The sequence below is a fragment of the Castanea sativa genome, chromosome 3 (assembly GCF_040712315.1).
Source record: "Castanea sativa cultivar Marrone di Chiusa Pesio chromosome 3, ASM4071231v1".
Classification (NCBI taxonomy): Eukaryota; Viridiplantae; Streptophyta; class Magnoliopsida; order Fagales; family Fagaceae; genus Castanea; species Castanea sativa.
Window position 1 is genome coordinate 53,961,073 of NC_134015.1, and position 72,089 is coordinate 54,033,161.

General features: G+C 34.4%; 2 protein-coding genes and 1 pseudogene across 9 annotated transcripts; all 3 read right to left on the minus strand.

The window, feature by feature from the left end:
• Nucleotides 1-5,938: 5,938 nt before the first annotated feature.
• On the minus strand, nt 5,939-14,566 carry LOC142629170 (TMV resistance protein N-like; annotated as a pseudogene).
• A 10,069-nt stretch (nt 14,567-24,635) lies between these two features.
• LOC142627293 (universal stress protein A-like protein) lies at nt 24,636-25,979 on the minus strand. The gene is made up of 4 exons (XM_075801115.1): nt 25,660-25,979; nt 25,357-25,466; nt 24,999-25,117; nt 24,636-24,844 (listed from the first exon to the last, which is right to left on the minus strand). Exons 1-4 carry the CDS (start codon nt 25,841-25,843, stop codon nt 24,760-24,762), a joined length of 498 nt encoding a protein of 165 aa, XP_075657230.1. The 5' UTR covers nt 25,844-25,979; the 3' UTR covers nt 24,636-24,759.
• Nucleotides 25,980-36,317: 10,338 nt separating this feature from the next.
• On the minus strand, nt 36,318-46,256 carry LOC142629675 (TMV resistance protein N-like). Of its 8 annotated transcripts, XM_075803710.1 has the most exons (12): nt 46,036-46,256; nt 45,532-45,795; nt 43,539-44,103; nt 42,823-43,334; nt 40,282-41,422; nt 39,798-40,070; nt 38,901-39,701; nt 37,979-38,786; nt 36,825-36,946; nt 36,657-36,744; nt 36,417-36,538; nt 36,318-36,333 (listed from the first exon to the last, which is right to left on the minus strand). In XM_075803710.1, the coding sequence occupies exons 2-8, from the start codon at nt 45,678-45,680 to the stop codon at nt 38,145-38,147; spliced, it is 4,083 nt and encodes a 1,360-aa protein (XP_075659825.1). In that variant the 5' UTR covers nt 45,681-45,795; nt 46,036-46,256; the 3' UTR covers nt 36,318-36,333; nt 36,417-36,538; nt 36,657-36,744; nt 36,825-36,946; nt 37,979-38,144. The 8 variants fall into 8 exon arrangements, with proteins under 8 accessions (XP_075659825.1, XP_075659822.1, XP_075659824.1 ...); XM_075803707.1 differs by having other exon boundaries at nt 36,657-36,946; XM_075803709.1 differs by lacking the exon at nt 36,318-36,333 and having other exon boundaries at nt 36,413-36,544.
• Nucleotides 46,257-72,089: the final 25,833 nt, after the last annotated feature.

Sequence of the window (72,089 nt, forward strand, 5' to 3'; positions counted from 1 at the left end):
GTCGAGTTTTTAATAAAAGATCTTTGTTCAGTCTCTTGTTCAATAATCTAGTATTAGAGTTTCCGCTAGTTCAACAATCTAGTATCAAAGCGAGGCGGTCAAGGATTGTGCTGTCTAAGACAATATTTTTGGAGGTGTTAATTTTTCTCGTGTACAGTCTTGGACTGTGAAGTTCATGGTTTGGGACCATGCTTATTTGGTAGTGCGAGAGATTTCACCAAGTTATGATGGCGGACCTCCAAGCTATCAGTAGCATTAGAAGGCTCAATAACCAAAATTACAACATATGGTCAACTTGTATGAAGTCATACTTGCAGGGGCAAGATTTGTGGGAGATCGTGGCCGGTGGCAAAACCACACCTCCTGAGAACGCCGAAGTGTTGCGGAAGTGGAAGATTAAAGCTAGGAAAGTTTTGTTTGCAATCAAGACAAGCATCGAGGAAAAGATGTTGGAGCATATCAAGTGCGTAGACACACCAAAGGAAGTGTAGGACACCTTTTTGACACTATTTAGTATTTACAAAGAAGAATGATGTAAGGCTACAATTGCTTGAGAACGAGCTAATGTCAATGGCACAACGAGATATGACGATCATGCAATACTTCACCAAGGTAAAGTCTCTCTGTCACAAAAACTTTGAATTAGATCCTACATCAAATATTTCTAATTCAAGAATGAGAAGGATAATCATTCATAGGTTGAGACCCGAATTTAAAAGTTTTGTAGCTGCCATTCAAGGTTGGCCTGTCCAACCATCATTAGTAGAATTGGAAAATTTGTTAACTGACCAAGAAGCATTGGTCAAGCAAATGGCTGGGGTTTCACTAAAGAGTGAAGAGGAGGCACTCTTTAGCAGTCAATATAAAGACCAACTCAAGAGAAGATTTAATACAGGTTCTAAGAATAGAAATAATGAAGATAGAGAAGATAATACAAGTTCTCTTTGGCATGTGCAATCAAGTTTATTAGTTGTGAACTCTCTTGAACTAATTTGAATGATTCTACGAAAGACTCTTAGTTGTTTAGCTCCTCTACACCCCCACACCCACTCCCACCCACAAAAAAAAAAAAAAAAAAAAAGAGAAACAAAAAGCTTTCAACAATTACTTTTAATCTATTAAATCAATTACTTTTCAAAAGGAAGCGGCATTAGCACTTTAACTTTGTTGGTAAATGATAGTATTAACCTTCAACTGTTTATGCATAAAAGCGTACATTTTATGAGACACTTATCAAGGAAAAAATAATGGTACTAGATAACCTATTTCATAAACTTCACCAGCATGATTTTTAGTAGACCAATAATGATTATGAAGATTTCCATTCTTAAATTGCTGATAGAAATTGCAAGTGTTGGCAACATTCAATGTCAAACACACACACACACACAGATAAAAAACAAAAAATGGCACTAAGGCTCGCCCATAGCAATAGAAAAGGAACAAGACCTCCCCTCCAAAAAAAAAAAAAAAAAAAAAGGTCATTGAAGACCAAATCAATACATTGATTTCAAGATAAAATTTATGAGATTAATTATTAAAAAAAATTGTTGGATTGAGAAAAAAAATCAATATGCAATTGAATTTTTTTTTTTTTTTTGTATGTAATATTGTAATCCCATTATAAATATGGATTCTATTGTAATGTATTATCAATAAAAATGTATGAGAAAATATAGCTCTTTGACTCTTGTCCTGTAAATATAGGCCATAAGGCCAAACCATCTAAGCTCTCATGTTTTCTTTCTTTTTCTTTTTCTTTTTTAATCACAAGATTTTGTACTTTTAACTAATCTTTGTTGAATAAATGGCCTTAAAATTTTGTTAGGAGGGGCGGAAGAATATTTGGAGACTGCAAATTGTACGTAATTGGTCTCAAACTATCCAAAAAATATGTTGGACAGTGCCTCTCATTTTCTTTCTTTCTCTTTTTTTTTTTTTTTTAAATTTTAATTTTTAGTTCTACTGAGGTGTGTCGTTTCACCTCCTTTACCAGTCCATTGCAATAATATTAATGCATTTATTCTCTTTCTCAAGAACTAGATTTTAGACTTGTGTGGAACTCATATACTAGGATTGTAAATTGATTCTTTAACAAGTCCATGCCTAGCTATTACAAAGCCTAAAAGTAAATGTAATATCCACACGAACCTTTGGAACTCTATATGTACTATGCAAAGAAAATACAACGGATTCTTTAACAAGCCTATGCCTAGCTATTACAAAGTCCAAAAGGAACTCAATTAAGATTGCTTGACTCCATTCTTCCACAAATGAAGACTCACATAAACTTGACCTTTCATAATTTTGTCCAACGAAAGAAAAATTATTCAAACAAAGAGAAGCAAATTATGTAGATAGCTTCAAGTGGTGGTCTCACAGTAGCGTCTTTGTCTTCTTTGAGTGGAGCGGTGGGCTAGTGAAGTTCCAAAACAATGGCTTTTTAACTGAATTTTTTTTTTTTTTTCATAAAAAAAAACTGAATTATTCATTTATTTTATATATCTTTTAACTGATTTAACTGAAGATTAAAGCGAAGATACAGAATATATATATCCTAATTATCTTCAAATTTTAGGGAAAAAAAAAAATTCCTAGGCAATAGAGTTCATAAATAGATGAGATTTTCCTTGTTAAGAAAATGAATGGGACTTTTTTTTCTTCTTTTGTTTATTGATCGTTGAAAGACTTCAGCAGCTATATTAAGTCCAAAGTGCATTACATTCAATTGATAATGTCCTCTAAGAGTGAGTATAAATTCCTAGTTGGAATTCTCTGAATACAACATACACCAATTTGTACAAAGAAAAGATGACTTATTGCCCAAATTAGAATTATACACAAGCTTGCCAACAGTTTATTATAGAGAAGGTGACAAATTATAGTAATTTGTTCCAAGACTAAACATAAACAGATTATAGCTAGTAAATGATGATAAGAGAAATATTCCTCTAGTTAGTCCTCAACCACAATCTTTAGAACTTAGGAAACTGGACATTTGAAGCACATCTTCCTTTTGGAGGCACTGGATACTCAATGAATTTTGCCCCAGAAGTAGATTTGGTAAAGTTGGCTATTACCATCTGAACCTTTATTGCATCCTATCCTAGGAGTGTGCCCAGTGCCCTTTATTATTGCTCTTACAATGTTGTCTAAGCTGTAAAATCCATCATCTGGTTCAATTCTTGCAATCCTGAGTATTTGTAGGAGGTTTAGGCGTTTTTTCATAAATAACTAAAGAATCCAAACTATATCATTAGTAAGCAAAGGTTTGAAACAAATTTGGTTTGTAACAAATCAAGTCTATTGGACTCGGATTTGGGCTTATAAATCAAGTGCCTTGTACTCGATTTCCATATCGTAGCACCGGCTGACCTGGACAAGGAGTCCATGTAGGCACAAAAATCGAGTCCTTTGGACTCGATTTCCAATTTCCAAGTCTACCACGTTTCACACTCAGGTCACGTGCGTATGTGGAATCACTTTAAAGGAAATCGAGTCTAGTAGACTCAATTTTTGGTCCCCACCGCTTTTCGGGCACGTGGACATAACTCGAGTAAAGTAGACTCGATTTATTTGCTTTTAAAAATCGAGTCTACTGAACTCGATTTCTGTGAATGATCCTCAGCCCGTCCACGTGTCATGTGGGTCCCAACTGGGACCTTTTTCCCCCCTTACTCGGCTCACACTCTCTCTTCTGCTCTCACAGCTTGCCTCTTATCACTCACACAACTTGCCTCTCATCACTCACACAACAATCACACTCAACTTTCATCAACTCTCAGGTAATGTTTTTTACAATATTGATAATATTTTTTGTTAGTTAATATAGTGGTCATTTGCTAGGTTATTTTTTTAAGAAACAATTAGATTAGGAAAATTTTTGTTTTTTTGTTTGTTAGTGTAAATATTGTGATTAATTTATTTGTTAGTATATTGTGGGTAGTTTATTTGTTAGTATATTGTGATTATTTGTTAGTTTTTTTTAATTATTATTATGATTAATTATTGGGAATACTTAGTACTAAATATTGTGATTAATGTTATTACAACATATTTGGAAACATTTTTTTTTTGTTAGTGTAAATATTGTGATTAAATTATTTGCTAAGTTTTTTTAAAAAAATTAATATCGTGATTAATTATTGGGAATTTTTAGTACCAAATATTGTGATTAATTATGTTATTACAACATATTGGGAATATTTGTTTTTTTTTTTTTTGTTAGTGTAAATATTGTGATTAAATTATTTTCTAGGTTTTTAAAAAAAATTAATATTGTGATTAATTATTGGGAATATTTAGTATTGGGGAAATATTTAGTACCAAATATTGTGATTAATTATGTTATTACAACATATTGAGAATATTTTTTTTGTTAGTGTAAATATTGTGATTAATAATATGCTAGGTTTTTTTAAAAAAATAATATTGGGAATATTTAGTACTAAATATTGTGATCAATTGTTAGGAATATTTAGTACTTTTAGGTTTTTGTCATTGGTATGAAATGGATTATGAGTTTGATACCTAAGACGGTTGGTGGTAATGATATCGATATTGCTCATGTTGTTTGTGATTGAAAAAAGAAAAAGAAAATATTAAAACAATCCAGAGGGTTGTGAGGGTTGTGAGATTAATCACTGGGGGATATAAACACCCACTAAATTAGCATTTCCATAGAGTTAGGTTGCAAGTGGTTGGTGATTGAATAAATTAACTGTTAAGCATTGTCTAACATGTTAAAGCATTAAAATTAATTTTAAGACTTTAGTTGTCATTCGTTTTCATACTCCACAAATATGCTTCCTGTATATATTGATACCTTGTGGATGTATAATTATCCTCAGATTTCATCAAATAAAAGTCTCTAAACTAAAATACAATGCTTTAAGAAAACAAAAAGAATCAAGAAAGTGTAAAGATAATAGATTTCAAGGAATTTAGTTTCCTTTGTTTCAAAATATGTAATCATTTTATGAGCATGACATTATCCCTTAATCATATCCATGGCCTTAATAGTAATCTTATGAAAGCGAGTCATTGGGGTTATACTTTGCATGAGGCAAAATTGATGAGACTGGAACTAGCTAGCATATTAAGATCATATAGAAACTACCCCAGAAGAAAGAAGCCTAAATGTTATTATGTCCTTAAGAACTTGAAGCTGCCTAAAAATAAATTAAACCTAAAACTTTGAAATTAAGATTTGGTTACACCAATCAATCAGTTCAAATAAGCTATATGTACGAAACCCTTAGAAAAAAAAAAAAAAAAAAAAACCAAGGATGAATCAATTACCTGAGAGTGAGAGAGAGACGGTGAATGACCCAACAAGGCTCGAAAAGATGTTGGGCTCGCAGAGATGGTGGGTCAGAGACCGACGACAAGAGGAGCCAACGACGACAGAACGAGCCACCGATGAGGCCGAGCCGCCAATGAGTTGAGAGGAGAATGATAGACTGAGGGAGACTGAGAGATGAGTGGGTTTGAGCGTCTGTGGTTTGAGAGTGAGAGATGAGTGTGATTTTGAGATTCTGAGAGGGAGAGTCTCGCCGATGTTTGAATTTTTGTGATTTTGAGAGTGAGAGCCTTGTTGGGAGTTTGAGTGTGATCTGCGAGGTGTTTGAGAGTGTTTTGGTGAGAGTGATCTGGGAGTTTAAGTGTTTGGGACACGTGGACGGCTAAACACAAATCGAGTCTATTAGACTAGAGTTCTTAAAACGACTCCAATGCACTCGAGTTTGAAATCTACGTGGACATTTTGTCCAGCTCCACCGGTGCCACGATGGAGAAATTGAGTACAATGTACTCGATTTATAAGCCCAAAATCGAGTCCACCAAACTCGATTTGTTAGAAACCAAATTAGTTTGAAACGTTGTCTAACTAATAATATTGTTTAGATTTTATAGTTATTTAAAAATTTTGATCGGAGGTTTACTTTCTTCTTTAGATTGAGAGCTGCTTCAAAGTATTCATGCTGGTCAAGTTGAGATTCTGACTCTGAGCATGCCCCATGTTTTTCCCATTCATGTGACCAGAACCTAAAGCCATTGCTACTTGGGCAGCTAAGTGATGGCCAATCCTTTTGCAGATTGGTCATGAGGTCTGAGAGCTACAGAAACCATCATATACATGAATCAATATAAGAAATAAGTTAATAATGGCGGTGTGTAAATTTGCGAGACCTCTAAAGCTTATGTGGCATAATTTTAGAAGTCAACAAAAAGTTAGATGCTTCAGTTTAATTATAGATAATGAGAACAAACTAAGATTTTTGAATGGCTTGAATTTCAAAAAAATGTACAAAATGATTTCTTTTACCTCCACATTTCTTTTAACTTTGATATGTAGTCTTCAGAGAATGCATACAAACTACAAAAGTGAGCTGAATCTTCACAAGTTTTCTTGTGCTCAACATCTTGCTTAGGAGCTTTCTCACATTTTCCTTGTTCATTGTTCTCACTTTTTAATCAGATCTCTCCATCCAACATCTTACCCATACTTTTCAAAAGGAAGCTGCAGTAGCACTTGAGCGTTGTTGATAAACAACAGTACTAACATTCAACTGTTTATACAGAAAAGCATACATTTTATGAGACACTTATCAAGGAAAAAAATAATGGTGCTAGATAACTTGTTTCATAAAATAAACTTCACCAACATGATTTTTAGTAGTCCAATAATGATTATGTAGATTTCCATTCCTAAATTGCTAATAGAAATTGCACGTATAGGCAACATTCAATGTCTCAAAGCAGGGGAAAAACAGAGAGCGAGAGAGAGAGAGAGAGAGAGTTAAAAAACAAAAGAATGGCCCTAATGCTCACCCATAGCAGAAGAAAAGGAAAGAGTACAACTAGACCAAAGATACAAATAGTGCTAGGTCTAAGTTTGTATTCAATTGCTCCAAAAGTGTTTTCCACTATCTTTAAGGGTCCGGTAGCGCACCACCTGATGTAATATTTTTTCACCACAGACACCTTGGGGTTGAGGCAAAGGGACTCATTACAAAGCATTAGCAATATGGAAACATCTTGACAAAGTTTGGAAAACAGCATTTTCTACAGGACAGGAAATACTGATCTTGAATGTCCGATAATGCATAAAGCTATTAACAAATTTGAGCATGATACGGCATAGGAGTAATAATCTAGACATTGCAACTCTTCGCACGTTTAAGGGCACGAACTCCCTGAAAATTTATATTGTAATTGAATTATAAGATCATGAAAAGGCATCTAACATGCAAGGAGGAGAGAATATATGAAAGGTATTTTTTTTCATACTTGATGCATTTGCCACATCCCCACAAAGCTGATAGTCGATGTGTTTACAATGACACAAAGTGAAAAAATCTGTCAGGGTTTTGCAAGATAAAACTATAGAAAATGGACATTGTACATGAATATGAAGCAAAACATATCTATGAAATTCATAATCATGCTATAAGATAGTGTAGATAGGCTGGACGCAAAGAGTCAAACCAAGGAGAACATTTACCCAAACGTATAGAAGATAAAAAAAACAAACTACAGATATCTATTCAACACAATTAATAAAAAAGTGAAAAACAAGAAGCATCCCTCTTATAAATCACAACATGGAAAAAGATCATCAGTGATTAGATTCCTCGTTGTAAACTCTCTTCTCACCGAAAGACGATCACTTAATACTTTCCGGAGGAAAATAAGCACTTTGAGAAAGGATTTAAGTTTCTATACGTTGGCCCACATTTAAAAACTCTATCTCAAAGTTCTGCTCCTTCCATATAAGCATTCACTATAGAGAAGCCAGTAGGCTTGGTTGACAGTAAAGAGACTTGACTGATTCATGGGGCATAACCTGTTTAACTACACTTCCCAACCTAGGAGTAAGCTCCTTTCAAATAATAGAGTTAGCTACATGAGATGCATATCAATTCCTCACTAATGCATAATTTCATTGTGCGGTAGCTTGGTCCAAAAAATCAAAAGCCTTGTAATATGTGGATAATTTCTCCCATCCACATTGGATCTTACATTAAGCCAAAAGTCATGATCATTAGGAATTGAGTTCCCATTTCCTACCAGCCATTCAGCTTCAGTGGGAACAGATAATCCCATTGCTTTTTTATTTTTTAGATAAATATACAATTTCAATAAAAATTAACATGAAAACATCCTAGAAAGCAGTGTGAATCTGTACCCAACCTCTGTTTCAAGATGTGATAATACTTTGTTTCTGATTTCCATGGGTTGGTAAGTAGTCATTGTATCAATATTATAATTGCAAGTTCGATGCATAACACATACACACATTTTTTAAAAGCCTTTTTTTGTCTTTTGAGCATTGGGATGGGTACTAGCAGTTCTCTTATAATCAATCCTTGTTTCCCTAAGTTGTGAAGAGAGTTTATGGCCATGTATTTTGTGGCTTGAGAAGTTAAGTCACATATAGTGCCAACTTGAATCACAGCTAAAATTCATAACAAAAATCTGGCAATGGGTAAACTGGAACTTTTGCATTGGATTAGAAGGTATACTTCTTCTTCTCATCAAATATGCTATTTATGCAGATAGTTGAATTGAGGCAAGTTCTTAAATGGACAAATATCTATGGAAATCATTTACCTGAGGACAAGCATGCCAAGAGACAGTTCTTTGAGTACTTGAAGGAGACAATGTGTCTCATCCTGTGTTGCTTCACTTAAGAGCTATTTGTAATGTTGGTTAAACCGAGTCAGGTCTAGGTGACTTCATCAATGTGCAGAGAAGGAGCTTCAAGTTTACCTCAGTCTGGTCTAGGATTTTTTTAAGGTTCCACAAAAAATTTGCTAGACTGCCCGTGTCTTCAGTTCACATTATGCCATGAAGATTGAGATGCTTATAGCTCATAACCATCTGCAGAATTCAGAATTGGGTTAACGTAGTAAAGGTTGTTTTCCATTTTCCAACTATCCTTTCCACTAGCATCAGACTGACTTGAAATTGGAGCTTTCCCGTTAATGCTTGTCTAGTATTCTAATGGCAATAGTGTAACAAGGAACTACTTTGAAAATTTTAGTATGACCTTTAGAGAATTGGGTATAAAATGTGGACAGAGGATCCTAAAGGATAGAAAGATCATTTTAAATGCAAAAACTTAAGGAATAAAAGAGTTATAACATGTTGTTATGCAAACAATAATGAAATCGTGGCCTTGCAATCCTCACTGTATCAAATATTCCTAATTAATAGAGAATGAACAAAAAATAGTAAAGACCTATGCTTTTAGATTATTTCTTTGAAAATCAGCTCTTCAACTAGTCAAATACGAACTATATTCTTCCAGAGATCCAACCAAAGACATTAAAATGCACAGCCATTTTAATTTTTGGCTAGCATGTCTTAAATGACCAGCTAACCTAGTAAATTATTATAGACCATTTAGTTGTGATACAAATCATTTACAATTTATCTCAAACATCTTGTACACAGCCAAACAAATTCAATGTAGCTTCCAAAATTCAAAGTGATGCACATTTTCTACAAAAGTCAAGATTCAATGCGATTGGTGTACATAATTTTTTAAATTAAGAAACCAATTAATTCCAAACGAATAAATAAAACTAGGAAACAATTGCAAGATCTTTCCTCACCAGGCTAAGGTCACATGGTAAGCTAAGTAGAAATTATGCATCTCAATATGAAAAATTAGGTAAAAAACACAAAATTATACATATGAAAACAAGACTGAGCTCACATCCAAGGCAGAAGGTAATCTGGGGCCTACCAGTGACTTCAATTGCAACCATCCCAGTCAACTGCATTAACCAAAAAAATAAGATCAATTAACAGAAATGAAATAATTATATTATAAATAATAATTTTTAAGTTCAAAAACTTATTCAGTTCCCAATTTTTTTTTTACAGAAACACAATAAATACTTATGAGTTGATCTAATATCCATTGCCATTGGGTAAAAGATGCAAATGAAACAGTGCTACTAAAAAGGGAAACATACCTTGGCGTCAAATGTACACCAAGGTCTTGGGCCATTGAAGTTGAAAACAAACAAAACCTACCAAGGCCTAGAGAACAGAACAAAATGTTCAAGGCTGGTGGGCAGTAAGGTCTAAGGGCCTCAGTTCAAGAAAAATCTCTGGGGCAGCAAAAGCAAAATATCTTAAAAAGCTTGGTGGTGGCCCCAATTAGCCAACTCATGCACGACATAGATATGTCATCATGGACTAGAGGAGACTGATATTCTTCTTTATCATCAGATCCAAAAAATGGCAACTCACACAAGTAATCAACAACATCATCATCATCATCATGTCCAGCTGTTAGAAGGGGCAAGTTAGGTATTACAGATTCTTGAGGACAGGTGCATTCTACATGGACCCCCCACCTTTTTATAAAAGGATATTGAATGCTATATGTAACATGATTCTGGTCAGTTGGATTTGATTCATTCAAATACTGCTGTAGAAGCCGTTGAGGTGGAGAATGTAAGTACAGAAGATTATAATCATTATGTAATCGACTGAAATTCCCAGATTCATGTTTTTCACAACCATTGATGGAAATGTAAAAAATGCCAAATTCATGAGAATATCCTTGTGCCTCATTTGGTCCACAAACAACACAGACAGCCAATTTTGGAAATTTGCGACCAACACAGAAAAATATGGAATTTTCAACACTTTGATGATTAAACTATTTTGGCATCTTGGTTCCCCATGCATAAATAATACGTTCAACGTCCTGATCTTCATATTCAACGCCCTCAGTTTCAGATGGGAAATGATTGGAGAACTGCTGATCCATTGATATGTCCCCATCTTCAGATTCAGCACCCTCAATTTCAGATAAGAAGTAATTGGTGAACTGCCAATCCATTGATATGTCCCCATCTTCTGATTTAGCACCCTCAGTTTCAAATGGGAAGTAATTGGTCAACTGTGGATGCAATGCTATGTCCCCATCTTTAGATTCAGCACTCACAGTTTCAAATGGGCAGTAATTGGATAACTGCCGATTCATTGATATGGGATCTTCAGATTCAGCACCCTCAGTTTCAGAAGGGAAGCAATTGGATAACTGTAGATCCATTAATTTGTTGCTTCTTGCACTACCACATACACATACTCTATTTGGTAAAATCCCAATAATTTCTATTACCTGCATGCAATTATAAAATTCAAGATATTTTTCATTTAGCAAATCTCGTAAAGTATTTTGAGAAAGTAACAAAAATTGCTTCTTTATGTATATCTTAAAGAAAGAGAAAGACCTGACTCAATAGCCCGCTTGGTGATTGGGTATCCAACAACATGCTATTCCTTGCAAAAACTAGGCTTATCGATTGTGGAAGTCCTTGAATTTCACGAAGAAGCTTGCAATTCGAAATATGAAGTGATTCTAATCTGGGAAATCTGCTAATGCTTTCAGGGATGGTAACAATATTAGTTCCAGATAGATTTATATCTTGTAATGCGGGGAAGTAATCAGGCTTCATCAAAAGATCTAATTCAATTATGTTTTCATAGTTCTCGAAACTCAGGTGTGTCATGTTCACAAACCCATATCTGGAAGAGCTATCAAAAGAATTGCATGTCATTCTCAATTTGGCAGTAGTAGTTGTCAAATCCCGAAGCTGTTGCAATTTATAAATGCTATCCGGAAGATCCCGAAGGTTTTTGCATTCACAAAGGTTTAATGCCTCAAGCTTAGTGAGATGCTCGATTGATGAAGGCACCTCTCTAATACCACTCCCATGTAAATACAATTTCTTTAAACATTCCATTTCTTGATGAAAATTAGGGAGCTTCTTAAGCCTTGAGCAGCCAATAAGATCAAAAACGACGAGAGATTTCAACCTGAGTTGGCTTGGAAGAAATTGAAGTTTTGTGCAATGACGGAGACGCCATCTTTTAAGCTTTTCAAGAGATCCAAAGCATTCATCAATCTCAACTAAATTTTTACAAAAAGTGAGGTCCAAATTCTCTAAATTTGGGGCCCATAATTTAGGTAATTTCGTAATATTTTTACAATCAAAGAGATCGACATCTTTCAAATTTTCTAACCAGCACACCTGTAGCGAAAAATAATAATTCAAAAGTCATGACAAAATTTGAAATAAAATTTGACAAATGCTACAACCACAAACTATTTTACAATATTTTAACAAATTGTTGATGTGACCAACTTCTTATTGGTTTTCATCTAGCCCCACTATTAATATCACTTTATCATTTACCAATAATTTATATCTACATTAGCAATTTGTAAAAAAATTTGTATCTCTAGTATTATTTAAAATTTTAACAAAAATCTCAATTTAAAAATATACATAATCATACCTGCTTGATAAGCTTTGGAAATCTAATACTGCTATGTGGCAGCTCAATAGCAACAAGTTGTTCAGGAAAATATTCTGATGGCCAGTGAAAAGGATAATGGGGCCACTTAAGAAGTACTAAATTGCTGGGCAGAAATTCAAGTGGTTTACAAATATGTACATTCTCAACTATTAGAAATTTGAGACTTTCCATCCTTCTGAAAGCTTGAGTGTGTAGTTGCACCTCTACTGGTTGAGGCGAATGCAACATTATGCCTCGAATTTTTTTTGATCCCTAATTGGAGAAGCATCAAGTCAACTATAGGAAGTAATATAATTTTCCAAATGTATAATGATTTTGAAATTTTAAGCAAAAAAAATATTGATGAACTAATATTTTATAAAATGTTAGAAAGAAAAAATAAAATACTTCTACCGAGTGAAAAAGAAAAAAAATAAAGAGCAAAATAATTGAAGAAAAAGAACTTATACCTTATTTCCAGTTAGTACTTTGAGCGAATCCTTGTAACAATATAACCTGCTACGTTCTCCAAGGATGTTTGGTGCTTGTTGTCGAACAACTTCCCTGCCCATTTGTTGTATCAAGTCATGCATTGACAATCTACCACGTCGATCAACAGTTATGAGATACTTATTGATAAGTCTCGGAATACCAGAACCTGGATATAATTCACAAGCATCTAATATCTTTACAACGTAATCTTTGTCCCATCCTTTGAAGAAACATGCAATATCGAGAAAAATATCTTTCTCAGTGCCTTGCAATCCATCATAACTTACTTGAAGTACATTTTGAATGCCTTTATTGGGAATTTTGTTATACATATCTAATGCACTTTCCCATTCATCTTTAGTTTTCCCACACAAATCACGGGCTATTATTTCTAGAGCTAGTGGAAGGCCTTTGGCAAAATTTGTGAATTTAGTTGCAAGTTTAGAAAAATCTTCATCAGGTTTGTTTCCAGGAAAGGCATGCTTTGTAAAGAGTTGAAAAGCTTGATGTTTGTTTAATTCCTTGACCTTGAATTCCTTGACCTTGTAAGTTGTACAAACTTTTTCTTTAAGGGCGACTAACACATGTCTATCTCTTAATGTTATAATGACTCTACTTCCAGGAGCAAACCAATTACATTTTCCAAACAAATTTTCTATTCTTGTTGAATCATCGACGTCATCAAGAATTAAAAAAACCTTTTTACAGCAAAGTCTCTTCTCTATCAAACTGATTCCTCTAAATCTGCCCACCTTCCAATTACCATTCCCTAAGATGTCATTAAGAAGTTGCTCCTGTAGTGTGATTATGCCAGCATCTGTCCCCAAATTTTCTCTAACATTCTCTAAAAAGCTGCTTCCATCAAAATGTTTAGCAATTCTATTATAAACAGCTTTTGCGATTGTAGTCTTTCCTACTCCGGGAAGACCATGAATCCCTACAATGCAAATTTTGTCTGACCCAATATCTAAAAGTGACTCTATGGCTGCAGCACGAGGAGTTATTCCAACTGGATATTCAGCAACATATAACGGTGTCCAATTTAATTTAACATTTGATATCTCTTCAACAATGTTTTCGATGAAGTCAGATTCAGATTTATATCTTGCGCAGCTAACAATCACATAGCATAATTAAAAAATATAATTAGTTAGATTCGCAGATGAACAAGGTATCTAGTTGTGAGTTATAACACACAACTGACGCATTTTTAAATCAAGTAAATGGAATGTAATTCATATATTTTTGATAACTGTCATTGATATTAAAATCATATTAGAAGTATAAAAATACATGGGAGAAACTTGTAATTGGACCTTCGTAGACTAACTAACTTCGTACCAGATGACATGATCAAAATAGAATACTTTCATAATTTTGCATGCATTGTTTATGACAAACCAGATTAGCAGTATAAAATTAGTAAACTCATGAACCATAGTATCAACAATTAGATACATACCCTTTCTTGTAATGCCATCCAGATGCATTAGCTGCTTTTCTTAGGGCATCCCTCCACCTCTGCACTTTGTCCTTGTTATTCTTGAACTTCTTTTCATGATTAGCCAGTGCTATTCTAAAGTTTCCCTTTTGATTTCGTATTTCTGATGGATCAACATTGTAAAAAAACAGGACGAATCAGAACCTCCTGGTCCTTTTCTCTACACTCAACAATCTCAGCAAGCTCATCCAAGCACCATTTGGATTCTGCGTAGTTTTTAGAGAAGACAATAACCAGGGAATTGAATCAGGGAAAGAAATAGAAATCAGATTTTTTTTTTTATAGGAATCAGATTAGTGCAACATGAAATGTGTTTGGAATGCAATTAAATAAAAAACAGTAGCAGAGGAAAAACAGTAGTGTAAAACGAAAAATGCCCACCTTTTTAAATAAAAAACAGTAGCAGAGTAAAAACTAAAAACACTAGTGTAAACTTGCCTGTACAATTTTTCTTCGTTCCTTCCAAGAAAGTACCCTGTAAAAGACAAAATAGCACTGTAAACACGCGTTTTAGTGTTACTTTACCACTCTTTCCGCAATACATGCCTTCTCTTTTTTACTGAAAATTACAGAGAGTGAACGCATTGGAAAAAGAAGGGTAGTGAGTGGTCAGGTTTGTGCCTGTGACCCACCTCAGAAAAGAGAAAAGAAAAGTTTGTCTGTGTGAGAGTACCATCATAGATATATAATTATATATTTTTTCTATTAGCTTATTTTTTAATGTTCTAAATGAAAAATACGTTTAAATAAATTACTGGCTTAAATAAAAACCAAAAAATAACTAGTTTATTCTGTTTATCTTTTTTTTTGTTTTTCACCGTGTATCTCAAAACTTTTCAAGAGATTAATTATTATTCGCGATGGGTTTACCCTAATTGGAGAGTACACTAGTCGAACTCGAGACAAGCACTTTGAGAGCAAGAGATCAATCACTTAGTCAACCCACCTAGATTTTATCTTTTAATTATTAAAGGGTGAGATAAATAGATTTAACCACGTAAACAAGAGAATTAAAAAAAAAATGCACGTAAGTGCTTATGAATTCAATTGGTTTGCTGGTTGCTTAAAGGAAACTAAGCCCTCCTAATGGATAAATAGACTATTTCTTACTCAATAATAAATAATTTTTTAGCTTACTTTATTAATTGTTAAGTCATATAAATAAATAGTTTTACAAATAAAACTAGCAATTAAATTTTTTTTTTAAAAACCTAATTTTTATCTAATAATTAAATTCAAAAAAACCTAATTTTTATCTAATAATTAAATTTTTTTTTTTAAAAACCCAAATTTTATTTACTACAAGTAGATAAGAATTATTCAAATATTAAGCTAACAATTTATCCTAATATTATTGTAAGTGCACAATTGCACCTGGACCCAAGAACAGTTATGGGCTCAGGCCCAATGAGCCTTAAACAATGAAAATTTGTAGAGAGTGGGCTTGAAACCCAGGTTAGAAGTGAGTGAAGATTAAATGACAAACTAAAGATTGCCAGTATTAGGAAACAGCAAAGAGTAATGTAAATAGGCCTCCTCGGACGTAAGCCGAGAGCTGTTCTTATATTATCTCTCTCTCTTTGTCTTTTTTTCTTTTTAGGTTACAAAAAGTTCCGTCCTCATTTCTGTTCTAGGTCTTCCCTTAAATACTCTTCTTCTTAATACTTTATACACGTGTTGCCCCCAACTCCTCCCTTAGTATAGATATTTCTTTTCTTAGTGCCTTTGAACAGTAACTAGAAGTTTCACTTCCACTGTTCAAGTGTCACCTCCCCATTAATGCGGCCAGGGTGGTAGGTGCAGGGTCTTTAATGTGGAGGTAGCAGCCTTTGTCTTTGACATTTCTTCAACACTGGTGCTTCTGGGGCATTCAAGGGTTCACCCCTTTTAACCATTGGTCTTGACCGTGTCATTCCCTAACCTGTACCATGAAGTCCCGGGTTCTCTGGTGTCAGTCCGAGGGTAAGTTCACCCTCGGCTGGGTCCTCGGACCCTCGGCGCATGGGCCGACCCATAGTATTAACAATTTCCAAACCCAGGGTCAGGTCGGCCCTCCTTAACACGGCCCAAAAGGCCCATGTTCCCATCAGGATCTTTTTACCCCCCACAATTATCTAATTATTGAACTCCTAAAAAGATATTAAGGACAGTGTTAAAGTTTCCCTTTTTCAAGCCCGCGCTCCTTGGTACCAATAACAAGAAATCAATTCACTGTCAAAATTATCAGCATTGCGTGTGGAACCTCATGAGAAGATTAACCCAAAAGTGGCCTAATACAATCTAAACCCAAGCCCAACTATGACCCAAGAACTAAGCACAAAATTAGCCCGTAATATTGAGGGGTTTATAGTTTACAGAAAACATAAATCAGCCGATAAATAATTTAAATATAAAAAAGAAAAAAGAAATCGTGAGAGAGAGAAAAGGAAAACAGAGAGCCACGTTAGTACGTTACCACCATCACTGTTACATTCCGTTAGTATATTTTTGCAGATCATCCCCAGTTCCATTTTCCTCTTCTCTTTCCTCTTCTCTTCTTAGCAACGCTTCGCCCAGAAGTTAAGAATAACTCCTCAGATTTTTTCTTTGTTCCTCTTGTTTCTTGAGTGCACTTTGTATTCATGTTTTTGTTAAGTGCGCCTCACTGTTTCGCGGCAAAATTTTTTAAATAACTACAAAACTCAAACAATATCATTAGTAAGCAAAGGTTTGAAACAAATTTGGTTTCTAACAAATCGAGTCCTTTGGACTCGATTTTACTGTAGCAAATCGAGTTCTAAAGACTCGATTTCCATGAGACGCGTTGCTGATGTGGGGAAAAAAATCCACGTGGAAATCGAGTCTCTAAGACTCGATTTCCCTCAAAACAAACCCAACGCAGAAAACTGATTCTCCCTATCTTTCATCCTCGTCAGTTCGCACTCCCTCTCTCACATCTCTCCCTCTCTCGTTCAAAGCATGCCACCGGAGTTGGGTTGGATTCGGCGTGGTCACGGACTCACGGCGTGGGTGCAGCGTTGGAGATCGGCGAGATCAGTCCCTCTTTCCCGGCGGTTATGGCGTTTTTCTGGGTATTTTTTGTGGCGAGATCGGCGAGTTGTGTGCTAATCGACGGCGTGGGTTGTCTAATCGGTGGCGTGGGTTTCGATGGCGGCTTGGGGTTGCCTGATCGGCGTGTGGAGATCTGCGAGTGGGCGTGTGGAGTCGGTGGCGTGGTGGGTTTGTAACCCGCTTGGTGTCTTTGTGGTTCCTCGTGGTGGGTTCTCACATCTCTCCCTCTCTCGTTCAAAGCATGCCACCGGAGTTGGGTTGGATTCGGCGTGGTCACGGACTCACGGCGTGGGTGCAGCGTTGGAGATCGGCGTGTGTTGTGATCGTGGTGGGTTCTTCGATTTTTTTTTTTTTTCTCTTGGTGGTTTTTACGGTGGCCGTGTGTTGTGATTGTGGTGGTATTTTCTGAGGGAAATCGAGTCTTAGAGACTCGATTTCCACGTGGATTTTTTTCTCCACATCAGCAACGCATCTCATGGAAATCGAGTCTTTAGAACTCGATTTGCTACAGTAAAATCGAGTCCAAAGGACTCGATTTGTTAGAAACCAAATTTGTTTCAAACCTTTGCTTACTAATGATATTGTTTGAGTTTTGTAGTTATTTAAAAAATTTTGCCCTGTTTCGCCTAACAACACCACTACCGACCCACGTGACCTCGTGAAGCCCAATGAAGTAATTACCAATAAGAGTGATTTGACTATTCAAACGTTTTTAAACTCTGCTTGCCAATTTGTCATCCGCCAATATTGATACTAGCTTGTATTTTTTTTTTTTAATAATATGTTCTTTTTATAAAAAATTTATTTAAGGTGGGTGGGTACCCTTCTAATTGTTATATTATAATAATTATTATGATGCTATTATTATCCCAAGTTTAACAAATCAACATATAAATAAATAAATAAACACTGTATTTTTGTTGGTGAAAGTTATAAATGAAACATACAATTGAAAAAATAGGGGCCTGTTTGGTAAGAGATTTCTAGTAACGTTATTGTTGTTTTGTAAAAATACGCGTGGGTGGAAAAGTGTGTAGAAATACACGTAATGTTGTTTAAACACTAAAAACTGTTGTTTAAACAACAATAACAAACACTCCCTAGATCTTTTTATTTAATTGGATTATTTTAGTAAATTTTTTCTATTTGTACTAATTTAATATAATTATTTATATTTTAAATAATTATTAAACTAATTATGACTTATTATAGTCCGGGTCTAAAAACCATAGCCAGTTATATGATGCGTATGCACCCAATCTATGGCGTACATACCTTCTCTAATATTTATGGTCTCACATAAAATATCTTTTATAACAGATATACCAAATCAACCATGTTTTTCACTACGAACTCTTGTAGTCTCGCCTGTAATACTAGTAACAATTCTTACAAGGAATACTTTTAATAATACAATATTCTGTTGTACCCTTTCAATGGATTTTTCTAATGGAATCAATTTTAGTAACTTTTTTTAAAAAAAACATATAAAATTTATCAAAATCAATTGTATCATAACAACAAAAATTAAACTGTGAAGTAAAAACTAAGCATATTAATGGAGTAGTTCAATAAGCTACTTCTACCTTCTTTTCCTTATCAAAATGGAGTAATACATGAAGAGCAATTTGCATACTCATTTAACTGGCATCCTTACAAGCAGTTTTTCATGAATTATAAAGAATTAAAGCAAATTCTAAGATAATGCCTAAATTTCCCATAAATAATAATAATAATAATAATAATAATAATAATAATAATAATAATAATAATAATAATAATAAAAAGATAATTTCTAAAGCCCTAAAGTTAAACATTCGATATTTTAAAAACAAAATGTTAATTTAAACGTATCAAGAAAATATATATTTTTTAATACATGAATGAGTTTCCTATAATAAATAAGATGCAAAATATTTGGATTTAAATATTAATGAAACACCAAATCATATCAAAAAAGGGGATCTGAAATAGACCAAAGGGAAAGAATTTGTTGTAAACTAAGTTACAGTAACTCCTGCTAAATACACACATATCAAGTGGCAATTTGGCGAAAAATTCAATCTTGACAATGAAGTTTTCATTTAAATATAAATCTAGACAGGTGTTTATTTGAGGCATTGACATGTTTGCCTTTTTGCCTTTTTGCAGGAGTTGTTGCAACGTAGTTTGTAGCAACTCCTTTCCCTAAACGAAAACAAAATTATTATTTTAAATAACATTATTTTAATAAGTATCAGTAAAAAAATTCCATGCTATAAATTAATCAACTACATCAATTAATCTTGTGCACTTACAAATTATTTTTAGATTTGAAGTGTTGCAAACTCTTTTGAGATTCCTTTCCCAAAAAAAAAAAAAAAAAAAAAAAAAAACTCCTTAAAGATTGTCTCATTAGTTACAAAATAAGTTTTCAATTTTATTTTAAATAAACGATGGTCAATTTATTGAGATTCAAGAATGGAAATCTTAATTTTATATTTTGGTTTCCAGTTAGCTCAATTGGTAAAGTTTTTTATGATTGAATAAGAGATCTAGAATTCAATCCCTATCTACACCAAAAACTGATTAGTGTCTTGATCTGATGATAAAGAACTATCATCAGAAGTGGATGCCATTGATTGAAACTCTCTTAAAAAAAATGGAAATCAATTTGAAAAAGGTATAAGATGAAAGGACAACAATCCTCAAGCCAAACCTGTGAGCCCTCCGTAGTCCTCATCTTGTAATTAATGTCCTTGCCAACTAAATATAGGAAAAAGAAAAATTAATGATCCTCATAATTCATGGTTAGGGATTTGATTAGCATTAGGTCAAATTTTTCTAGAAACGTTAAGTTTGATTTTGGTTTTTTTTTTTTTTGTTTTGTTTTGTTGTCCAATTATTCACCCTTTTTTGAGATTTAAAAAGCAATTTTGACTCGTTAATCGAGGTCGGACAGAATACGATATCAACAATAGCTAGGGCTGAATTTTCTATCATTGCATGTAATATTTCTAGTCTGACATAAAATATCTCTTATAACAAATATACCAAATCAAGCATGTGCTTCACTACCAACTCTTGTAGTCTCACCTACAATACTAGTAATAATTCTTACAGTGAATACTTTTACTTTTTTTTTTTCCCTTGATTCATAGCATGGGACTTAAAAGAAAATTTTATTTATTTTTTCCTTAAAAAAGTAATTTCTTTCTTAAATAATTGAATTGTTACAAGAACTAGAAAATGGAAATTTGAACTTCAATTCTTGTCATAAGGAAATCAGTAAATATTAATAAACTATAAAGCTCTTCTCTGGAATCTGATGGTGCAACGGCTGCAAATGACAGAAACTCAAGTGTGGGTGCTGTTATAAGAGATGCTACTGGTTCTGTTCATGTTGCTTGCTGTAAATATCTTCAGGGTCAATATTCGGTGGAGGAAGTTGAAGTGCTAGCTGTGGAGTGTGGTCTAATTCTAGCCAGGGAGCAGAAGCTTTCTCAAATTATTTTGGAATCTGATGCTTTAACTACTGTCAATAGAATCATAGCAGCTGATACTAATGGCTGTCTTGGTCATTCATATCAAGGTATTCGTTGTTTGCTTTCTTCTTTTAGCTGCTGGAAAATTAAACATGTGAAAAGAGATTACAACAAGGCAGCACATGAGTTGGCGCAGTATGCAAGGCAGAAGAAAATGTCTCAGGTCTGGAAGGGAGTTTGTCCTCCCATGATAGTGCACGTTGTCCAGGCTGATTGTGTTTAGATTGTACTGTGTTGAGTTTTCTTTTGCTTTGTTGTACTCCCTTTTCAGTATGGTAATGATATTCCAGTTGGCTGTTGTTTCAAAAAAAAAAAAATTGGCAACTAAAAAAGTAAATTATTAATGTAAGATAAATTGATATATTTTATGACAATGACTACATTGTTACATAATAAATCAATTGTGATGAGTGATGGCTTTGTTTTACATCAATAGTTATTAACCAAGTGAATCTTTAAATTCTAATTGAGTATATTTTAAAGTTCAAGCAGCTCTCATAATTTTAAATATGAATTCATGTGAGACTAATTGTATTGTTTATATTAATTTCTAGTTAATAAAAAATGGTGCCTTCGTTGGTGGTATTTTTTACACCTTAAAACTGATATCATGAGTTCAAATTAATCTTTATGTTCCTGATTCATTCATTGACATGAAGCTGGTTTGGATAATTAACTTGCTAGAGTTATATAATTCATTACTCATTTTTTATTTCCGCATATTTTAAAGATATAAAGATATAGTTGTATAGAGAAAATGCTATGTAATATGGCCAAAGACCTTAACTGGGTTTAGGCAAATGTATGATCATGCAAGAATGTGCATCTTTGGAATCTATTTGTACAAATAAATTGGTACCAAAGAGTGGAATAAAGCCTTTTGTTGATTTGTACCGATAAAAAATTGGTTCTAAAAAATGGAATAAAGCCTTTTGTGGATTTGTACAGATAAATTGGTTCCAAAAAGTTGAATAAAGCCATTTATAATTTAGGCAAATCAATTACTTTTAAAGTAAACTTTTAAACACAAAGCAAAAGAAAATGAAGGCATGTTTGGTTAGAAATTTTTACTATCGTTGTTTAAGTGTTGTGAAAATACATGTAGGTTAAAAAGTGTTGTGAAAATATGTATTTCAGTGTTTAAAGACTGAAAGCTGTTGTTTAAGTACATATACCAAACACCCCCGAAATGGTGGCAGTCGTTTCTACTCTAAGTGAGGACATTTTACTCGTCTGAGTGTCTTTTTCTTGCTATTTGTTTTGTGGTTGGATTTCTCTAAATTAGGGTAAATCACAAGTTTATTCCCTAATCTTTACATTGTTTTTCAATTTGGTCCCTAACATTTCAAATGTTTTAATTTAGTCTCTAACATTTTCGATATTGTGTCAAAATAGTCTCAGCCGTTAAGTAGTGGATTGAAAAAAATGATGTGACTGATGGTGAGATTAAAATATTATTTTTATGTCACATAAGATGTCATGTGTCCTTAATTTAAAAATAAAATATTTAGAATTAGTTTATCTTCATATTTGAAAGTTTTCTTTTCTTTTCTTTTGCTTTCTTGGTAACCAAACAGGTTAAAAACCTAGAATTCCATCCTTTTCCCACATTTTCCCAAGGTTTTCATAATTTCTCTGGCCATAAAAAACCTTCGGTAGAGGAACAATAAACAATAAATGAATTTCTTTAATGTTTTTTCTCTCACCTCTTCTTCCTCTCACATGGATTTGGTGATGCCAAAGCTAAAGCGTATATTGGGAATGGGAAGACATGCCCAGTGGAAAGCTACGGTGAAGAACGCAGATGACATGCTCGGTTCGGCTTTCATGCAATTTAGCTCTAAGAAGAAGCGTAAGGAAAGTATTGGTGGCAATGAGGGTATGAATTTGGGAGAGATTGCTTGGAATATGAGGGGTGTTGAGGGCAAATGGTTCATTGTCAAAGTTCATGAAGGAGGACATTCAGGGTGTTACGTCACTGATGGTGTATGTGGTACTGATGTTTAGTTGATTTTGCTTGGCATTTGGAGGAGCATGATTTGCATCATTAGGCAACTTGAATTACTTGCATATTATGGGGAGATCAATCCTCTTGGTGAGTTTTTGATGAATGAGTGTGGGTCTTGCTTAATTGGGCTTCCTCTATTCTTTCTAAGTTATAATGTGTGTTTGTGTTTGGTTAATCATGTCAGCTTTTTCCATGAGATTAGGATTAAATTGACACATTTGAAATTATAAGGACCAAACTTGTGCTTTACCGTATAAATTACTGTTTAGAATTAGTACTAAAATGACATTGATTACTAACATGTATAATAAATAAATATGAACATTTTATTTAAAAAATTAAAAATTAAAACAGTCGTTGTTTTTTACCATAGGTTATAGAATATCCTTAAATCCAGCTCATATCCTAGGATTTTATCTCAAGTGAACTCTATAAACTAATGAGTTTAAAGGAATTTTTTTTTTTAAATAACTATAAAATCCAAACTATATCATTAGTAAACAAAGGTTTGAAACAAATTTGGTTTCTAACAAATCGAGTCCAGAGAACTCGATTTTGGGCTTATGAATCGAGTGTAATGTACTCGATTTGTTCATCTGGCAGCAGCTGAGGTGGACAGGGAGTTTACGTCGACCTAGAAATTAAGTCCATTGGACTCGAATTAGGAATTAAAGTCCAATGGACTAGAATTAGGAAATCGAGTCCATTGGACTCGATTTCTTTGAAGCTCCACCTGTCCCACATAACTTTTCCAAATAATCCCTCAACTTCAAACACTCTCACCGTCTCTCTCAGTCTCACTCTCAAATCTCTCTCAGTCTCCACTGTCTCTCTCAGTCTCACTGTCAAATCTCTCTCAGTCTCCACCGTCTCTGTCAGTCACACCTCAGCGACACTATACCGTCTCTCAAAAACACCCACACCGTCTCTCAAACACTCTCCCACCGTCTCTCCACACACCCAAATCTGACCCAAACCATCCCCACCACCACCACAGTGAACCCAACCCAAATCCGACCCAAAGACCCAAACCATCTCCACCACCACCGCAGTGAACCCATCCCACAATAAACCCACAACGAACCCATCGGCACCACCATCAAACCCGCACCACATATGCCGATGTCCACTGCTTCACGCTGATCCATTCACACTCCGGCTCACTCCGCCTCTCCTACGAGGACATCTGGCTCTCCTTCGTGCAAGTGAGTTTTTCGAATTTGAAGGAGTTTGAGAGGTTTTTTTTTTTTTTTTTTTTTTTTTTTTTTTTTTTTGCCTTATTTTCTTTTTGTTTGAAGAGTTAGGTTCCTGTTTCATTGAATTAGGGTTTTGTTGTTGTTATATTATAGGAATTTAGTGTTTAGAGTCGTTGAATTCGAGTTGGAGTGTGTTAGGTTTTTGTTGTTATAGTTTTTTAGGGTTTGGGTTTAATGCTTGTACAAGCTTGTCTTAATTTTTAGACTAGGTAGAATTTTTAATTTTTGCATTTCATTCGAATTGAGCTTTTTGAATTTGAAATGATTTTGTTATATATATATATATATATATATCAGTTTGAAACTTGAAATTAATGAACTTATCTTCATGCCCAGGAGGCTTTTTAGCAAATTCTTCTAAAGCAAACTTGAAATTGATGATTGTAATCAGTGGCTTTTTAGCAAACTAATATATATATATATATATATATATATATATATATATATATCAGTTTGTTATATTTCTTTTGTCTTTTTTTTTTCTTGCAAGATTTGGAAAATATGTACTAAGCCTTAAGCCACTGATTACAATCATCAAGCCAAGTCTGGGTGGTGAATACTCATTCATAGTCATAAGCTAAGAAAAGGACATCTAGAAACTCATTTATCATCTGTATGCTTCACGATCACCACAGGACACTTCACATGCTTGGCACAGTAGTCACTCACACTCCCAAGAAGGGCCCTGCTAATATAAAAAGAGAAGTCATTTCTTTGATCCTAATAGACAAAGAAACCCAAAATAATATGAATAAGGTAGAGTTCTGAGTTAATTGAAAATGATTATCATCACTCAAAAGTTTCAAACAATACCACAAACTTAATGTCTATTTTGGTACCTCTTAAAAAAACCATATCCATGGCTTCCCATTACTAGGGTGTCAACCCCAAGTTTGTTCACGATACTACATATCACATCCTTGGCTTCTCCACTTCCAGTTATTTTCTCCACGTTTATCTGCATAGAGTCCATCAATAACTGATCAATACTAGGAACACTCTTCTTTTCACAATATTTTTCATTACTTGTTAAGGTGGTAAGATGTGATTGAAACAATATCATTTTCATACTACCCATCACTAAACAACTTTTATTATAAACCAATGACAAGAATTTATTTAAGTAGTTATGAAATTGTTTATGTCCCTATACTTTTTGAACTAAAAAGGCTGGTGTATCAAAGAAGAGAGGTTTACATTGGTGCTATAGCTCCTGATGACAGATTCTGCTCTTGTCATCACTGAATTCACCAGGTCACTGCCATATTTTTCCAAAGCTGAAATAACATCACTGGAAAACACATACCCTGTAAAATCAAGTAATCTTTCTCTATCAATATGGATGCACTAAAAATTGGCCACATAAATCACTTCTTGCAGACTAATTTTGTTGTTTCATTTCAGTTCAAATCGAGATTAAACTAAAACCATATGGTGACTTTATATTATGTAGTAATCAAGACTATAAAAACTTCTTCAAAGTGAGAAACAATTGCAAACCTGCAGCATCAAAGGAGGTGTATACAGGAGGTGGTGGTTTCACATAGAGAAGCACAAGGGTGTTCCTACTATTATGAGAAACAAGGTTGCTGAGACACCATGATAAGGCATGCATGCTCTCCTTGCTCTCATCCACTGCCACCACAATCTTGCTCTCTGTGTTCTTCATATATGTTCCTTCCATTCTCTAGGACCTTAAAAAAAGTGTTTAGCCTCAAGTCTCTAATATATATGGCTCTTAGGAATTTCCCAGCCTTAAAATGTTGATAACAAAGAGAATAGGAATCAACATTTATAGCTGTTAGTTGTTGTGGGTTTTGTTAGTCATTATCTTCCTGTTTTCAAGTAAGCAAGGAATTTTAGATTAATTTACATAAAATGTACAATATTATTTGTCATGGGTTTGAAACTAAAAAGGCTGTCTAATAGTCAAACATTAATGAAAATATAACAAAACAAGTGGAAAAACCTTTTTGGTTAGGATGAACATTATTAAACCTAAACCAAAACCAATAGTCATGCTATGTTTTTTTCTGTTGCCGTGTGATTTTCTTGTAACATTGGAACAAATTCTGCTGCAAGAAAATTACAATCCATCATTTTACCATCAAGAGCCATGCCAAGGGTCATACAACTGTGAGGACCCCCATAAGATGTGACCATCCATGTTCCCTGTTTAGGCTTCATGATTGCACCAATGTACCACTTGCATGACCCATCCATGCATTTCACATACAGTCTACTTTTGGTCGACCTACTAGTCAGAAAGTTTATGTTATGCTTTGCGGCATAAATTGTTAATGCACATTTCACCGCTTCTTTATTCGCAAAAATCAACCCCATACAAAAATTCATGTCTGCATTCCAAGAAGAAGCAAATGCTTGCTCACCAACTTCAGGATCAACCATATTTTCCCAAGTGTTTTCATAAAATGATAAGGCGAGAGGTTCATAAACGGGGGTCGCATTTGTAACATGCTGAACTCTAACAGTAGGGTTTGCATAATCTTCATCACATTCATCCATATCATCAACATTAGGATTGAGAGTAATTTCATGGTCATCAACACCCCTATCAAAGTCACCTTGCTCAATCCTCTCTTCGTACTCATCTCTATCGTCAAGATCTTCCCCAACACAGTGTTCGTCTTCATCTTCAACTATTGGAAGTGTAGAGGATTCACCTCAATGTGTACAAAATTGATCTTCATATCTATTGCCAGGTTCGCTCTCAACTGTTCTTGGTGTATCTTGAAAAGGGGGTGTATAGCCTCCCAACGTGGTGCATTGATCATTTAGGACTGCTAACTGTAGAGATGTAGTTGTTTGTACAATATCCTCCGTGCCGACTTTTGCACGCGGCTCCAAAGTGACGTACAACTCAAAATTTGCTACTTGTTCCCATTGACGCATCTTGTGAAACATGAACTTCACATGTTTGTCTTCTGTTATCGCCATATATCTGTAATTAATGCATTAATTGAGGACTTCATGTGGAGAACGGAAAGTAATATGTATGTCATGCAAAGTAGGGTTCAGTTGCAGCTCTTCCATAATTTTTATCTTCAAATCACTCAAAGTCTTTAACTTATGGCGTATCATCATATAACAGCACTGGATACTTGGACCTTGAAATGGAAATCTGTTATAAGGGTTGGCATTACTAAGGGATCCACCGTAGTATATATTTATATAGATCATTATCAACCTATAAATCATCAAGTGCAATTGTGTTAGTGACAAATTTATAACTCTCAATCAACATCAATCACAAAACTTTGGGTATGACATGCCAACAATACTAACCTCAACCAAATTTGCATATACTCACATCCAAATCATTCTAGAGGCATGACTTTCAAAACCCATTCAAATAAGATATGATGAACAAAAATATTATAGCAACTACTTACCCATTGAAATCTTTGTTACAAATCTGAAACAACTATATCTTGAAATAATTTATGCTAAAAAGACTGTAATGGGTGTCTTAGGTATCAAACTCATAATCCATTTCATACCAATGACAAAAACCTAAAAGTACTAAATATTCCTAACAATTGATCACAATATTTAGTACTAAATATTCCCAATATTAATTTTTTTTTAAAAAACCTAGCATATTATTAATCACAATATTTACACTAACAAAAAAAATATTCTCAATATGTTGTAATAACATAATTAATCACAATATTTGGTACTAAATATTTCCCCAATACTAAATATTCTCAATAATTAATCACAATATTGATTTTTTAAAAAAACTTTGAAAATAATTTAATCACAATATTTACACTAACAAAAAATAAACAAATATTCCCAATATGTTGTAATAACATAATTAATCACAATATTTGGTACTAAAAATTCCCAATAATTAATCACAATATTAATTTTTTTTTTAAAAAACTTAGCAAATAATTTAATCACAATATTTACACTAACAAAAAAAAAACAATATTTCCAAATATGTTGTAATAACATTAATCACAATATTTAGTACTAAGTATTCCCAATAATTAATCATAATAATAATTAAAAAAAAACTAACAAATAATCACAATATACTAACAAATAAACTACCCACAATATACTAACAAATAAATTAATCACAATATTTACACTAACAAACAAAAAAACAAAAATTTTCAAACTAAAAAACAAAAATTTTCCTAATATGTTCTAATTGTTTCTTAAAAAAATAACCTAGCAAATAACCACTATATTAACTAACACAAAATATTATCAATATTGTAAAAACATTACCTGAGAGTTGATGAAAGTTGAGTGTGATTGTTGTGTGAGTGAAGAGAGGAAAGTTGTGAGAGCATAAGAGAGGGTGTGAGCCGGGTAAGGGGGGAAAAAGGTCCCAGTTGGAACCCACATGACACGTGGACGGGCTGGGGACCATTCATAAAAATCGAGTTCAGTAGACTCGATTTTTAAAAGCAAATAAATCGAGTCTACTTTACTCGAGTTATGTCCACGTGCCCGAAAAGCCGTGGGGACCAAAAATCGAGTCCAGTAGACTCGATTTCCTTTAAAGTGATTCCACGTGTGCACGTGACCTGAGTGTGAAACGTGGTAGACTTGGAAATTGGAAATCGAGTCCAAAGGACTCGATTTTTGTGCCTACGTGGACTCCTTGTCCAGGTCAGCCGGTGCTACGATAGGAAAATCGAGTACAAGGCACTTGATTTATAAGCCCAAAATCGAGTCCAATGGACTCGATTTGTTACAAACCAAATTTGTTTCAAACCTTTGCTTACTAATGATATAGTTTGAATTCTTTAGTTATTTATGAAAAAACGCCAGTTTAAAGGGTTATAGATTCCACGTGGATTTTGTCACTTTGAGTTTGGGTCATTGGCGTGGCCCCAAAACCAAAAGTACATAAAAGAACAAGGAAAGGTGGAAAATAAAAAGTGACCACAACATCATTGAAAGTTAGGAACTATACGCTGTTTTTCTTTTTCTTTTGGATAAGTAATCCTTTAATAAACATTGTTTTATTCAAAGACTCACACGTAAACATTGGTCTTGGTTGTGAGATGTTCAAAGAAACTATAATTAAGGATTTTGTATTTAACTGATTAGAGTCCAAAAAGGAATGGTGAGGGAGTCAAAGCTTTCAGACTAGTCTTACTAGGATTAACATAAAAGCCTAACACAACAATTTATGCTTTCATATTTGGGACAACTAAGATTGGCACTGGACCACTGGTAAGATTAGGATAACGTGTTATAAGTGAACATGTTCATGGCACTTGGCTTGTCCAGGACAAAGACATGCACAGCCCACACACCTAATATAAAATTGATAGGATTTTGGTAGGTAGTCTTGTTTTGATTGATTTGAGAACCAATGACTATTTTTATTTATGTTTTTGGGTTATAGAAACACATTTTTCTTTCATCAATTATATCTCAAAACATATATAGCCACACTGATAAGTGATAAGTCCTACGTACACACCATGGGCAGCTCATTGCAATGGAATATTCTTAGAGTCAAAGATTAATCTTTTGAAAATTGCCCTTGAAATGTGATAGCCCACAACCTAACATTGTGTTCATGTTCAGACTAGCGTGGATGCCACAATGAGATTCCAATTTATGGTACATCTCTTTGTGGATGGAGAGAAGAGAACTGAGTTTGGGGGATAATAATTAGGATTATAATGTTCAAAGGTAAAGAAGCTAATAGTCTAACTCAATAACATTATTTGATTTTTTTTTTTGAATAGGGAGTACTTAGATTTGAATCCCCAACCATAATTAGAAGAAAAATAATATTGTAATACACTAAGTTCATATGTGAATGTTTGTTAGAGGAATTTTATTTGGAGAGATTTTGTTGGATTGAATAAAGTGAGAATCAAACACTAGCATGAGAGAGAAGAATGTTAGGCTGGAAGAATTTATTTGTCTAAAATGATGGAACGCTCATGCTTCTTTTGAGTACTTTGTTGAGCCCCCCCACCTAGTTTCTATCTCTTTTAATTGTTCCAATACGTGTGGCTAATAACTTAGAGAAGTTGCAACACAATCAGGTGGGACATATGAAGAATTCAAATTTCACTTGTTTGAATGAAATTGGTGTACCCTGTGAAGTATGGAGAGTTGTTTGGGGTAAGCAATTTGAGTGTCTTTTTGTTAGAATACATATTCCAGGTCATTGAAGACCAAATCAAGACATTAATTTCAAGAGAAAATTATATAATTGATTACAACAAAAATTTGTTCAATTGAGACAATTAATATGCAATTCAAATTCAAGTTCAAATTGTTTATTACTTATTTTTGTATGTAATCCCACTAAAACAATGGATTCTATTGTAATGTATTATCAAGAAAATATGTACAAGAAAATATGACTTTTTAGGCTCTTGTCCCACGAATTTAGGCCACAAAGTCAAACCACGTACACTATTATGTTTTCCTTTTGTTTTTTTTAATCATCATAATTTCTGCACATATATAACTATTCTTCGTTGAATAAATGGTCTTAAAGTTTTGTTAGGAGGGAAGGGATAAAATTTGGAGACTTGCAATTGTGTTAAAAATATAGGAAGGCTTAAAGTAAATGGGCTTCTTAGGAGATATGCAGGCCATATAGACTAGTTTTTTGAGTAGTATTGAGTAAGAGAGTCAATTTTGTATCGTCCTTATTCACATTCCACCAATTCCACATTCCTCCCGTAGCTTCCTACTTCATGAATTAAAAGACTTCATCTAAGTCAAGATCAGACAAGTCTGTTTTGATTTGACTAGGGGAATGAAATATTTCGGTACCAGTTGATATTGATGTTCTGTTTTGGGTTACTACTCTTTGTATACTTATGCACGCGTGTATTTAAAAGGATATATATATATATATATATATAATCAATCAAATCCATATATATTATAAGCTCAAACATTAGCCTAATACACTAACCCAATGCATTAGCTTAAATAATACGTATTTTCTATGACATTTTTTTATTTTAAAATATCTTTTATTGTATCAATTGAAATATCTATTTTGGGTGAAACACCCAAAAATTGCCAGTACAACCTTATATTTTATCTGATGATACATTTTAGAGGAGTAGCAACTTATTTGATGGCCAATGCGATATATATTGCCGGTATAGCTGTTACTGGTATGATATTGACTTATTTGGTATTAGGTTTGTTCTTTGCTTTCATTAATTTGGGGTTAGAATTAATATGAGGATTAGGTTTTGCTATAATCTTTTATGTTGGGGAACTAAATTTAAACTATGTGTTTCCTAATTTGCTTTTGATTGCTAAGAAGGAAGATGCTTTTGTGTTCTGTAATCTTGCCTTGATTCTAAAGAGTTGTTAGACTTAGAATCCGTTTGGGAACATTTTACTTAGCTAAAATTGAAAACTTTTTGCTGAAAGTATTGTAAATAAAACTAAAAGGTAACTGAAATAGTACAGTGAAGCCATGAATAGTATCAAAAAGTGCAATGAGACCGATGAATAGTAGTAAAAATAAACTAAATAGTAAAAAAAACTGACTTTTTAAGCCAATGCCAAATGCAACCTTAGACTACGCATTTGGAATCTCAAGTTTATTCGAATTTCGAACCTTTTATGATTGGGAGTTCGAACTTGTTGATTTTCTTATAAACATATGTATTATATACTCTGTTGCTAGTGAAATTGATTGTAAGAGATGGTAGCTAAATAGTAATGGATAATTCAGTGAAGATCATGATGTTAGTATAATATATAAGAGGGAAATAGAATAAAAGTCAAATTGGTGTCTATGAAGTTGATGCATGAAGCTAGTGGTCCAAATATTCACCTTGATTTGAAAACAATATTCAAAACTCGTGGTACCCAAAATTGGACTTGGCTTGGTCCAATGTTCTGGACCGTCAAGATCATGACACGTGGTTAAAAGTAAAGACATGTCATAATTTTGCCGGGTTCGTTGCACAAAGTATTAGATTCAATCTTTGGCCTCTGATATTAATTTACCATGGATGATACACTTGGAAAATGTTAACTTTTATAGGTACATATCGTTTTTCTCTATTATTATTTTTTTAATAACTTTTTGTGCCAACACTTGAGAGATGTGTGACAAATTACTTATTAGTTCATCCATCTTCAATTTAAATTCAAATGAATCAAATCTCTCCTCCAATCAAAAGCTTTGTAGTTCAATGGTATTGAATGATCTCCTTTATGAGAAGAACTATAATTCAAATCCTCATTCCCTCACTTGTTGTAAAAATTTATAAAAAAATCTCCTCTCCGCCACTTAGTAACAATTGAATTATTATAAAACTAATTCAAAAAAAAATTGTCTATCTTTTCCGCCAAGCACAATCTTCTATCCACCATTTTACTTTCCTTTCCCTTCCTTATTATTTTAAAGCAAACAATAAATTGTTGTTAAAAATCAATAACAATGAACAAAGGAATTTCTTGGGTATTTTCACCATTCGGAAGCACTTATTTCTCAGTAAATGCCTATGCACCTACGCTACTCACAGAAACCTGATTAAGTGAATAGGCTCCAAATGTTCTTTAAGATGACAACCTTATTCCAATCAGCTACTATGTACAAGTCCAATTGAGCCTACCTTCTTAACTCTGTGTGGGCAATTATCACCTTACAGAAAGTGTTTCCACCATGTGTAGAAGTCACATTATTGTTTATGATAATTGTTTTCTACTCAATTATCTCAACTAGAGATCACTTTCTAGTGATTACTACATGAACATGCATTTATTCCCTTAAAACGAAGAAAATGTACAAACATATAGTTCATTAATAATCGTTCCTTCCAATAAAATTAAAGCATCTTTTTAACAGCTCACTATTAGTGACAATGCCTTTGTTGCCTCTTATTAATGCAAAACCTGAAGATAGTGCTCACATTAGTCCAAGGAACAAGAAACTCGAGACCAATATTGAGTTAACTAAGCAGCAGAGATTATGAGTGTCTAGTTAGACTTGTAATTCAGAACAGAAGGGAGAACCACTAAGAAAAGCAGCAGAACAATAAGAGGAAATGCTATTCTAGCACATGCTTGCCTTTCTCTTTAAGCATGGAGAGGTTTTGCTTATTTCTTTTTCTACTGTGAGCCGTTAAATGAAGGATGAGACCCCAATTGTCAGACAATGAGGCCAAGCCGTGCCTTGTAGTTTGCTTAAACTCTTCCTCATCATGCTGATGTACAAGACGGAGTCCACACTTCACCACCGTCAATTCTGGGCAATCAGTAACAATTGAAGCCTCAATATGATTACATTGATTCAACCAATCTGGAAATGAGCTACGTGGTATATAGGATAGCCACATGAATCCACCTAGATGTAACAACATGACATCGTCTTTAGTAAGGCAATAGGCACGGAGAGGTTCCAAAGAACCAACATTGCTTTCCAAATGACAATAAAGATGATGAGCATTTTCTGAATTAAGAATGTCTAGGATGGCAGTAGGATCCTTGATGTTGACTGAGAAAGAAACACATAGAGTGAGTCCCCTCCAAGTAGTATCATCATATAAATTTGGACGGAGATGGATTGTCACTGGTGGCTCACCACTACGATGGTTGAACCACTCAAGAATTTCACTTGAGGAAAACAAGAATTATATACCAAACTTCGATCAAATTCCTGTAAAATAGGAACACAATGTTCAATGAGAGAGAATTTTTCGACAATTCAAAATTTTTAATCAGTAAAAGAGGGGGTGATTCAACTATGGCTCTCCTTATAAGGGGGATCAGACAATGCCACTGATGACTGAACTAGAAGGGAGCTAGATAGTAATTTGAAAGGAAATACACATTAATTTGTTACCTGTAAATCACTTGTGCTGAGTTGATTTGATCTTCAAGATAGATGCTATCTCTACTGCTTTGCTCCGGGTAAATGGGTCTTCTCAACCTTCCAAGGTTTGGATCCTCATAAGAACAACCAGCTTCATTCTTTGGCTTATCATTTGGAGAATCACTAGCTACTGAAATTTCTGAATCCAGATTATCACTTGTGATAGTTGGATGCTCATGGACTGAAAATGAAGCACATAAAACTAGTCCTATCCAAGTACTAGCATTACTGAAATTTGAAGGTAGCTAGATAGACAGAGAAGGGCCTGTACTTTGATGCCAAAACCATTCCGGAATTTCACTTTGGGGAAAACATTTATTCATAGAGAATGTTTGATTTGAGGATGCTTTTGAGGATGATTTTAATGGTCAATGTTCCGCTGAATCTTCCTGAATGATGTCCCAATTGTCATAAAGTGAAGCCCTCAAGTGGAATCAAATTTACCAAAACTCTTGTTCATCTTGTAGGTACACAAGACGAAGTCCACATTTCTGTACAATCCAGCCTGGACAGTCGCTTCCAATTGAGACCTCTATGTGGTTGCATTGATTTATCTTTTCTGAAAGCCACCAATATGGTATATAGGATAGCCAAATGAATCCATGTAGATGTAACCACTTGAGTTCTTCTTAAAAGGTGCTGTATACATGGAGAGGTTTCAAACCACCTATATCCATATCAAACAGACAACTAAGGTGGTGGGGAATTTCAATTTCCAGATTGTCAAGAAACTCAGTTGGATACTCTTGGACTGAAAATGCAGCACATATAGCAAATCCCAACCAATTAGAATCATTATGCAAATTTGAAGGTAACTAGATTGTCATTGAGGATCTAGAAGCGTAATGGCTGAAGAACTCTGGAATCTTAGTAGGAGGGAAACAACGATCATATGGATAGTGTAAATGAAATTCCTGTAAAATAGATATATTGATAACTATTCAGTAACACAAACAATGTTGGGAAAATTTCAACAAAATATAAATTTGATAATTATAGACTTATAGTAGTCAATATTTGATAAGCGTTTATCAATTGATGGCATAAATATAAGAGGTTTTATAAAGAACTTTTATAAAATTTAAACTCAATTAAAAAATAAATTTTAGAATAATGACGTGGAAAAATATGAACTTCCAAAATGCAAAACCTTTTGTACAAAAATTTGGGCGTTCAAAAATTTATGGGATTATATCAGAATTATTATAAAAAAGCTCTTCACAAGTGCAACATGTGTATTCAAAAGTTAGATGTTTGAAGTTCATTATTTTTTATTTGATCTTATTAGTTTAAGTTTTTTAAACTTATTATAATGTATAAAGAGTATTTTGTATCATTTAAGAAACAGACACCAAAAAAGTTGTGCTCTCTTTAACAATGGTATAGAAGGTTATAGATGGTGTAAAGTGTAAATGAAAGTCTTGTAAATTAGACATATAAAGGTCATGAGAGAAACAGAGAGGTACCTCAGAGTGTTCTCGACGATGACAATAATGGATTGGCCCCCTAGCATCAATGAATTTTTGATAGCAAGTTGCACGAACTTTTTCCTGATAATGTGGCACTCTCAATGTCCCATTAGATCTGCCAGTTCCACTGGTTTCTCCCTCATCTTCTTCATCATCATCATCATCATGGCTTTGCTGCTTTATTTTTTCCTGAAGCCCTCTCAATATCCCATTAGATCCACCAGTTCCACTGGTTTCCCCCTCAACATTATCATCATCATGGCTTTGCTTCTTTGTTCTAGATTGATGAGTAGTAAATTGATGGATGAGATCGGAATTATCAGAAAACATGGTTGTGCATTGGACTAATGTTTGCACCAACTCTCCCACATTTTGCTGGTACACAAGACCGTAACCACAGTTCTGCACCATCAAGTCTTGGCTATCACTACCAAATAAAGCAGTTAAGAGATTGCAACAATTCAACTTATCTGAAAATCGAGCATGAGGTACATGCATGATCCAAATGAATTTACGTTGCTTTAACCAAATAAATTTGTTGTGTTTAGACTCAGTGATGTAATAGTTATTTGACACCGTCCAGCTGCCCATGTCACTTCTCAAAGAACAAGAAAAGCCATGAGAAATTTCTGTAGCCAAATTGTCAAGAATGAGAGTTGGATGCTTGTGCACTGTGAATGTAGCAAATAGAGCAATTCCTATCCAGTCAGAATTAGTATAAAGATTTGGAGGTAGCTGGATTCTCAATAAAGAACCACTTTGATGGCAAGACCACTCCGGAATTTCACATTTAGGAAAACAATCATTATAAATATAGCGTTGACTAGAGTAGCCCTGTAAAATAGAAAATATGGAGCTTCATGAGAGAGTGAAAGAGAGACAGCGAGAGTGTGAGTGTGAGTGTGAAAGAGAGAGACCTGAAAGTAGCTTTGAAACCAATGCTCAAGGCCTCTATTGATACAATTACTGAGCTCATTCTCATCCAATACGCTTAACTGGATAGAACTGAAGTTTGAATCGCTTGTAGCACCGTCGATACCTGAGTCTATTCCAAGTAAAGCACAAATTCTCCTTGTTCTCATCAAATATGCTGTTTATGCAAAAAGTTGAATTGAGGCAAGTTCTTAAATGGACAAATGACTATGGATATTATTTACCTAAGGACAAGCATGCCAAGAGGCAATTCTTTGAGTACGTGAAAGGTTTGTCATTTCCTCCAACTTGTAGGAAACAATGTGTCTCATCCTGTATTTGTAATGCAGGGTTAAGCCGAGTCTGGGTCTAAGTGGCTTCATCAATGTGCAGAGAAGGAGCTTCAAGTTTACCTCAGTGTAGAGGGCTCATCAAAGGATTTTTATTAAAGGTTCCACATAAAATTTGCTAGATTACCCTTGTCTTCAGTTCACAACATGCCATGAAGTTTGAGATGCTTATAGCTCATAACCTTCTGCAGAATTCAGAACTGGGTCAACATATTAAATGCTGATTTTCATTTTCCAACTATCTTTTCTACTTGCATAAGACTGACTTGGAATTGAAGCTTACCCATTAATGCTTGTCTTGTATTCTAAATTTCTAATGGCAGTCAGGTGACTCGAATTACTTTGAAAATTAAGTTTGACCTTTAGAGGATTGGCTATAAAATGTGGACAGAGGATCCTAAAGGATAGAAAGATCATTTTAAATGCAAAACTTCAAGGAATAAGAGTTATAACAGCCGCTACAGTTGCTATGCCAACAATAATGAAATCGTGGCCCTGCGATCCTCACTATATCAAATATTCCTAATTAATAGAGAGAGAACAAAAAATATTAAAGACCTATGCTTTTAGATTATATCTTTGAAAATCAGCTCTTCAACCTGTTAAATATGATCTAAATTCTTCCAGAGACCCAACCAAAGACATTAAAATGCACAGCCTTTCTAATTTTTGGTTAGCATGTCTTAAATGACTAGCTAACCTAGTAAATTATTATAGACCATTCAGGTGTGATGCTGTAATGCAAATCATTTATGATTTATCTCAAACAGTCTTGTACACAGCCAACAAATTTGATGTAGCTTCTAAAATTCAAAATGATACACATTTTATACAAAAGTCAAGATTCTAAGCTAATGGTGTACATACTTTTTTAAATCAAGAAACCAATTAAGTCCAAACGAATGAATAAAACTAGGAAACAATTGCAAGATCTTTCTTCACCATGGTAAGCTAAGCAGAAATTATGCATCTCAATTTGAAAAATCAGATCAAAAAAACACAAAATCATACCAGACAGAGCTCGCATCCTAGGCAAAAGGAAAAAAATAAAACCAATTAACCAAATTACAATTTTTAAGTTCAGAAACTTATTCAGTTCCTTTTTTTTTTTTTTTTTTTTATACAGAAACACAATAAATACTTAAAGTTGATATGATATCCATTGCCATTGTGTAACAGATGCAAATGAAACAGGGCTACGAAAAAGGGAAACATACCTTGGCATCAAATGCAAAAGAAACCGGACCGAAACGACAGCGGAGAAACAGTTTCAATGTGATTTTTTGATTGAGGCATATTTCTTCAGAGTTCATCAACGTGTCCTCTGTTTCTTCGAAGTTGGCAAGTACTCAACAACATCATCTACTTGGACCCCCAACCTTTTTATAGAATACCAAATAGGTGCATTAGAGAATCCCCATAATCATCAGGATAATCTTCATGAGGAGTACAGGTGCATTCTACGTGGACACCCCACCTTTTTATAGAATAAAAGGTTTTAGATGCAATAGAAACCTCAACAAGATTCTGGTCAGTTGGATTTGATTCAGTCAAACGTCTCTGTAGAGACCGTTGAGATGGAGAATATAATAATAGAGTATTTTCATATATATCAGCATTTAAGTAATCATTCTTTTTATAACCATTGATGGAAATGTCAACGCAAATGTCAACAGTGACATCAAAGCAGTCTTCGCCATCAAAGCACACTCCTTCCCCAATACAGACAACCAATTTTGGAAATTTGCGACCAACAAAGAAAAATATGGAATTACCAACACTTTGATGATTAAACCATTTCGGCGTCTCAGCTCCCCAAAAAGTAAAAAGATGACTTTCAAATTCTCCCTCAGTTTCAGATGGGAAATGATTGGAGAACTGCGGATCCATTGATATGTCCCCATCTTCAGATTCAGCACCCTCAGTTTCAGATGGGAAGTAATTGGTCAACTGTGGATCCATTAATTTGTTGCTTCTTGCCCTACCACATACTCTACTTGGTAAAATCCCAATAATTTCTATTACCTACATGCAATTAAAAAATTTAAGATATTTTTCACTTACCAAATCTCTTAAAGTATTTAGAGAAAGTAACATAAATTGTTTCTTTATATATATATCTTAAAGAAAGAGAGAAACCTGATTCAATAGCCCGCTTGGTGATTGGGTATCCAACAACATGCAATCCTGTGCATAAACCCTCCTTATCGATTGTGGAAGTCCTTGAATTTCACGAAGAAGCTTGCAACTACTAATCTCAAGCTCTTCTAATTTGGGAAATCTGCTAATACTTTCAGGGATGGTAACAATATTGGTTCCAGATAGATCTATCCATTCCAATGCGGGGAAGTAATTAGGCTTCATCAAAAGATCTAATTCAATTATGCCTTCATGGTATCGTAAATCCAGTTGTGTCATGTTCACAAACCCATATCCGGAAGAGCCATCAAAAGAATTCCACATCGGTCTCAATTTGGCAGTAGGAGTACTCAATCGCCGAAGCTGTTGCAATTTATAAATGCTATCTGGAAGATCCCGAAGGTTTTTGCAATCATCAAGCCATAATTCCTCAAGCTTAGTGAGATGCTCGATTGATGAAGGCACCTCTCTAATGCCACTATTCTCTAAACTTAAAATTTCTAAATATTTCATTTCTGGATAAAAATTAGGGAGCTTCTCAAGCCTTGAGCAGCCAAAAAGATAAAAAGAACGAAGAGATTTCAACCTGAGCTGGCTTGGAAGAATTTGAAGATTTCCGCAATTATTGAGAACCCAACTTCTAAGCTTTTCATGAGATCCAAAGTACTCATCAATCTCAACTAAATTTCGACAAGAAGAGAGGTCCAAATACTCTAAATTTGGGGCCCATAATTTAGGTAATTTTGTAATAAATTCACAACCACTGAGATTGACATCTATCAAATTTTCTAACCGACGCTCCTGTAGGGAAAAAAAAAAATCAAAAGTTAACTACAACAAATTTTGAAATTAAAAAATTTAACAAAAATCCCAATTTAAAAATATACATAATCATACCTGTGAGATTAGCTTTGGCAATCTAATGCAACTATTTGGCATCTCAATAGCAACAAGTTGTTCAGGAAAATATTCGGATGGCCAGTGAAAAGGATAATTGGGCCACTTAAGAAATATTAAACTATGGGGAAGAAATTCAAGTGGTTTACAAATATCTACGTTCTCAACTATTAGAAATTTGAGATTTTCCATCTTTTTGAAAGCTTCCACGTGTAGTTGCACTTTTACCGCTTGGGGCGGATGCAACATTATGCCTCGAATTTTTTCTGATCCCTAATTGGAGAAGCATCAAGTCAACTCATAATAGAATTTTCCAAATGTATAATGATTTTAAAATTTTAAGCAAAAATAATACTGATGAATTAAGATTTTATAAAATGATAGAAAAAAAAATGAAAGAAAAAATACAATACATCTACCTAGTGAAAAAAGAAAAAAGAAAATAAAATAAAGAGCAAAATAATTGAAGAGAAATTACTTATACCTTATTTCCAGTTAGTACTTCAAGCGAATCCTTATAACAACATAACCTACTACGTTTTTCGAGGATGTCTAGTGCTTGTTGTCGAATAACTTCCCTGCCCATTTGTTGTATCAAGTCATGCATTGACAATCTACCACGTCGATCAACAGTTATGAGACACTTATTGATAAGTCTCGGAATACCAGAACCTGGATATAATTCACAAGCATCTAATATCTTTACAATGTAATCTTTGTCCCATCCTTTGAAGAAACATGCAATATCGAGAAAAATATCTTTCTCGGTGTCCTGCAATCCATTATAACTTACTTGAAGTATATTTTGAATGCGCTTAATGGGAATTTTCTTATACTTCTCTAATGCACTTTCCCATTCATCTTTAGCTCTTCCACATAAATCACGAGCTATTATTTCCAGAGCAAGTGGAAGGCCATTGGCAAAATCTATGAATTTAGTTGCAAGTTTAGAATAATCTTCATCAGGAGGATTGTTTCTAGGAAAGGCATGCTCTTTAAAGAGTTGTCGAGCTTCGTGTTTGTTTAATTGCTCGACCTTGAATTCCTTGACCTTGTAAGTTGTACAAACATTTCCTTTAAGGGCAGTTAACGAGTGTCTATCTCGTAATGTTATAATGGCTCTACTTCCGGGAGCAAACCAATTACATTTTCCTAGCAAATTTTTTATTGGTGCCGAATCATCGACATCATCAAGAATTATAAGAACCTTTTTACAGCGAAGTGTCTCCTCTATCAAAGTGATTCCTTTAGAACTGTTGCCCACTTTCCATTTTCCATCCCTTGAGATGTCATTAAGAAGTTGCTTTTGTAGTTTGATTATGCTAGCATTTGTCCCTAAATTTTCTCTAACATTCTCTAAAAAGCTGCTTCCATCAAAATGTTTAGCAATTTTATTAAAAACAGCTTTTGCGATTGTAGTCTTTCCTACTCCGGGAAGGCCATACATCCCTACCACGCAAACTTCATCTAACCCAATATCTAAAAGTGACTCTATGGCCTTTGCACGAGAATTTATTCCAACTGGATATTCAGCAACATATAACGGCATCCAATTTAATTTAGCATTTGATATTTCTTCAACAATGTTTTGGATGAATTGAGATTCAGATTTATATGTAGCGTTGCTGACAATCATATAGCATAAGAAAACATATAATTAGATAGATTAGCAGATGAACTACGAATTCAAGATATCTAGTAGTGAGTTATAGCACACAACTGTCTTTGATATTAACATCATATTAGAAATATAAAAATACATGAGAGAAACTCGTAATTGGACCTTGTTAGACTATTTAACTTTGTACTAGATCAGTGGTGGCTTCAGGAATTTTTTTAGATTGGTCATTAAAAATTTAAATTAAAAAAAAGTTAATAAAAATAAAACTTGAATATACGTATTGACATCACAAAAAAGAAAAGGCTCAAATACATGAAGTTTTTTATTTTCCTTTTACAAGTTTTTATATTTTGAAATTGTTGTATGATAGTTATACTATCAATGCTAGCAGCTACATCTTTTTCAATGTAAACAGCTAAGCAATCATTAAACTATTGATCTCCTATTCAATTACCCATATATTGCGCATTGACATCACACCAAAAAAAAAGCGCTAAAATACCTGAAGTTTTTAAATTTCCTTTCACAAGTTTTTATATTTTGAAATTATTGTATTATAACTTTATTATCAATACTAGCAGCTACATATTTTTCAATAAACACTGTCAAACAATCATTAAACTATTGATCTCCAATTCAATTACCTATATATTGCCTAAATAAATAACAATATAAATAAAATGCATTATCTTTTTGGAAAAATGTCACATAAATCCAACAAATTCAGCTAAAGACTAAAGTAAGCACTAACGGACTAGCTAATGAAAAATGTGCATTTTAAAAACAAAATAATAATGATTTTAAAATATACCCTTTGTCAACACAATTTAAAAAATTACAATTAAATTAATTTGGGCTTTTAGACTAATTTTTTTGTTTGGGCAATTTTTGAAAAGTGCTCCGTTCATAACATTTTCGCAACACTTTCACAACAAAGCCTATAAGTGGTAAATTTATACTAGTTCTAATTTGAACCACCAATAATAGCCCGCAACTTAGGATTTTTTATGAAAGTGTTGCAAAAATATTATGAACATAGCATTTCACGCAATTTTTTTGTTCAACATTCAAGGAACTAAAATTTTGGAGAGGTTGAATTCTATTTTTAATGGGCTCAAATTTTTATTTAGAGTGTTCAATTTTTTTTTAAGTGGTCAAGATTTTTTTTTTAGGTGGTCAATGACCCATGGTAATTTAAAATTCAAATTTTCTTTAAGGTATATAAAGTAAATTTTCAAGGTTAGGGTGGTCATGTGACGACCCTAATTAACACTTGACACCGCCCCTGTACTAGATGATATGATCAAAATAGAATACTTTTGCATGCAGTGGTTATGACAAACCAGATTAGTAGTATAAAACTAGTAAACTCATGAATCATGATGTCAACAATTAGATACATACCCTTTCTTATAATGCCATCCAGATGCCTTAGCTGCTTTTTCAAGAGCATCCCTCCACCTCTGCACCTTGTCCTTGTTATTCTTGAACTTCTTTTCATGATTAGCCAGTGCAATTCCAAAGTTTCCATTTTGATTTCGTATTTCAGATGGATCAACATTGTAAAAAATTGGACGAATTTGAACCTCTTGGTCCTTTTCTCTACACTCAACAATCTCAGCAAGTTCATCCAAGCACCATTTGGACTCTGCGTAGTTTTCAGAGAAGACAATAACCAAAATCGATGAATTTTTTATGGCTTGGATAAGTTTTTCCGAAATTTCTTCTCCCCTCGGAAGATCAATATCATCGATGAAGGTGTTAATGCCTTTGTTGCACAAAGCCTTATATAAGTGGCTGGTAAAACCTTCGCGGGTATCTTCACCTCTAAAGCTCAAGAAGACAGCATACTCCCATCGGCGAGTGGAAGAAGAAAAGCTGGCTCCTTCATTGTTCAGGGAAGCCATTGATGGGATCTATAAATGGAAGATTAAAAAAAGAGTGAATTGAATCAGAGAAAGAAGTAGGAATCAGATCAGTGCAACAAGATATGTGTTTGGAATGCAATTAAAGAGAAGAAAGTATTAGAGTGGGGTGTAGGTATAGGAAAACGAAAAATGCAGATCTTTTTAAATTAAAAAAAAAATAGTTGTAGAGTAAGAACACTAGTGTAAACACACCTGTACAATTGTTCTTCGTTCCATATTTACCCTAGTATTTGCAGAGAATGACAAGGCAGGAAGTGTGTAGGCAGGAATTGTGTTCATAATGTTCTGAACACTAATAGCATTTTCTGCATCAGTTTCACCACAGTCATTTTGAGCATTTGGAACTGTGACTTGTAAACTTGTGGTTGTTTGTTGGATTTCCTCGGCGCCAACTTCTGCACGCAGCTCCAACTTTATGTACAACTCAATAGCACTTACTTGGGCTGTCCTCTCCATCTTGTCAAACATGATATTCACATGTTCGTCTGCTTCTAGCGTCATATACTTGTAATTAATCTGATGCTTGAGGACTTCATGTGGAGAACGAAAAGTAATTTGTATGTCGTGCAAAGCAGGGTTCACACACAATTTTTTCATAACTATCATCTTTAAATCATTAAGGGTCTTCAACTTATGATCAATTTGAGCATAATAGCACTTTATACCCGGCCCTTCAAATGGCAATCCCTTGTTCGCATTGACATTGTTAAGCGGACCACCGTAGTATAGGTTTATATCTATTACAGTCATTGTGAACCTATTAGAGTCAATTGTAATATGTTAGTTACAAAACATTTTATCTAGTCAAAGTAGAAAACATTTTATTTAGTCAAAGTACAAATTCCAATTCATTTAAAGGACATATCTTTCATTACATTCTTACGTTAGACAAAAAATGTCTTCAAATTAGTCCTGATAAAAAAACCTAGCTATATAACCGTTTCATACCCAATACAAAAAAGCCCAAATCCTTCTTGGGACTACCTATTTCATACCCAATACAAAAAAAAAAAAAAAAAAAAAAAAAAAAAAAGGAGCCAAAATCCTTCTATGATCATGATAAAAACACACTCTTGATAAGAGCCTAACATTACTAAAGATGCTGAATAAATTTTGCTAACAAAAACCATGCAAATAAATACTCAAAATTTACACTAAAAAAACAAAGTTGTATATATTCACAATATCATCGTATCTTAACTAAATTATGTTAAGTATCTACCAAATAAATAAACAAAGTAAAACCCACACCCCAACAATAAATAATACCAAACTACAATGGCAATAAAACCCCAACCTGAAATGTAAATTTGTTAAGAGGGAGGGGCAGTTACAGAGAGAGGCCATGTGGTGTGAGATAAAGGCAATGTGGTGTGAGACGTGTAGGCGTTATGGATGAGTGAGCAGTGAGGCATTGGGTTTGTTCTGGGTTTGAGTGTTTCTGTTTTCTGCTGAGTGTGCTACGTGTTTTAGTTTTATGCTGACATAAACCGATCGAGTCTTGTAAACTTAAGTTTACTTTTTATAAACTTGAGTTTGTAAGACTCGAGATCCATGAGGCAAAAACACCTCCACATCAGCAAGTGGAACTCGAGTCTTTGAGACTCGAGTTTTATATGAAACTCGAGCTATAAATACTCGAGATGTTACTTTACTGAATCATTTTTAACGTATGCTAACTAACAACATACAATTCCAAAATTATGCTAACCTGCAAATTACACTCACATGTGTACATTAGTGAGTGCATAATAGAAAAAGTGGTGAAATTTACCCAATATTGCTCAAAACTCACTCACATCAGGCTATGTATTACTGTGTAAATATGCAAGCTAGTAGCTAGTTACAATGACCATGTAAATATACACCATTACTTTTTTTGTAGCTTTGTACTTTAATTTTTTATAATATTTTCTGTCCCCTCCCTCGTCATATTATCTCTCTTCCTCTAACTCTATTCTCTAACTATCTCCTCTTGAATTCCAGCGTCTCTACAAATTCATCAAAATCATCCTAAATTTAGATCTAAACTCATGAAACCCATTTACAAAAATTTAGATCCCAAACTCATCAAACATATATGAATCATTATACCCATTATACAAAAAAAATAAATAAAAAATCATCAAACCCATATTGCACAAAAGAAGGAGAAGAAGAAGAGGTAGAGGAGAAGAAGAAGCACCAGCACCAGCAGCGGCGAAGAAGAAGAAGAAGAAGCCGTAGAGGTGAAGAAGAAGAACCAGTAGCGACAGCTGGGCGGCGAAGAAAAAGCAGAGCAGCGGCAGCGGTGGCTGTGAAGAAGAAGCAGAGCAGCAGCAGCGGTGGCAACATGGCTGAGAGAGGGGTGAGAGGCGACAGATTTAATTTGTGGCCCACCTCAAAAAAAAAAAAGTTTGTGTCTGTGTGATAAAAAAAGCCATCGGATATTAAATTGGGGATTCTTGAACTACAAAATAGATATGTATCAGGTACAATGAAGCCAAAAACAGAGAGAGAGAGAGAAACCGGTCACTAGTGCGGTTAAACCCACAAAACCGGAAATTTTATTTTTGCAGGAAACCGTTCCAACCACGGTCAAACTGTCCGGTTGTCGAAACCGTACACAGGTTTGCCGGTTTCTTTCCCCAAATTATTTTTTATTTTTCTAAAAACGCAATGGTTGTCAGGACTCAAAAGCCGAAGTTACCTCTTTTTTTGCCGGATCTGTTTGTTTGGGGAGAGACTGACGAGATGGCTTGAAATAGATTAGAGGCTTTTTCCAGATCTTCTTGTTTGGAGGGTGAATAAGTGAAGTAAGCGAGATTGAGGCTGGCCTGGGTTCTGATCGTGAAGTGAGGCGGAGGTAGAATGAGAGAGATGATTGAGAACTGAGAGAGGGTCAGTGAAAGAAAAGTCTGTCAGTGTGAGAGTACCATCATAGATATATTTTTTCTATTAGCTTATATTCTAATGTTCTAAATGAAAAATGCATTTAAATAAATTACTGGCTTAAATAAAAACCAAAAAATAACTAGTTTATTTTGTTTATCTTTTTTTGTTTTTCACCGTGTATCTCAAAACTTTTTACTAGAGATTAATTATTATTCGTGATGCGTTGACCCTAATTGAGGAGCACACTAGTCGAACTTAAAACAAGCACTTTAAGACCAAGAGATCAATCACTTGGTCAATCCACATAGGTTTTATCTTTTAATTATTAAAGAGTGAGATAAATAGATTTAAGCATGTAAACAAGGGAAGTAAAAAAAAAAATGCATGTAAGTGCTTATGAATTCAATTGGTTTGCTGGTTGCTTAAAGGAAACTAAGCCCTCCTAATGGATAAATAGACTATTTCTTACTCAATAATAAATAATTTTTTAGCTTACTTTATTAATTGTTAAGTCATATAAATAAATAGTTTTACAAATAAAACTAACAATTAATTTTTTTTTTTAAAACCTAATTTTTATCTAATAATTAAATTTAAAAAAAAACCCTAATTTTTATCTAATAATTAAATTTTTTTTTTAAAACCCAAATTTTATTTACTACAAGTAGATAAGAATTATTCAAATATTAAGCTAACAATTTATCCTAATATTATCTAATTATTGAACTCCTAAAAAGATATTAAGAACAGTGTTAAAGTTTCCCTTTTTCAAGCCCGCGCTCCTTGGTACCAATGACAAGAAATCAATTCACTGTCAAAATTATCAGCATTGCGTGTGGAGCCTCATGAGAAGATTAACCCAAAAGTGGCCTAATACAATCTAAACCCAAGCCCAACTATGACCCAAGAACTAAGCACAAAATTAAGAATAACTCAGATTTTTTCTTTGTTCCTCTTGTTTCTTGAGTGCACTTGTATTCATGTTTTTGTTAAGTGCGCCCCACTGTTTCGCCTAACAACACCACTACCCACCCACGTGACCTCGTGAAGCCCAATGAAGTAATTACCAATTAGAGTGATTTTACTATCCAAACGTTTTTAAACTCTGCTTGCCAATTTGTCATCTGCCAATATTGATACTAGCTTGTATTTTTTTTTTTTTAATAATATGTTCTTTTTATAAAAAATTTATTTAAGGTGGGTGGGTATCCTTCTAATTGTTATATTATAATAATTATTATGATGCTATTATTATCCCAAGTTTAACAAATCAACATATAAATAAATAAATAAACATTGTATTTTTGTTGGTGAAAGTTATAAATGAAACATACAATTGAAAAAATAGAGGCCTGTTTGGTAAGAGATTTCTAATAACGTTATTGTTGTTTTGTAAAAATACGTGTGGGTGGAAAAGTGTGTAGAAATACATGTAATGTTGTTTAAACACTGAAAACCGTTGTTTAAACAACAATAACAAACACTCCCTATATCTTTTTATTTAATTGGATTATTTTAATAAATTTTTTCTATTTATACTAATTTAATATAATTATTTATATTTTAAATAATTATTAAACTAATTATGACTTATTATAGGTCTGGGTCTAAAAATCATAGCCAGTTATATGATGCGTATACACCCAATCTATGGTGTACGTACCTTCTATATTTATAGTCTCACAGAAAATATCTTTTATAACAGATATACCAAATCAACCATGTTTTACACTACGAACTCTTGTAGTCTCGCCTGTAATACTAGTAACAATTCTTACAAGGAATACTTTTAATAATACAATATTCTGTTGTACCTTTACAATGGATTTTTCTAATGGAATCAATTTTAGTAACTTTAAAAAAAAAAACATATAAATTTTATCAAAATCAATTGTATCATAACAACAAAAATTAAACTGTGAAGTAAAAACTAAGCATATTAATGGAGTAGTTCAATAAGCTACTTCTACCTTCTTTTCCTTATCAAAAGGGAGTAATACATGAAGAGCAATTTGCATACTCATTTAACTGGCATCCTTACAAGCAGTTTTTCATGAATTATAAAGAATTAAAGCAAATTCTAAGATAATGCCTAAATTTCCCAGAAATAATAATAATAATAATAATTTAAAAAAAAAAGATAATTTCTAAAGCCCTAAAGTTAAACATTCGATATTTTAAAAACAAAATGTTAATTTAAACATATCAAGAAAATCTATTTTGTTTAATACATGAATGAGTTTCCTATAATAAATAAGATGCAAAATATTTGGATTTAAATATTAATGAAACACCACATCATATCAAAAAAGGGGATCTAAAATAGACCAAAGGGAAAGGATTTGTTGCAAACTAAGTTACAGTAACTCCTGCTAAATACACACATATCAAGTGGCAATTTGGTGAAAAATTCAATTTTGACAATGAAGTTTTCATTTAAATATAAGCCTAGACAGGTGTTTATTTGAGGCATTAACATGTTTGCCTTTTTGCAGGAGTTGTTGCAACCTAGTTTGCAGCAACTCCTTTCCCTAAATGAAAACAAAATTATTATTTTAAATAACATTATTTTAATAAGTATCAGTAAAAAAATTCCATGCTATAAATTAATCAACTACATCAATTAATCTTGTGCACTTACAAATTATTTTTAGATTTGAAGTGTTGCAAACTCTTTTGAGATTCCTTTTCCCAAAAAAAAAAAAAAAAAAAAAAAAAACTCCTTCAAGATTGTCTCATTAGTTACAAAATAAGTTTTCAATTTTATTTTAAATTATCGATGGTCAATTTATTGAGATTTAAGAATGAAAATCTCAATTTTTTATTTTGATTTCCAGTTAGCTCAATTGGTAAAGTTTTTTATGATTGAATAAGAGATCTAGAGTTCAATCCTTATCTACACAAAAAACTGATTAGTGTCTTGGTTTGATGATAAAAAACTACCATCAAAAGCGGATGCTATTGATTAAAACTCTCTTAAAAAAATGGAAATCAATTTGAAAAAGGGATAAGATGAAAGGACAACAATCCTCAAGCCAAATTGTGAGCCCTCCGTAGTCCTCATCTTGTAATTAATGTACTTGCCAACTAAATATAGAAAAAAGAAAAATTAATGATCCTCATAATTCATGGTTAGGGATTTGATTAGCATTAGGTCAAATTTTTCTAGAAACGTTAAGTTTGATTTTGGTTTTTTTTTTTTTTTTTTGGTTGTCCAATTAGGGTAAATAGGATTTTTTACATTGTTCCCAACTTTTAATTTTCAAAATTATGGTTTTCACCCTTTTTTGAGATTTAAAAAACAATTTTGACTCGTTAATCGAGGTCGGACAAAATACGGTATCAACAATAGCTAGGACTGAATTTTCTATCATTGCATGTAATATTTCTAGTCTGACATAAAATATCTCTTATAACAAATATACCAAATCAAGCATGTGCTTCACTACCAACTCTTGTAGTCTCACCTACAATACTAGTAATAATTCTTACAGTGAATACTTTTCCTTTTTTTTTCTTTGATTCATAGTATGGGACTTAAAAGTAAATTTTATTTATTTTTCCCTTAAAAAAAGTAATTTCTTTCTTAAATAATTGAATTGTTACAAGAACTAGAAAATGGAAATTTGAACTTCAATTCTTTTCATAAGGAAATCAGTAAATATAAATAAACTATAAAGCTCTTCTCTGGAATCTGATGGTGCAACGTCTGAAAATGACAGAAACTCAAGTGTGGGTGCTGTTATAAGAGATGCTACTGGTTCTGTTCATGTTGCTTGCTGTAAATATCTTCAGGGTCAATATTCGGTGGAGGAAGTTGAAGTGCTAGCTGTGGAGTGTGGTCTAATTCTAGCCAGGGAGCAGAAGCTTTCTCAAATTATTTTGGAATCTGATGCTTTAACTACTGTCAATAGAATCATAGCAGCTGATACTAATGGCTGTCTTGGTCATTCATATCAAGGTATTCGTTGTTTGCTTTCCTCTTTTAGCTGCTGGAAAATTAAACATGTGAAAAGAGATTACAACAAGGCAGCACATGAGTTGGCGCAGTATGCAAGGCAGAAGGAAATGTCTCAGGTCTGGAAGGGAGTTTGTCCTCCCATGATAGTGCACGTTGTCCAGGCTGATTGTGTTTAGATTGTACTGTGTTGAGTTTTCTTTTGCTTTGTTGTACTCCCTTTTCAGTATGGTAATGAAATTCCAGTTGGTTGTTGTTTCAAAAAAAAAAAAATTGGCAACTAAAAAAGTAAATTATTAATGTAAGATAAATTGATATATTTTATGACAATGACTACATTGTTACATAATAAATCAATCGTGATGAGTGATGGCTATGTTTTACATCAATAGTTATTAACCAAGTGAATCTTTAAAATTCTAATTGAGTATTTTTTTAAGTTCAAGCAGCTCTCATAATTTTAAATATGAATTCATGTGAGACTAATTGTATTGTTTATAGTAATTTCTAGTTAATAAAAAATGGTGCCTTCGTTGGTGGTATTTTTTACACCTTAAAACTGATATCATGAGTTCAAATTAATCTTTATGTTCCTGATTCATTCATTGACATGAAGCTGGTTTGGATAATTAACTTGCTAGATTTTTATAATTCATTACTCATTTTTTATTTCCGCATATTTTAAAGATATAAAGATATAGTTGTATAGAGAAAATGCTATGTAATATGGCCAAAGACCTTAACTGGGTTTATGCAAATGTATGATCATGCAAGAATGTGCATCTTTGGAATCTATTTGTACAAATAAATTGGTACCAAAGAGTGGAATAAAGCCTTTTGTTGATTTGTACCGATAAAAAATTGGTTCTAAAAAATGGAATAAAGCCTTTTGTGGATTTGTACAGATAAATTGGTTCCAAAAAGTTGAATAAAGCCATTTATAATTTAGGCAAATCAATTACTTTTAAAGTCAACTTTTAAACACAAAACAAAAGAAAATGAAGGCATGTTTGGTTAGAAATTTTTACTATCGTTGTTTAAGCGTTGTGAAAATACGTGTAGGTTAAAAAGTGTTGTGAAAATATGTATTGCAGTGTTTAAACACTGAAAGCTGTTGTTTAAGTACATATACCAAACACCCCCGAAATGGTGGAAGTTGTTTCTACTCTCAGTGAGGACATTTTACTCGTCTAAGTATCTTTTTCTTGCTATTTGTTTTGTGGTTGGATTTCTCTAAATTAGGGTAAATCACAAGTTTAGTCCCTAATCTTTACATTGTTTTTCAATTTGGTCCCTAACATTTCAAATGTTTTATTTTAGTCTCTAACATTTTCGATATTGTGTCAAAATAGTCTCAGCCGTTAAGTAGTGGATTGAAAAAATTGATGTGACTGATGGTGAGATTAAAATATTATTTTTATGTCACATAAGATGTCATGTGTCCTTAATTTAAAAATAAAATATTTAGAATTAGTTTATCTTCATATTTGAAAGTTTTCTTTTCTTTTCTTTTGCTTTCTTGGTAATCAAACAGGTTAAAAACCCAGAATTCCATCCTTTTCCCACATTTTCCCAAGGTTTTCATAATTTCTCTGGCCATAAAAAACCTTCAGTAGAGGAACAATAAACAATAAATGAATTTCTCTAATGTTTTTTCTCTCACCTCTTCTTCCTCTCACATGGATTTGGTGATGCCAAAGCTAAAGCGTATAATGGGAATGGGAAGACATGCCTAGTGGAAAGCTACAGCGAAGAACGCAGATGACATGCTCGGTTCGGCTTTCATGCAATTTAGCTCTAAGAAGAAGCGTAAGGAAAGTATTGGTGGCAGTGAGGCTATGAATTTGGGAGAGATTGCTTGGAATATGAGGGGTGTTGAGGGCAAATGGGTCATTGTCAAAGTTCATGAAGGAGGACATTCAGGGTGTTACGTCACTGATGGTGTATGTGGTGATGATGTTTAGTTGATTTTGCTTGGCATTTGGAGGAGCATGATTTGCATCATTAGGCAACTTGAATTACTTGCATGTTATGGGGAGATCAATCCTCTTGGTGAGTTTTTGATGAATGGGTGTGGGTCTTGCTTAATTGGGCTTCCTCTATTTTTTCTAAGTTTATAATGTGTGTTTGTGTTTGGTTAATCATGTCAGCTTTTTCCATGAGATTAGGATTAAATTGACACATTTGAAATTATAAGGACCAAACTTGTGCTTTATTAGTATAAATTACTGTTTAGAATTAGTACTAAAATGCCATTGATTACTAAAAAAAAAAGATTACTAACATGTATAATAAATAAATATGAACATTTTATTTAAAAAATTAAAACAGTCGTTGTTTATTACCATATGTTATAGAATATCCTTAAATCCAGCTCATATCCTAGGATTTTATCTCAAGTGAACTCTATAAACTAATGAGTTTAAAGGGTTATAGATTCCACGTGGATTTTGTCACTTTGAGTTTGGGTCATTGGCGTGGCCCCAAAACCAAAAGTACATAAAAGAACACAACATCATTGAAAGTTAGGAACTATACGCAGTTTTTCTTTTTCTTTTGGATACACTACAAGAAAATTGACCTATTGCGGCAGGTACAAAAAAAGCCGCTATAAGTCGCCTATTGCCGCAATATACCAGAACTATTGCGGCGTGCCAATGGCCCGCCGCAATAGTTCTGGTATATTGTGGCGTACTATAGTGGTGGGCCAATGACCCGCCGTAATAGGGGACTTATAGCAGCCTTTAGCTTACATATAGCAGCGGGCCAATGACCCGCCGCAATAGGCCTTAAATTGCCCCAACCTAGCCCTAAATTTTCCCTTGGGTTTTTTTTTCCCTTTTCATTTTTAGCGCCTTATGGTTTTTAGCCATTTCGTTAGTCTCCCCACACACACACACACACTCTCTCTCTCCCTCTCTCTCTCTCTCTTCGAAGAAATCTCTTCACTCTCATCTCTACCACTACCCACAGCCACAGCCACCGCTGCCGCCGCCACCACCACCACCGCCCAACCCCCAAACACCAAATCACAAACAAAAACAAACCATTGTAAACCCATAGTCACCACTAGCCAACCCAACTCACAGCAAACCCACAATCATCACCAGACACCATCACCCACCCACCTTCCACCACCGTAAACCCCAACCCAAAATCAACCCACCACTAGCCACCACCACTACAAAACAAGGACCAAATCACAAAACCCAACCATCACAAATCACCAATTAAAAAACAAAAACCCAGCCACCAAATCCCCAAATCACAAAACAACCACCACCAAATCCAGCCATCACAAAATTTCACCCACTACCAAATCCGATCCACCACCAAACTGTGACCCACGACCTAGACCCATCATGACCAAGTGACCCACAGTGACCGCCGAAGCACTGTGACTCGCACCCATGGGAAATTGGTGAGAGAGAGAGAGGGACGAGCAAGAGAGGGCCAATCCAAATATGACTTGGACGCTAAGTGGGATGCGTGTCTCGATCTGACGGTTCGCCGCTTCGTCTACTCATCATTCGGGAGAAAACAAAGAAACAGAGACCGAATGAAAGAGGCCGAGAGGATGAACGAGAGTGCGACTGCCACCGCTTACCATCCACCACCTTCAGATAATCTACCACTGTGACCGGTGATAATTTTTTATTTATTTATTTGCTAGTGATTCATTTTGATTTTAAATTTGATTTAGATGTCTCGTTTTCGATAGGTTTTGATAATTTTTTTTTTCGATTTGAATTTTAGGGTATTGGAAAAAGAATACTGGAGGAGCATCCAGATTTTTGCTACGATTTTTGAATTTGTTGTAAGTATTCTATCCTATTCCTGATTTTTTTTTATGAATTTTTTTTTTTGTTTTAAGTAATTTTATTTGTAAATAAATTTAGGGTTTATGTAATATATGTGTCTGATGTTTTTATCTCTCTGTGTTTGTGTTTTGAAAATGGGGTAATAGGGTAAGGGAACAGGGAGTTTCGGTAAGAGGAGGAACAAGACCCACACAAAAACATGTTTTTTTGTTTGTTTGTTTGTTGTTGCTGTTGCTGTTGCTTGTTTTATTGGGGTGTAGTTGATTGTAAATCAATGTTTATGCTCTTTTTTGTATTGGGTACAATCATAAATCCTATGTTTTTATGCTCTGTGTTTGTATTGATTTAATTCATTCATAGACAGTTGGAAATAAGTGAAAGAAGAATGAGAATATGATTTATCTTATATGGAATATAAGATGCTCAGCTTTTAAAGCAATGGAGCCAATTGGATTGGTTTTATTGCCTTAGTTTCTCGTAAAATTCATTCTATTTGATATGTATAGATATGGCTTTGGCTTTATGGTCTTGGTTTTTTGGTCTTTGTCGAACGTTTTTACTGTTTGATCTACAATCGGAAATGTAAGGGCCTTTCTGTCGTAATTTGATGTGTTGTTTTTTCTTTTTGTATCTAACATGAATGGATATGTTTATCTGTTTCTTTTATTTGTCTTTTCTTTCGGGTCAATGGCAAATTATGCTCAATTTCATTGCTGAGGCCATGAAAGAAGAATTTTTTTGTAGTTTATGACTGCAATCTACTTGCAATCAAACATGGGTTATCTTTTAAGCTTCATATCTTATAGTTCCTAGTGAAATTCACCTTTTCCTGGTCATAAGAAAGAAAAAGAATTGGAGGTAACTAGAACAAATTTTTCGAAGCAAGCCTTCTTGAAGTATTTTCATTTTTCATTCTTTCATGGAGTTAGAGCAGTCTTATGTATAAGAGTTTAATGGGAGATAAGGATAAAAAAGACAGCAAAAACTTTAATACATATGTGTGGGTCTTGTTCACATATGTGTGGGTCTTGTTCACATATGTGTGAGCAGTTTCCATCTTCAGAAGAGTCGCTGCTCTGCCTGTGCCTACCCTGCTGCCCGCAAGAGGACTTGTATGCCTCCTCCTTTCTCTCTCTCTCTCTCTCTCTCTTGTATTAATTTATGTTAATATATATTTGTCTAGTGAATGTGTTAGTAGTGTTACTCGTTTGTGCTTCTGGGTTTGCTTCTGTTTCAGTTTTTAGGAACTGGGTTGTTGTTATAACTTGTGGATTTGCTTAAATTAAAGTCATTTTTTTAAAATGTTTTTTTTATTATATATCGTTGTGATGGGGATATTGGTGGATTGTTTTTGTGTTTTGTGGGAGTTATGATGTGTATGTGTTGCTGATGTTTCTGGGCTGAAATGCTTTGTGGATTTGTTTGTGTGTGAATTTAAGGTAATGGTCCTTGCCCTTCGTGGATGTGATTTTCGATTGTGTTTCTGTTATTCTGTGAATTGCTGTTGTATTTTGGTAATTGATGTTATTGCCTGAATATTTATAATGGGTTTATTTGTATATGAATTTGAGGTATTGGGTTGTTGTTGGTTTTAGTTTTAACAAACGAAAACAATATTTTCTGATTTGATTTGATTGTGTTTATTGCAAGAATTATATTTTTTGGGTTGTGCTTGGGGCAAATGAGGTTACTTTTTATTATTTTTGGTTTTTAGATAACTGGATTGTGAAGGCAATCAGAAGAAAGACCACCGGAACTGGAAGGATGAGGTACCTCCGCCACGTTCCTCGCAGATTCACGAGTGGCTTCAGAGAGGGTATAATATTTTTACCCTTATTTGATTTATCTTGGTCGTAATTTATTTTTAAGTAATATATTTGATTGATTTTTTATTTTTAGGGTTTATGTTAATTGTGTAAATTGTGGTTGATAAATAAGGATTGAGAATATAGGGCAAGAAGAATTTGTATTTCCATTGCCATCATTTCAAAGTCTGAAAAGGGTCTCTTTTTGTTTGTTTGTTTTTTTTTTCACAGCACAGTTCAATTTTTAGTTAAGCTAAATTAATAGCTACCATTAATCCGATTTTTGTCTCTTTTTGTTCCCATCTGTACATTTCCAGCAAGTTTTATTTTATTTTTATTTTTAGTTTTTAAAAGAAAACCTCCTTCATTTTTATGCAAATTAATATGATGCCTTTTTTAGTTTTCACACTCTCACTCAGAAAAGATAACCCTGTGGTCCCCCGACATCAATTCTCATTCCTTAATTATGTAAAACTTCCCAGTAATCACCAACTATAAATAGTAATTATGTCTCATTTCTTTTACTACTTAAAACTATATAGAATGAATTATGTCACAATTCCTTAACTACTAAGTATTTTATACCAGACTTGTAGCTCTCAGCCACACATTTGAATCTTATTCAACCACACGAAGTTTCTCATCAATTGCTTGAGCCCTGTGGGAAAAGCTCAGGAATAGTGATGCAGCTGGGACTATAAAAAGGGATGTAATAGAGAGGAACATGCATTGAGTGAAATTAAGCTGTGTGAAGATCTAAAGAAAAAAAAAAACAATGCTTTGTTCAGAGTGGAGATCTTGTTGCGATCTTGACTTCATTGGGTTTCTAGAGAGATATTATTGTATTTTTCAATTTTATTGTGAACTTCAGTTTTGGACATAAACTTAAGCATTGCATTCTCTATTTTATTATAGTAAATTGTTTCCTCTATATTATTTAGAGGGTTTTCAATCTTGCATGATCAAAATGATACACATTTTCTACAAAAGTCAAGATTCTAAGCTATTGGTGTACATACTTTTTTAAATCAAGAAACCAATTAAGTCCAAACGAATGAATAAAACTAGGAAACAATTGCAAGATCTATCTTCACCTATATTTCAAGAGTAATTAATTGATTATATATTTAACAAGTCGGTGAATTAGAAATGGGTTTGCTGGTTGTATTTTATGGATCCACGAGTATTATGCCTGCGCGATGCACGGCTTAATCAATATAAAAGGAGATACCTAAAAAAATATGAAGGGAGTTTGCATAATTAAGGCTCAAGTGCATATTTTAAATGAAAAATCTTGAATTCAACAATTAAAAAAATAATTGAAAGCACATTTAAGTGGTAACCTCAATGTAATAGTTAAGAATTATGAACAACCCAAATTACTAAACATTAAAAAATGAAAGTAGATAAACTTACATAAGAATTGGATTTTTGTCTTTGAAAGTGAGGTAGGAGGCAACGAATTTCACCCTATCAAAACAAAAGGTGTAAATGTAAACTTCAAGCAATTTTTTTTTTTGGAGAAAAACTCAATATCAAGAGTATTGTTTGATTGAGTGCTTCGAAACCTCAAAGAAACTCCCTGAAAAAAAACAATAAAAAACAACATGAATAATAATAAAAAGAGGGATTGAATTTGAGAGAAAAACAAATAACAAATAACGCTAAAAAATAGTTGATACTTGGATGTCCAAAATATTATTTATAGTGACTTGAAAATCTAAAGATGAGAGTCATGGTATAATAAAACTATTATCTATAATCATTCCTAAATTTATCCAACAAACAAAATTTCAACCACGGTAAACTTCAACAAAAAAAGAAAAAGATGATAAGAAGTTTCTATTTAAAAAATAATTTTCAGTTGTGAAGAAGTTGACATAAGAAAATAAAAAGGAATTTATTTAAAATCAAATACCATAAAATCAAGTTCCTAACATCAATTTCAATTTTTCTTTTTCTGTTATACTGTAAAAAACAAGTTTTTAACGTTATTAGTATCCAAAAATTTGATATTTATCCAAAAATATATATATATATATTTGAAAAAAGTAGATAAAAAATATATTATCAATTCATCTTCATGTGTATATCCTCTCAATGAAAGTGGTGTTTTAAAAAATATATATATACGTTTTCTTTTTACGTGTAGTGTAATAATTAAAAAAAAATAAGAAAATTGCTGCTTTTTTTAATAATAAACTACACGTTAAAAATAAGTGTAAGGACACAATTCAAATTCCCAAACTCTGACTGATGGGAGATGGGCTTGAAAGACCTTTCTTTACAATAAATTTGTAGAGGATGGGTTTGTAATCTAGATTTCAAGGATGGTTTAGACAATCAGGGAAAGGATGGGCTTTGGGCCCAATGGGACAAATTAAAGAGTTGTTTGCAAAAATAAGACAGCGAATTCCTCGGACTAAATCCGAGGATAGTTTATAATAGTATTTCTTTGAGTTTGGATACAAATGTTGATTATCATCTACTATTGGCTCTCTCTCTATTCTACTCAAAAAAAGCCTCCCCTTGGCGTCACCCAACCTCTTTTTGAGTCCGCTCACTATTACTTTGTTGACAGCCTCGGCTTGCCCATTTCCTTGGGGATAAGCCGGAGTGGGATACCTATTCGTGATGCCCAGATCACAGCGGTATTTCCGAAAGGCTTTACTATCAAATTGTAAACCATTATCTGATATGAGAGTATGAGGGATGCCGAACCTAGTAACGATATTCTTCCATACAAACTTTTTTGCTTCCATGTCTCTGATATTTGATAATGGCTCGGCTTCAACCCATTTGGTGAAATAATCTGTTCCCACGAGGAGCCACCGTCTGTTTCCTGTTGCTTTGGGGAAGGGTCCAACAATGTCCAAGCCCCATTGAGCAAAAGGCCAAGGGCTAGATAGAGGATTCAGGACTCTCCCTGGTTGATGTATATTTGGAGCGAATCTTTGACATTGGTCACACTTCTTTGCATAATCTTGCACCTCCCTCTGCATATTTGGCCACCAATAGCCCTGAGTAAGGGCTTTGTGAGCTAAAGACCTTCCCCCTGTGTGACTTCCACAAATCCCTTCGTGTAACTCTTCCAAAAGTAGTTCTGTTGCCTCGGGGTGTATACATAACAAATATGGTCCCGAAAAGGAACGTTTGTACAAATTCTGGTCCTCGGATAACCAGAAACGAGTGGCTTTCCTGCGAACTTTATCTGCTTCAGCCTTTTCTCCAGGTAGGATGTCATTTCTGAGAAATGTTACTATTTGATCCATCCAACTAGGCCCTGTCCTAATTTGAAGAATTTGAGTGGAGTTACCGTCCGTCCCAGTGGGTTTCAACAGATCTTCAACAAGGATAATTCGCGGTAGACTTTGTGCCGAGGACGTTGCGAGCATGGCTAATGAGTCGGCATGGGTATTGCCACATCTGGACACATGTAATAGTAAAAAAGACTCAAATTTAGACTGCATATACCTGACCTGGGTTAGGTATTCTCGCATTCTGGAATCCCTTGCTTCTAGTTTCCCTTCCACTTGGCCTACCACCAACAATGAATCTGAGAACATTTGCACCGTCTTTCCTCCCATTTTATGAACCATGTTCATCCCTGCGAGGACGGCCTCATACTCTACTTCGTTGTTGGTGGCCGAGAATCCTAATCTCAAAGATTTCTCAAAAGTAATTCCCTCTGGAGATATCAAAACTAGTCCTATACCCGATCCCCTCTGATTTGCTGCTCCATCAACATGGACTTTCCATAATGGAGGCCCTTCACACGAAATCATGCCTACTGACTTTTTACCCATGCCTTCTTGATAGTCTTCTAATGAAGGCTCAGCAAATTCCGCCACAAGGTCTATGATGACCTGTCCCTTTATAGAGGTGCGAGGCATATACTTGATATCGAAAGCTCCTAGGACAGTTCCCCATTTGGCAATTCTTCCCATATAATCTGCACTTCGCAAAATTGATTTAAGAGGGAGTTGTGTAAGAACAACAACCGTATGAGACTGGAAGTAATGGGGAAGTCTTCGTGTAGCATGTACCACCGCCAAGATAGCTTTCTCCAGTGGCAAATAACTCAGCTCGGCCTCATGCAGAGATTTGCTTACATAATAAACCGGTCTCTGGATGTTATTGTCATCTCGGATAAGAACCAAACTAACTGCATGGTTAGCCACTGCAATATACGCAAACAGAATTTCATCAACTTCTGGTCGAGACATAACTGGTGGTCGCGAGAGATATTCTTTTAGCTGTTGGAAAGCCACCGCGCACTCCTCGGTCCATTCAAAACCCTTCCATTTATTCAATAATTGAAAGAAAGGTCTGCATCTGTCCGCGGACCGAGATATAAATCAGTTGAGAGCAGCAGTCATACCTGTTAGCCTTTGCACTTCTTTAGGATTCCGAGGTGGGTGTAAGCTGTTTATTGCCTTAACCTGAGCAGGATTCACTTCAATTCCCCGGTGAGTCACCATATATCCTAGAAACTTGCCCGATCCCACACCAAAAGAGCATTTAGAGGCGTTGAGCCGCAATTTATACTCTCTTAGCTTCTGAAAAGTGTTGCTCAGATCTTCCAGATGTGCAGAAACTTCTTTACTCTTTACCACCATATCATCCACGTATACCTCAATAGTTTTTCCTAGCTGTGCCTCAAACATTCTCGTCATCATCCTTTGGTAGGTAGCCCCTGCGTTTTTCAAACCAAAGGGCATTACCTTATAATGATAATTTCCTGTAGGAGTGACGAATGCAGTCTTCTCCTGGTCCTCAACGGCTAAGGGTATCTGGTGATAACCTTGGAAAGTATCAAGAAAACTCATCCGAGGATGTCCAACAGTAGCGTCAACCAATTGATCAATCTGAGGCATTGGGAATGAGTCCTTCGGGCAAGCTTTGTTTAAATCTGTGAAGTCTACACAAACTCTCCACTTTCCATTTTTCTTTTTCACCACCACCGTATGGGATAACCATTCAGGATAAAACACTTCTTTGATAGCACCTGCCTTCTTGAGTTTGAGCACTTCCTCTTTTACGGCTTCGGAATGTTCTTTGGAGGACCTCCGAGGTGGTTGCCTCCTCGGTACTACAGTTGGACTGACCTTTAAATGATGACATATGAAGCTCGGATCAACCCCAGGGGCCTCATACGCGTTCCAAGCAAATACATCCATATTTTTCCTTAAAAATAATATCAGCTCCGTCTTCTCTTCCTGTGGCAATTGAACTCCAACCTGGAAGAACTTCTCAGGGTCATTGTCTATGAGAATTTTTTCCAATTTTTCGCATACCGCTTCATCTACCTCGGCTGTGGCAAGAGACTTTGATTGCTATGCTTCTCCGTTAGCCGAGGCCGAGGAGTCTGGTTCTGGTCGACGCAGAATTGCAGCCGTGACACACTGTCGTGCCACAGATTGACTCCCAAGTAACTCCACCACTTGGTCCCCAGAATGAAATTTGACTTTGACATGTAAGGTTGAGGAAACAGCCCTCTAACGCATGCAGCCAAGGTCTCGCTACAATAGCCGTATAGGGAGAATAAGCATCGACCACGATGAAATCTACGTCTACCACCTCCGGACCTGATTGCACAGGCAGTCTAATTTGTCCATTCGGAACGACAGCTCTCCCTTCGAAGCTTATCAAGGGTGAGTCATATGCCATAAGATCTTCAACCCTTAAATTCAAGCCTCTGAATAGGTCAGGGTACATGATATCTGCGCCACTGCCTTGATCAACCATTACCCTCTTCACATCATAGTTCCCTATTCTGAGGGTTACCACTAAGGCATCATCATGAGGCTGGATGGTCCCCATCTTGTCCTCTTCAGAGAAACTTAGGACTGGCAGGATACTTGCCTTAATCCTCTTCGGCTTATCCCATGACTCTTCGGCTAATGTTCGAGCCACTGACATTACCCTAAAAGGAGCTGAGCCAGTCCTTCCAGGTGCTGCAAAAATGACATTGATAGTACCTAGAGGAGATCTCGACGAAGGGCCGTCGTGGTTTGCCACTCCTGATTGGTTTCCTCGCCCATTGGGTTGGTACAGGAACTGCTTCAACTTTCCCCCCTTAACCAATTATTCCAAATGATTCCACAAAGTGCGACAATCCTCGGTGGTATGACGGTGGCTCCTCGTGGAAACAGACGGTGGCTCCTCGTGGGAACAGATTATTTCACCAAATGGGTTGAAGCCGAGCCATTATCAAATATCAGAGACATGGAAGCAAAAAAGTTTGTATGGAAGAATATCGTTACTAGGTTCGGCATCCCTCATACTCTCATATCAGATAATGGTTTACAATTTGATAGTAAAGCCTTTCGAAAATACTGCTGTGATCTGGGCATCACGAATAAGTATTCCACTCCGGCTTATCCCCAAGGAAATGGGCAAGCCGAGGCTGTCAACAAAGTAATAGTGAGCGGACTCAAAAAGAGGTTGGGTGACGCCAAGGGGAGGCTTTTTGAGTAGAATAGAGAGAGAGCCAATAGTCGATGATAATCAACATTTGTATCCAAACTCAAAGAAATACTATTATAAACTATCCTCGGATTTAGTCCGAGGAGGAATTCGCTGTCTTATTTTTGCAAACAACTCTTTAATTTGTCCCATTGGGCCCAAAGCCCATCCTTTCCCTGATTGTCTAAACCATCCTTGAAATCTAGATTACAAACCCATCCTCTACAAATTTATTGTAAAGAAATGCCTTTCAAGCCCATCTCCCATCAGTCAGAGTTTGGGAATTTGAATTGTGTCCTTACAATAAGAATTTGATAGATTAAATGGAGAATTTGGATTATAATACACTAGACGTAAAAAATAAGGATTAGATGGATTAGATGAAGAATTTAGATTGTAATCAAATTAAGTTTTTTATCAACTTAGAAATTATAGGAGAAGAAAAATTATATATATATATTTTAAAAATCTAATAAAATTTATGCAATTTGGTGAAGTTACTTGGCACAACTACGACTTCTAATACTAACTTTTACTATATAGTCTATGATTTAGTTAGTGATATTTAAAATTTTAGGCTAAATTACAAACTATATCTTAATTTGTGTTTTAAAAGTTTCATCCTAGACCAAATGGTTTGTAACTGGTAAAAGACTAAACTCATATACGATGTACCTAAAATTGAGTCACACGTCACACACCGAGGTTAATTTTGGTCTCTATTCTTTTTTTTTTCTTTTTTCTTTTTTTAAGTAAGCCAGTAATTTATTTAAACGCACTTTTTATTTTAAGATAAGATAATCGGAGTAGTTGGATCTTTCCACAAAGGCAGCCAACTATGTTTGTTTCAAATTGATTCTCAAAAAATAAAAGTTTGTTCAAAATTATACATGGCATATTCTTAAGTATATTCCTATGATATTGTCTAATTTAATAAACACCGACTAAAAGAAACTTTTTTTAAAAAATAAATAAAAGAAAAAGTTGCCGCCCAACGTAGAAAAAGAGAAGTCTTTAAAGTAAAATACTGTTATAGATAATAAACTAGTAAATTTTTGTCACTGGTTTTTAATAATTCAGGGGTTTTAAATAATTTAATGAAAAACATCATGACATCATGTTATAATTTTCTAGAAGGTGATTTGTTTTATTGGCTTAGAAATCTCTATCTTCACCTATATTTCAAGAGTAATTAATTGATTATATATTTAACAAGTCGGTGAATTAGAAATGGGTTTGCTGGTTGTATTTTATGGATCCACGAGTATTATGCCTGCGCGATGCACGGCTTAATCAATATAAAAGGAGATACTTAAAAAAATATGAAGGGAGTTTGCATAATTAAAGCCCAAGTGCATATTTTAAATGAAAAATCTTGAATTCCACAATTAAAAAAATAATTGAAAGCATATTTAAGTGGTAACCTCAATGTAATAGTTAAGAATTATGAACAACCCAAATTACTAAACATTAAAAAATGAAAGTAGATAAACTTACATAAGAATTGAATTTTTGTCTTTGAAAGTGAGGTAGGAGGCAACGAATTTCACCCTATCAAAACAAAAGGTGTAAATATAAACTTCAAGCAATTTTTTTTTTTGGAGAAAAACTCAATATCAAGAGTATTGTTTGATTGAGTGCTTCCAAACCTCAAAGAAACTCCCTGAAAAAAAACAATAAAAAACAACATGAATAATAATAAAAAGAGGGACTGAATTTGAGAGAAAAACAAATAACAAATAACCCTAAAAAATAGTTGATACTTGGATGTCCAAAATATTATTTATAGTGACTTGAAAATCTAAAGATGAGAGTCATGGTATAATATAACTATTATCTATAATCATTCCTAAATTTATCCAACAAACAAAATTTCAACCACGGTAAACTTCAACAAAAAAAAAAAAAAAAAGATGATAAGAAGTTTCTATTTAGAAAATAATTTTCAGTTGTGAAGAAGTTGACATAAGAAAATAAAAAGGAATTTATTTAAAATCAAATACCATAAAATCAAGTTCCTAACATCAATTTCAATTTTTCTTTTTCTGTTATACTGTAAAAAACAAGTTTTTAACGTTATTAGTATCCAAAAATTTGATATTTATCCAAAAATATATATATTTGAAAAAAGTAGATAAAAAATATATTATCAATTCATCTTCATGTGTATATCCTCTCAATGAAAGTGGTGTTTTAAAAAAATATATATATACATTTTCTTTTTACGTGTAGTGTAATAATTAAAAAAAAAAAATTGCTGCTTTTTTTTATAATAAACTACACGTTGAAAATAAGGATTTGATAGATTAAATGGAGAATTTGGATTATAATACACTAGACGTAAAAAATAAGGATTAGATGGATTAGATGAAGAATTTAGATTGTAATTAAATTAAGTTTTTTATCAACTTAGAAATTATAGGAGAAGAAAAATTATATATATATTTTTTAAAAATCTAATAAAATTTATGCAATTTGGTGAAGTTACTTGGCACAACTACGACTTCTAATACTAACTTTTACTATATAGTATATGATTTAGTTAGTAATATTTAAAATTTTAGGCTAAATTACAAACTATATCTTAATTTGTGTTTTAAAAGTTTCATCCTAGACCAAATGGTTTGTAACTGGTAAAAGACTAAACTCATATACGATGTACCTAAAATTGAGTCACACGTCACACACCGAGGTTAATTTTGGTCTCTATTCTTTTTTCTTTTTCTTTTTTTAAGTAAGCCAGTAATTTATTTAAACGCACTTTTTATTTTAAGATAAGATAATCGGAGTAGTTGAATCTTTCCACAAAGGCAGCCAACTATGTTTGTTTCAAATTGATTCTCAAAAAATAAAAGTTTGTTCAAAATTATACATGGCATATTCTTAAGTACATTCCTATGATATTGTCTAATTTAATAAACACTGACTAAAAGAAACTTTTTTTAAAAAATAAATAAAAGAAAAAGTTGCCGCCCAACGTAGAAAAAGAGAAGTCTTTAAAGTAAAATATTGTTATAGATAATAAACTAGTAAATTTTTGTCACTGGTCTTTAATAATTCAGGGGTTTTAAATAATTTAATGAAAAACATCATGACATCATGTTATAATTTTCTAGAAGGTGATTTGTTTTATTGGCTTAGAAATCTCTATCTTCACCTATATTTCAAGAGTAATTAATTGATTATATATTTAACAAGTCGGTGAATTGGAAATGGGTTTGCTGGTTGTATTTTATGGATCCACGAGTATTATGCCTGCGCGATGCATGGTTTAATCAATAAGAATGAGTAAATTGATATTGATAAAAAATGTGTAAATTAATGAAATTATAAAAATAATTTTTATTTTAATTAAAATTAAAAAGATAATAAAAATAAAGTAATATTTTACTCTTTTTTTAAAAAAAAAAGTAACATTTTATTTTAAGTTATATAATGAAGGCATATTGTATAAGATTAAGCTTTTATAAAATAAAAAAAATCATATATAAATCTAAAATTAATTGAATCGAATATGGTAGATAAGTATGCAACTAATATAAAATGAGATGCTGATGTGCATTGATAATAGCTTAATTTTGCATATTTATATCATTGTTAGAAAGCATTATCATACTTATTTTGAGGTAATTCATGCATTTTATATTTGGTTTTGGAATAATGGTGAATCATCAATTTTGTGCTTAATTGAATCTTATTGTGTGAATTTATCTTTTGTAGGAGAATGGAATTAAATAAGTGGATTTGTGCAAAGAAGAAAGCTAATGGACTTTACTTTTACAATGGCCATGATGAAGTTAAAGAAGACCAACCCAATTAAATTTAAGTCCAATTGGAGCAGGGAATCAAAGGAAATGTGCATCAAATCCAAGTTCAATTCGGATTAGGATTCCAGCCTGCACATCAGTTAGTATTTTTGGTATAACTTTTGGCTCAATTGGGATGGAAAGTTAACTTAAAGGGCTACAACTTTGTAGTTTACCAAAAGTCCGAATTATGACATTAAATGGGTCAAAATTGTCGGTTAAGTGAAACCTAAAAATCTGGAATTTTTCCCAAACGGGAATTCAACTTGTAATAGGATTCCTTAGCCTATTTAAAGGCTCTTTAGGGCAAAATTCAAGAGAGGCCAGTGCTAGGGCTGGGGGATGAACATAGAGAGTGCGGTTACTTCTTTAGTTTTCTTCCATGACAGTTAGTTTTATTTTATTTGTCGAGTTTAATGTTTAGTATTTTATTCTTATATTTTATTTTAATTACTATGAGTAGCTAAATTTATAATTAGGGTTGAGGATGAAACCTTGTTAAAGATTATTAGTAATATTTATGTGATTTGATTTTTCCCACAATAGTTGTTCTTTAATGATTTAAATTGTTCTTGCTTCATATCAATTGACTAAGATGAGATTCTAGATATGAGTTCAATCATGTTTTTCTCATGATTTAGGATTTGTCTTAAATAATTGAATGCTTGGTTTATTAATTCTTGATTATAAAATTGGATATCGCTTGTGATTTATCTGTCAATGGATACAATTTATGATTTGATTTTTAGAATTGGATATATCTTATGATTTGTTTGACTATAGATACAATTGATGATTTGATTTTATACTTAAGAAGCGAAGAAGAACATGCTTTTGATTTTTAAAATAAGGATTTTAATGAGAATATTTTCCATGATAGAAAGATTGATTTCTAGATTATCATGAAGTAGTTGGGAAAAATTAATGATCATAAATATATGCTGATATGACTTACAAGGCGGATTCTAAAACCTTAATTCCTTTCCCTTGATTGTTTACATCTTTTTATTGCTTTATATCTTTTGCTTAGTTTAACTATTTGCTTAGTTTATTTAATTTCAAAACAACCAATTTTTATTAAACTAGTTTAGGATTAATTTGGTTAAGATTTGATTAATTTTCCTACGTTCATTCAAGTCCCTGTGGGTTCGACCTCATTTTTGTCAAACTATACTTCGGTACGGTTCGTACACTTGCAAGTATTTTAAAATTTCACAACAGATGCCTAAAAAAATATTAAGGGAGTTTGAGTAATTAAAGCTCAAGTGTATGTTTTAAATGAAAAATCTTGAATTCAACAATTAAAAATGATGATGTAAAGAAAATCAATAGGCTGGATGCTTTGGACTTGAAAGGACAACTTGCTTTCTCGATGGCCTGAAAAACAAAGAAAAGCGATCAAAGGTGACCGGGGTCGCCGGCCAAGAACCCTCTGATGGCAAAGTTAGTTTTCTCTCGATATTTTTGGAGTTTCAACTTTTTGGGAAATGAAAACGTACATTTTTTCTGGTCTGAAAGGGTGTTTATATAGTGTCCTAGGGACAGTTATTGGGATTGTAACCTCCCTTGGATTTGAGGAGGTGCGAGGGTTCAGGGATAACTTCTACAACCGTTTATGAGTTGTATTTTCTCATTCAACGGTCATTGGAAGTTATGCGTAGGTTGTGGAGTGGTGAAATGTATTCAGTAATTCCAAGTGTAAAGATCTCATCCAGGGGTCCTTTTATGGACGAACCCTTTCAGGACGGGGATGGGGCGCTTTCCTAGGACGAGTGATAGGGTGCGTTTTCATCCATGGACGACCATAGGCGTCGGCCTCGTCTTAGTGCTTTCTTCTGGACGGCTGCTGGTGTGGATGATCATGGACGGTCTGGAGTAACCTTTTCTTCATTCCTCATCAGTTGCCCTTTCGTCCAGGGTCATGCAGTATATCACCAGACTTTAGGACGAGTTTTCCAAGTACACTTATTATTGTTATTTTTTATTTTATTTGTTTTTCAAACAGCGTACCACGTGTCACGTTTTCATTAGCGGTTGGTCATGTCGACTTACCTCTTCGAGGCAGATGCCACGTGTTGCTGTCTCATTGGTCTCGAAGTTGTGAATACCGAGACTTTTCTACCTATAAATAGTGGTTTCCCTCTCGTGCCCCTCTCACTTTTTCAGATTTTCTGTTTTGACATTCTTGTCCGCCGCCTCGTCTAGGAGTATTCTCAGCATTCTTAGTATCTTTCTTCTAGAGCCAGGTATTCCCTTTACTCTCACTCTCAAGCTTTCCTTTTTAAGCTTTAGGACGTCTGCAATGGCTACCTGTTCATCTAGCGACAGTGTAGACAAGGCCATAGACGAGTACCATGATTCTTCTAATTATAGCACTTCTAGTAACGATAGTAGTAGTAGTAGTGGCCACACAACAGAGGAATATACCTCTGGTGTTCCTGGAATTCTCGTCGAAACCTTACAGGAAAATATTAGGACGAGGGCAGCCTCTAGGGCTGATACCTCGACAAGCGTCCCGCCGTCCTCCCCTTTGGACGAAGAAGAAACTGTATATAGTTGTGCTATGAGAATCCCTTCTAAGACGGATGAGAAGAGGTTAGACGCTCTTAGGAGTTGGTTCCAAATCCCAGACGGCCTAAATCCTAGGTTAGCCGTCCGAGGGGAATGGTGTTGCCAACCCCGTTTTGGGATAGGTATTTACGAAACTTACCTGCTAGGGGGGCTTAGATTTCCTTTGAACGCCTTTGCTAGGGAATTACTCACTAGGCTGGGCTTGGGAGTTTGTCAATTTAACCCCAACGCGTGGAGACTTATTGTCTCTATGCAACTTTTATGGAGGGAGGTATTTGATGGGAACCGTCCTATCACCGTGGATGAGTTTCTGTACTGTTATAAACCCTCCGAGATAAGTCAATCTTTAGGCTTTTATCAGTTTATAGCTAGGGGCAATGACTGTAGGTTGATTAAGTCTTTGCCTTCATCTGATAGAAACTAGAAGACAAAATTTTTCTTTGTCTCTGGTTTCTGGGCGGGGCAACCTATCGAGGCTGGTAGAGATGTATTTGCCCCTAATATTGGAGAATTAGGGAACCTTCGTCAAGAAGGTATGTTGTGTTTTTCCTTCATTCTTTTTATTTGTTTTGTTATCTTTTATCCTTAAATAGTGGTCTAACCTTAATTTTACTTTTTTTTTTTTAGCTGTTAGACGTCCTTCTTTGAGTAAGTTCCATCGTGACCGCGTCCACAGGGCTCGTCTACACCCCGAGAGAAATTTTCACTCATTGGTGAATCTTCGACGCTTGCACAGGTGGGGACTTGGCCCTGATCCGTCTGTTGAAGCCCTCGCGCACGAGCAAACTGTCTGTAGATGTGAGTGCTTTACTTAAATTTTTTTTTTTTTTTTTATATATGTGCACGTGTTTTTCAGGAATGACAACCATGAAAGAAAATAAGGGAAAGGAGGTGATTGGCGTGATGGCCAAACCTGAAGCTCAACCCTAGCCTCGTCCTGCTGCTGGAGACAAGAGGAAGAGCTTGTCCAAAAATTTGGACCTAGGAAGCTTGCCTAGTCGTCGGGGAAAGAAGACCAAGCATGGGTGGTCCAGGCCCGAAACTGTAAGGCCTGACCCTCCTTCCTCCCAGCCGTCCATCACAGTCGTCGATGTCGACTCGTCTACGCCTGTTGGCGTCGCTCCATCCAAGTCCCCTACTCCTGCTTCGTCCCAGCCTCCTCAAAGGATTTCTACAAACTTATTGGAGAATGAGGATTTGGCTTGGGAGCGATTCCAAGAGGCTGTAACAGGCGAGGATGTGGCTGCGTGCTACGACATGTCTTTGAAGGAGTTTGAGCACTCCGGCGTCCACGACCTATTTAAGGTGAGCATCTTTGTCTCGTCTTGGTTTAGCCATGTTATCCACTGTTATTTTTATCTCTTGAACCTTCTTATCTTCCATGTAGGCAATGTCGAAGTTCATAGCTGTGTCTAGGCAGGCCACAAAAATGGACAGGACGAGGATCCTTCTAGAGAAAAGAATAGAAGAGATTAAAAACGACTGCAGGACTTGGGCCGAGGTGGCGAACAAGGCCAAGGACGAGGTTGAGGGGTTGAGTGCTATGGTGGGGGAGCTGAAATCTGAAGCTGCCAGGAAGGACGACCGTCTTGACCTTCTTCAAAAGAAGAATGATAAGCTGAGTCTTCTTCTCAAGAAAGCTAAAGATGAGGCGGTCGAGGAGTTCAAAGCATCCAAGGAGTTTACTGACCTGCTGGACACGAACTATGCAGCAGGATTTGAAGATTTTAGGATGGATGCTATAGACAACTTTCCTGGAGTTGACTTTAGCACCATTAAACTCAACCTTGGTGCTACTACAAGTTCTCTCCTCCAAACAGGCTCAGACGATGTTAACATTGAGGATGATGCCACCACCAAACCATCTCAGGACGACCCCAACGTTGATGCTTCCCCCCTCTTGAAGACAATTTTTTAAACTAGTGCTATTGTTGTTTTGCTTTTCTTTTTGGTCCATTGTTTTTGGACCCTTTTTTAAAAAAAAAAAAAATGTATTCGAGTACAATTACCTCGTCTAGAATATTCTGGACGAGCTTATTAACAATTGCCTTTTAAAGCTCATTTTATAAGGGTTTTTGGACGGTGGTCGTCTACCTTCTTTAGACTAAAGAATATTTTTTCTTTATCCGTCACCTATTGTATGGACGAGCTTATCCATTATTTTCACCATTTATGCTATTGTCTTTTAAACAGTGTTCTAAGTGTTGAATGATCGTCTATGTGATTTCTTTATGGACGATCCACTTAGGACGATAATGATGACTGCAATACTTTTGCTTGTCCTTTAGGCAATTATTTCTCGTCTTCTCGCAAGAAGCTTATAACGTTTTTAATGTTTTACTCGTCCTAAGACATTGAGGCATCTTGGCTAGCTACTCGTCTTTGGAACGTTATGCCTTAACGCCTGCCCTCTTTCTTAGACAAGTGGGCCTTTGCTTTTTCTTTTTGCTTTATACTCATTTAAAGGAAAGCTTGGACGAGTATGCCTTAGCTTTTTTTCTCTTTGCTTTATCCTTATTTCAAGGAAAGCTTGGACGAGTATGCCTTAGCTTTTTTCTTTTTGCTTTATCCTTATTTAAAGGAAAGCTTGGACGAGTGTGCTTGCGTCCAGAGATTTTCATTCGTCTTAGGCTTTTGCCCCCTTGTGGGTATTATTATGGAAACTAGATTAAGTATATCAGAAATCCAAACCATATCATTACATGAACATTGCCCACAAATATGGCACGCTTTAGAAGCTGATGCCTTATTGAAACACTTAAGAAAATACATAATCTTGTCTTTGGTGAACTAGTCTGTAGACGGTGCAAAAGTTTAAGAACTAGTGCACTTTTTATTCTTAGTACACACTATAGTAGTAATAAGCACACAACAGTAGGTATAAGTAAACACAAATTGTAGTTGTAGTTGCCCATAGTATCAACCTCGCCCCCGAATTATTTCGTCCAAGTTCATCACTAATAGTACTTCCTCAGGTGTTCCACATTCCAGGGGTGCTCTAACTTCCGTCCGTCCAAGGCCTCTAGGTAGTATGACCCCTGCCTCTTGCAGTTGATTACCCTATAGGGTCCTTCCCAATTGGGTCCTAATTTTCCATGAGCCGGATTCCTAGTTGCTAAGGAGACTCTTTTGAGAACAAGGTCCCCAACACTGAATCGTCTAGGTTTCACCATGGCATCATGCTTCCTAGCCATAAGATTCTTGTACCTTGCTGTCCTCTGCTCCGCATCCATTCTTACCTCGTCAATAAGATCGAGGTCAAGACGAAGTTGTTCCCCATTCTTTCTCTCTCTTAATACTTCATCACTCGATGATTTGCCATATGAACTTCTGCCGGTATGACAGCTTCACTTCCGTAGGCTAGCTTAAAGGGGGTATCTCCTATCGGAGTTCGTACAGTCGTCCTGTAGGCCCAAAGAACACCTGGTAGCTCATCTGGC

What these genes read in the sequence shown, in the direction of transcription:
- LOC142627293 (XM_075801115.1), bottom strand. Translation starts at nt 25,843, where the DNA reads ATGGAAGGAACATATATGAAGAACACAGAGAGCAAGATTGTGGTGGCA. An exon ending in TCAGGAGCTATAGCACCAAT is followed by an intron (nt 25,118 to 25,356) that starts GTAAACCTCTCT and finishes GACTCTATGCAG; the next exon opens with ATAAACGTGGAGAAAATAAC. An exon ending in GGATATGGTTTTTTTAAGAG is followed by an intron (nt 24,845 to 24,998) that starts GTACCAAAATAG and finishes TTATATTAGCAG; the next exon opens with GGCCCTTCTTGGGAGTGTGA.
- LOC142629675 (XM_075803710.1), bottom strand. Translation starts at nt 45,680, where the DNA reads ATGTTGCCACCGCTGCTGCTGCTCTGCTTCTTCTTCACAGCCACCGCT. An exon ending in AACGAAGAACAATTGTACAG is followed by an intron (nt 43,335 to 43,538) that starts GTGTGTTTACAC and finishes TTCCATTTATAG; the next exon opens with ATCCCATCAATGGCTTCCCT. An exon ending in AAGTACTAACTGGAAATAAG is followed by an intron (nt 40,071 to 40,281) that starts GTATAAGTAATT and finishes TTCTCCAATTAG; the next exon opens with GGATCAGAAAAAATTCGAGG.